Source organism: Phyllobates terribilis, unplaced genomic scaffold (genome assembly GCF_046119375.1).
Source record: "Phyllobates terribilis strain yellow unplaced genomic scaffold, ASM4611937v1 Scaffold_205__1_contigs__length_3507201, whole genome shotgun sequence".
In the NCBI taxonomy this organism is placed as follows: Eukaryota; Metazoa; Chordata; class Amphibia; order Anura; family Dendrobatidae; genus Phyllobates; species Phyllobates terribilis.
In genome coordinates, this window is record NW_027362965.1 from 508,309 (window position 1) to 580,397 (window position 72,089).

Consider the following 72,089-nt stretch of genomic DNA (forward strand, 5'->3'; position numbering starts at 1 on the left):
TTTTCAGTGTTTTATGGCTTTTTCTCCGTATCTGGATGGCTAGGCTGTGAGCTGTGATGTCTTCTCACTATGCATACGTCTTGTACGTACAGAGGTGTTGCACAACCAAGAAAACTTGTTGATTGCTGTGGATCCAACCTAACCATAAACCTAGATGGGAGGAAGAATGGCGAGTGAGGAAAGAGTGTCCTACAATCTGATGGCTAGTTACAATATGCAGATTGTTCTTGCCATATAATTAGGGCCAGTAAGTTTTGTGGTGTTGCCCTTCAATAAGGAAGTGAACAGCGCACTGCACTGGCATTAGTATCCTCGTACGGATACTGCCGAAAATCAACACTAAAGTAGGTGTCTACACTTAGCTCTAACTTCAGCAATGCCACATAGTGATGTGTAATGGCATAAAAAGGCCAATCCACTTCAGGGCTTACCTTCCGGAGAAGCCCCTATCTGATCAGAGATGGCAGACAAAGGTAAGCAGCAGCATATTTCACAACACATTGCAGTATCAGAATTTTTAGGCTAACTAAATTGTTTCAACGGCCTAAAAATTATCCCTTTTTTGGGAAGTTGGGGGGAAGAAAAGATGCAGGTCTTGCTGTCGTTTATAGTCAGGTGGTGAAACTGGAAGTATCCGTGGCATTTTCACATCGTTAAGTGTAATAATTATCCCTGTTTGAGTGGCTTTGCCCTTTTCTAAATGAATAAGTGATGTCCAAATAATTTCTATTTAATAGGGAGACAAAACAGGTGTACTGTGATGTTTTAATTGTGAAAAAATAATGGCCTCCCAACCAGAAGTGAAAAAAATATCCCTTTTCTTGTGGCCTGCAATTGGTTTACTAGTTACAAAATCATTTGGGAAATACAAAGGCTTTTTATCAAGCCATCCAAAAATGATCCCTAAAGTGGCACTGTTTTGAGGATGAAAAAGTCCTGGCTTGTTGTCAATAAGTAATTTTAAAAATAAGCCCTATTCTCACAACTCTTTTTGAGGGTACAAACGCATGAGAGTAGGTTTCCAAGCATCAGAAGTACAGTCAAGCACTATGAAACACAGTAGGCAGCCAGGAGGTGTGTGGCTAGCATGGCGGTGCAGTGGCTGCGGCATCAGCAGCACGGTAGAGAGTTAGGACGGCTCAGGCAAGGACATGCTTAGCAGTTTATGCCCAGAAATGGCAGCTGTACAGTCAAACACTATGAAACACAGTAGACAGCCAGGAGGTGTGTGGCTAGCATGGCGGTGCAGTGGCTGCGGCATCAGCAGCACGGTAGAGAGTTAGGACGGCTCAGGCAAGGACATGCTTAGCAGTTTAGGCCCAGAAATGGCAGCTGTACAGTCAAGCACTATGAAACACAGTGGGCAGCCAGGAGGTGTGTGGCTAGCATGGCGGTGCAGTGGCTGCGGCATCAGAAGCACGGTAGAGAGTTAGGACGAGTCAAGCAAGGACATGCTTAGCAGTTTAGGCCCAGAAATGGCAGCTGTACAGTCAAGTACTATGAAACACAGTGGGCAGCCAGGAGGTGTGTGGCTAGCATGGCGGTGCAGTGGCTGCGGCATCAGAAGCACAGTAGAGAGTTAGGACGAGTCAGGCAAGGACATGCTTAGCAGTTTAGGCCCAGAAATGGCAGCTGTACAGTCAAGCACTATGAAACACAGTGGGCAGCCAGGAGGTGTGTGGCTAGCATGGCGGTGCAGTGGCTGCGGCATCAGCATAGGACGGCTCAGGCAAGGACATGTGACTCTCCCCCTGGGCCGTGGGGCACTCGGATCCGGGCGGTAGGGAAACGATGGGAGTAGTAGTGGCAACCCGGTTCCGTGGCTCAGGGTGGTCAGACCAATGGTAGCTTGCTATGCTCTATTGATAATGTCCGACTACGCCACCCGTGTATTGCGGTTATTAGGAACCGCCGCTGCATGCAGACCGCTGGGGCTGATGAGGTGTGCAGCTAGGGTAGTGTGACTCCCCACGGGAAGAGTGCGGCCCCATGGCAGTAATATGGATGTTGGGAGTGATGGTAGTGAGAGCCCCGGTGCTGATAGTGCTGGAGGAGCAAGGAGCACACAGACAACAGGTTGCAGTCCAGGGTCTTTACTGAAACAGGTAAACTGACCCATAAACAGTCCCAGCTAGGAGGGGACCTGGATGTCTGAGAGCAATGGGGAAATTGGCCCTGGTCAGGGTGAGGGTGTAGGCCTACCGTGCTTTCTGCGCTCCTTCTGACTATCTCCTCCTTATAGGATAACAGCCCACGCTTCTGAGCTTTCCGTGTATTCTCGCCTGTATGGCCTGCGACATGGGTTCCTTTCTGCTCCCAGCCTGGTACGGCTTTGCTGGTCCCTTCTGTTGTGGCAGGGCCTCCAGGCTTCTTAGGCCAAGGAACATACAGTCCCCTGCGAACTGGTTATGTGCTGGAGAATGTGGAATCCTTCCAGCCTCAGACACCAAAGTCTAGTAAATTAAGTCCTTTCTCTGCCAAGACAGGCTCACTTCGCCTCTTGTCTCTGGCTTGTGGCTCTCCTCCTGCCACACTTCCTCTTAGGTGCAATACAACTTTCTGTCCCTGCTCTGCTCTGGGACACATCTCAGTCCTGAGACAGGCCATTAATTCTCCCTAACCCTGCCCCCAGCACCAGCTTTTATAGGGGCAGCCTGCTCCCCCTACTGGCCTGAGACAGGAGGCATTGCATGCTAATGTTCCCCTGACTAGAGAACCTCCCCCCTGCTCTCAGACACAGCTTTAATTACTCTTGTGGCATCCAGGCCAGGGTGACACATTCCCCCCTAGTGAAATTTAGTACTCCGAGACTAAACAGTAACAAGAACAATATGCATGACCATAAAACATTAGTATACAAGCGACGCACAGATTGAGTTCTTAAGGTCACAGTGTGGCCTGTGACTGGGTGTCCATATCACCAGCACAACGGGGAGCCTTAACCAGGTGGGGGTCTGTCCTACCCCAAGTCCTTTACAGTCTTAGTTCATTCCTGGGTTAGGCTCCGAACGCAGTCCATACAAGGTCCCGGTTATAAAAAGTCCATAACCTTTGAGTCCTTACGGTAGCTGCAAGAAACTGAAACAAGGAATTACCAAACAAGCATGTAACTTGGCAAACATTTCAACATTTGGTAACAGGGTTATTTACAATTTTAGTGCACCCTATATTTTCCAGCGAGCGGGTATCTGTCCCTTTGTGCTCCTGGTTGACCTACGTAGCCCACTATCTGGTGGTGGACCAACCTGGCTTTCCCCACTAGCGTTAGGGGTACAGCTACCAGCTGGGTGTACAGGTAGGGCAGGCAGCTGTCTACGGGTCCTTTGGCTTACCGCAGGCATGGCAGGCTCACTGTCAACAGAGGGTTGACTCTCCTGGGCTGCTGGTACAGGCTCTTCTGCCTCTGGAACTGCTTGCTCCTCTTCACCTTCCGGCTCTGGTGTTGGTTGTTGCTGGGCCGGTTGCAGGAAATGCAGGACGGGTACCACTATGGCATCATTTATGCGAGTCCAGGACTGAGGAAACTCTCCGAGAACGGTGCTGATCATTTCTTCCTTGTCCTCTGCGGGTTCAAGGTCACTCTGATCCTCTTCTGCACTACGGAGTTGCTCGGGGCACCTTTTGAGGTGGTCTCTGGAGACGACACTAGTGGTTTCTCCTCCGTCCTTGGTGATTACGCACACCTTTGGGTTGTCGTGGTCAGACTGCAGTACGGTGTAGGGTTTCCTTTCCCACTGGTCGTCCAACTTATGTAGCCTTCTCTTCCGCTTCAGGACCTGCTCACCAGGTTCTAGGGGACCAGCAGGGGCGTGTTGGTTGAAGAGTCTTTCTTGCCTTTCTCTCACCTGGGCCAGGCTCTTCTCCACACTCTCCTGTACCTTCTTGTACTGCAGTTGCCTTTCCGTATCCCAATCCGCATCCGGAGAGGTGTCCTCAGGCGTTAGGACTCCCATCTCCAGGTCTATGGGCAGCTTACCTGGTCTGGCTCGCATCAGGCAAGCCGGGGTGCAGTTTGTAGCATTCACCGGGATATTGTTGTATAGGTCTATCAGGTCCGGCAGTTTTTCTGGCCACAGGCTGCGTTCCTCCAGGGGCAACGTCTTCAGGAGATCAATGACTATATTGTTCATCTTCTCACACATCCCGTTGGTTTGTGGGTGGTAAGGCGTTGTACGAATTTTCTTACAGCCATAGAGGTTGCAGAACTCCTGGAAGATTTCAGCCTCGAATGCTGGACCCTGGTCTGTCAGAACCTGTTCCGGATACCGGTGTGGACGGCAGAAGTATTGTTGGAAGGCTCTGGCCGCTGCTTGGGCTGTCAAGTCCTTTACCGGGACCACCACTAGAAAACGGGAATAGTGGTCCACGATTGTCAGGGCATAGATGTATCCTGACCGGCTGGGAGCCAATTTGACATGGTCCAGAGCTACCAGCTCAAGAGGCTGCGTGGTGACGATGGGCCTCAAGGGTGTCTTCTGGCTGGCACGGTCCTTCCTCCTTAGGTGACAAGGGCCACAGTCTCTGCACCATTTTTCTACTGCTCCTCTCATGCCGACCCAAAAGAATCTTCCTCTTAGCAGGAACTCCAGTTTCTTCCAACCGAAGTGCCCCGCTCTGTCATGGTAAGCCCCCAGGACCATAGCTGCATCCCGCCTTGGGACCACGACTTGCCAGGTCAGCTCGTGCGTCCGGTGGTTGACAATCCTTCTGCACAACTTGCCTTCGTAGAGGAACAGCTTGCTCTTCTCCTTCCATAGCTGCTTGGCTTCCTCTGGGGCATCTGGATCTAAGCGGGCGTCTTCCCGGGTCAGCAGGTCTTTCACCAGGCGGACTGCAGGGTCACTATCTTGGGTCTCGGCCCAGCTGTGGTGAGGTAGGGGATTGATCATCACGGTTGTTAGATCCTCCTCCTTCACGCGGTGGGAGTATTGAGCGGCTCCATACCGGTGAAACGCGGGGAGTTCTACCTCCTCCAGCTCTTCTGGGTCTTCGTCACCTTCAGGTAAATGAGGCATCCTCGATAGGGCATTAGCGTTGGCATTGGTTTTGCCGGCCCGGTACTTGATCACAAAGTCATAGTTGGAGAGACGGGCCATCCACCGCTGTTCCAGGGCACCCAGTCTTGCATTGTCCAGGTGTGTCAACGGGTTGTTGTCCGTGTACACGGTGAACTTTGCGGAGGCCAGGTAATGCTTGAAGCATTCCGTCACGGCCCACACCACCGCCAAGAATTCTAGCTTGAAGGAGCTGTAATTCTCCGGGTTCCTCTCGGTGCGCCTCAGCTTCCGACTGGCGTATGCGATCACCCGTTCTCTGCCCTGTTGGTTTTGGGACAGTACGGCTCCCAGTCCCACATTACTGGCGTCTGTGTGGAGAATGAAAGGCTGGCCGTAATCAGGGTAGGCCAGGATCTCATCCCCCGTGAGGGCCATCTTTAGCTAGCGGAAGGACTCCTCTTCCGGTTTATCCCACTTGAAGGGTGGCTTTTGGCTCCTGGACTTAGACTGTCCGATTAGGAGGTCCTGCATAGGAGCTGCCATCTTAGTGAACCCGGGGATGAACCTTCGGTAGTAGCCTACCAACCCGAGAAACTGTCTCACCTCTTTGATGTTCGAGGGGCTTGGCCAGCTCTTGATTGCCGTGACCTTGTCAGGGTCGGGTGCCACTCCTTCCGCGCTTACCACGTGCCCTAGGTACTGGACCCTTGGTTTCAGCAGGTGACACTTCGATGGTTTCACCTTCAGGCCATAGCCTGCCAGGGCTTCGAACACCTCGGCCAGGTGCTTTAGGTGGTCCTCGTAGGTATTCGAATAGACGATCACGTCGTCCAGGTAAAGGAGGACCGTCTCGAAGTTTCGGTGCCCTAGACAGCATTCCATCAGCCGCTGGAAGGTCCCTGGTGCGTTGCAGAGCCCGAAAGGCATACAGTTGAATTCGCTCAGTCCCATCGGGATGGTGAAGGCGGTCTTCTCCTTGTCAGCCTCTGCGACAGGAACCTGCCAGTACCCGCTAGTAAGGTCCAAAGTAGAAAAGAAGTTAGCAGATTTTAGTGCGGCTAAAGACTCCTGTTATGCACACGCCCGGACTGACTGGCGTGTGCGGGTGTTGTGGTTCCACTGGACCATGGACCGGAGAGTGCCTGGAGGGGCGTGACTAAGTATCTGGCCGATCCGACCAAGGTGGCACGACGGCATACGACGCCAGTGCACCAGGGAGAAACCGGGCAGAGGGACCAGGTGCTACTCCAGGTCAAACTCCGGACACGGGGGTTGACCCACACTGGGATTACTGGAACAGGCAGGTTAGGCTGGCACAGACTGGTGGATGTAAGCAAACACGGCAGGTATGCAGATGGGTGGATACAGGCGAGTATGCAGGCAGGGAGGTACTGGCCGAAAGGACGGGCTGGAGCACAGAAAGGTTAAGACCCAGTACAGACTGGGTCACAGAACCGCAGATGCGGTAGACAACCACAGCAGAGAGGGAACGCCCAAAGCGGTGGGCAAGAACAGAGCAGGACGGGGCTGCAGGAGCAGCGAGCACAAGCAGGGCAGGACAGGACTGCCGGAGCAGCGGGCAGAAGCAGGGCAGGACAGGACTGCCGGAGCAGCGGGCAGAAGCAGGGCAGGACAGGACTGCCGGAGCAGCGGGCAGAAGCAGGGCAGGACAGGACTGCCGGAGCAGCGGGCAGAAGCAGGGCAGGACAGGACTGCCGGAGCAGCGGGCAGAAGCAGGGCAGGACAGGACTGCCGGAGCAGCGGGCAGAAGCAGGGCAGGACAGGACTGCCGGAGCAGTGAACAAAAGGGTCAGAGCGGAGCAAGGCTGCCGGAGCAGTGAGCAAAAGGGTCAGAGCGGAGCAAGGCTGCCGGAGCAGTGAGCAAGGAGTCAGAGCAGGACGGACAGGGCTCTGTTCACACGGAACAGACAGGAAGGGAAAGGCAGAGCCAGATACCCACAGGGTATTTGCAGTGAAGTAGCAAGTGGACCACAAACTCACAAACGGGAGTACAGAGACAACAAGCAGGAGTTAGGTACGAGTTCAGACTCTGCAGAAAAAGGAAAGGAACGGACATAGAGGCAAAACAGGTAAAGGATAGGAGAGAGTTCAGACTGGAACTGAGTGTACGGAAGAGACCGACACTGCAGCGGGATACAGGAGCGGGTCTGGGAATACGGCCCCCAGAGAGGCGGGACAAACAGGCAAGGAGCGTGTTCAGACAGGACAGACAAGATACAGGAACGGATCTAGGTAATCGGCCCCTAGAAGGCGGGAGGAACAGGCTAGGAGCGTGTTCAGACAGGCCTGGAAATACAGCCTCCAGGAAAGGCAGCAGGCAAGAGTACACAGACAGGACTCAGTTCAGACACAGGAACTGATACCGCAAGGCAGGAGACATAGACAGGACTCAGTTCAGACAGGAACAGATACCGCAAGGCAGGGACACAAACAGGACTCTGTTCAGACGGGAACAGATACCACAAGGCAGAGACACAAACAGGACTCTGTTCAGACGGGAACAGATACCGCAAGGCACAGACAGGCAGATCTAGGAATACGGCCCTTAGAAGGCGAAAGAACAGGCAAGAAGCGTGTTCACAAGAACAGACCACAGTTCAGACACAGAACTGGAAAACAGGCAGGAAAACAGGATAGGACCTGGCATGTCAGAGACAAAAAGCCGACTGACAGGACACAATGCTCAGGCGCCATCTTGAGGAAGAAGGTGGTATAAATACCCAAAGATGGACAGCAATAGGCTGAAGGTGCAACAGGGGTGTGTCCGCAGCAGGTACAAGAAACAGGAAGTTCAGCGGACGTAGCCCTATGCAGCCAAAACAGACAAACAGACAGCAAGGAGGGAAGCCAGAGAGACATTCTGGACTGGAGATCAAGTGCGCGCTCTTGCACAGTGGGAGATGGACCACCATGCAAGGACGCCGCCAGGTATGTTACAACTCCTCTATTCTAGGCAGCGGATATGCGTCTTTGTGGGTGATACGGTTGATTTGTCTATAGTCCATGCACATTCTCATGGTGCCGTCTTTCTTTTTCACCAGAACCAAGGGGGCTGCCCAGGGGCTACAGCTATCTCTAATGACCCCAGCTTCCTTCATTTCTCTTATCATGCCCTTTGCGTTCTGATAATGTGCAGGGGGTACAGGTCGGTGTCTTTCTTTTATCGGTGGGTGGCTCCCTATGGGGATGTGGTGTTCTATCCCTTTTACTCTGCCGAAGTCTAGCAGGTGCTTACTAAAGACTCTCTCGTACTCCTGTACCACCCGGTAGACTCCTTGTTTTTGGTGCAGGCGAGTGGAGTCAGCACCCACGTGGAGTTTCTGGCAACAGTCCTCCTTTTGTTTCTGGGAGCCATTACCCTCCGCCTGAGGAGATGGAGGCAAGGGTTCCACGGCCCTGATAGCTTTGTGTTCGACAACAAACAGTTTGGCGAGTATAGCGTACCTGGGTAAGTGTACTTCCCTCTCCCCAATGTGGAGGATGCGGACGGGCACCCTCCCATGACGGACATCAACCACCCCCCGGGCTGTCAAAATGGTGGGCCTGCTGTCTGAGTACACGGGTTCTACCATGGCTTGGTAGTCTCTACCTCTCAACCCGATTGCAGTCCGACACCAGATCATCATTTCACTTTTGGGAGGCATGGAAATGGGGAATGGGTCACTCAGTCTTACGCTACCGATCTCACCACCAGACAGTTCTACCTGCTGCTGTCTCATCAGGGCTTTTATCTCCTTGTTGAGGACTCTCTGTTGGCTGGAACTAGCATTCACCGCCACCTGTTGTAGAATTACAATTACCTCTGAAAGACAATTTTCAATTACGTTAGTACCCACAGTTATTTTAGGGTGACTTTCACGACGGTCAATGTCCACAATAATCACTCCCTGTGCCGGTAGTTCAACTTTACCAATTTTAATGGTCATCTCCTTGAACCCCATCTGCGGCACGGGTAAGCCATTACTGGCGATGATGCTCAAATTACTGTCTGGATACCGTGTGATATCAGCATCAGTCCAATACTGGGTGAGTCAGCCTCTGGGGTGATCCTTATTGAGCACCGCTGCGGGTGACATGCACCCATGAGGATGACACCCCTGTGAGTGAGTCAGCCTCTGGGGTGAACCTTCCTGAGCGCCGCTGCAGGTGACATGCACCTATGGGGATGACACCTCTCTGAGTGTGTCAGACTCTGGGGTGATCCTTACTGAGCACTGCCGCTGCGGTTGACATGCACCCGTGAGGATGACACCCCTGTGAGTGAGTCAGCCTCTGGGGTGATCCTTACTGAGCACTGCTGCAGGTGACATGCACCCGTGGGGATGACACCTCTCTGAGTGACTCTGCCTCTGGGGTGATCCTTTCTGAGCACCGCTGCAGGTGACATGCACCTGTTGGGATGACAACCCTGTGGGTGAGTCAGCCTCTGGGGTGACCCTTACTGAGTCGCGCTGCAGGTGACATCCACCCGTGGGGATGACACCCCTGTGCGTGAGTCAGTCTCTAGGGTGATCCTTACTGAGCACCGCTGCAGGTGACATGCACCCATGGGGATGACACCTCTGTGAGTGAGTCAGCCTCTGGGGTGATTCTTACTGAGCACCGCTGCAGGTGACATGCACCCATGGGGATGGCACCCCTGTGAGTGAGTCAGCCTCTGGGGTGATTCTTACTGAGCACCGCTGCAGGTGACATGCACCCATGGGGATGACACCTCTGTGAGTGAGTCAGCGTCTGGAGTGATCCTTACTGAGCATCGCTGCTGGTGACTTGCACCCATGGGGAAGACACCCCTGTGAGTGAGTCAGCCTCTGGGGTGATCCTTACTAAGCACCGCTGCAGGTGACATGCACCCGTGGGGATGACCACTCTGTGAGTGAGTCAGCCTCTGGTGTAATCCTTACTGAGCATCGATGCTGGTGACTTGCACCCATGGGGAACACACCCCTGTGAGTGAGTCAGCCTCTGGGGTGATCCTTACTAAGCACCGCTGCAGGTGACATGCATCCGTGGGGATGACACCTCTGTGGATGAATTAGCCTTTGGGGTGATCCTTACTGAGCATCGCTGCCGGTGACATGCACCCATGGGGATGACATCTCTGTGAATGAGTCAGCCTCTGGGGTGATCCTTACTGAGCACCGCTGCAGACACCCATGGGGATGACACCCCTGTGAGTGAGACAGCCTCTGGGGTGATCCTTACTAAGCACCGCTGCAGGTAACATGCATCCATGGAGATGGCACCCCTGTGAGAAAGTTTGCCTCTGGGTTGATCCTTACTGAGCATCGCTGCAGGTGACATGCACCCATGGGGATGACATCTCTGTGAGTGAGTCAGCCTCTGGGGTGATCCTTACTGAGCACCGCTGCAGGTGACATACACCCATGGGGATGACACCCCTGTGAGTGAGACAGCCTCTGGGGTGATCCTTACTAAGCACCGCTGCAGGTGACATGCACCCATGCAAATTTCACCCCTGTGGGTGAGTCAACCTCTGGGGTGATCCTTACTGAGCACCGCTGCAGGTGATATGCACCCATGGGGATGACACCTGTGAGTGAGACAGCCTCTGGGGTGATTCTTACTATGCACCGCTGCAGGTGACATACACCCATGGAGATGACACCCCTGTGAGTGAGTCAGCCTCTGAGGTGATCCTTACTGAGCACCGCGGCAGGTGACATTCACCCATGGAGATGACACCCCTGTGGGTAAGTCAGCCTCTGGGGTGATCCTTACTGAGCACCGCTGCAGGAGACATGGGGATCACACCCCTGTGAGTGAGTCAGCCTCTGGGGTAATCCTTACTGAGCATCGCTGCTGGTGACTTGCACCCATGGGGATGACACCTCTGTGGGTGAGTCAAGCCTCTGGGGTGATCCTTACTGAGCATCGCTGCCGGTGACATGCACTCATGGTGATGACATCTCTGTGAGTGACTCAGCCTCTGGGGTGATCCTTACTAAGCACCTCTGCAGGTGACATGCATCCGTGGGTATAACACCTCTGTGAGTGAGTTAACCTCTGGGGTGATCCTTACTGAGCATCGCTACCGGTGACATGCACCCATGAGGATGACACCCCTGTGAGTGAGTCAGCCTCTGAGGTGATGCTTACTGAGCACCGCTGCAGGTGACATACACCCATGGGGATGCCACCCCTGTGGGTGAGTCAGCCTCTGAGGTGATTCTTACTGAGCACCGCTGCAGGTGACATGCTCCCATGGGGATAACACCCTTGTCGTTGAGTCAGCCTCTGGGGTGATCTTTACTGAGCACCGCTGCAGGTGACATGCACTAGTGGGGATGACACTCCTGTGGGTGAGTCAGCCTCTGGGGTGATCCTTACTGAGCACCGCTGCAGGTGACTTGCACCCATGGGGATGACACCTCTGTGGGTGAGTCAGCCTCTGGGGTGATCCTTACTGACCACTGCTGCAGTTGACACGCACCTGTGTGGATGACACCCATGTGAGTGAGTCAGCCTCTATGGTGATCCTTACTGAGCACCGCTGCAGGTGACATGCACCCATGGGGATGACAACCCTGTGGGTAAGTCAGCCTCTGGGGTGATCCTTACTGAGCACCGCTGCAGGCGACATGGGGATCACACCCCTGTGAGTGAGTCAGCCTCTGGGGTAATCCTTACTGAGCATCGCTGCTGGTGACTTGCACCCATGGTGATGACACCTCTGTGGGTGAGTCAAGCCTCTGGGGTGATCCTTACTGAGCATCGCTGCCGGTGACATGCACTCATGGGGATGACATCTCTGTGAGTGAGTCAGCCTCTGGGGTGATCCTTACTGAGCACCGCTGCAGGTAACATGCACCCATGGGGATGACACCCCTGTGAGTGAGTCAGCCTCTGAGGTGATCCTCACTGAGCACCGCTGCAGGTGACATACACCCATGAAGATGGCACCCCTGTGAGAAAGTTTGCCTCTGGGGTGATCCTTACTGAGCATCGCTGCAGGTGAAATGCACCCATGGGTATGACACCCCTGTGAGTGAGTCAGCCTCTGGGGTGATCCTTACTGAGCACCGCTGCAGGTAACATGCACCCATGAGGATGACACCCCTGTGAGTGAGTCAGCCTCTGGGGTGACCCTTTCTGAGCACCGCTGCAGGTGACATGCACCCTTGGGGATGACACCCCTGTGGGTGAGACAGCCTCTGGATTGATCCTTGCTGAGCACCGCTGCAGGTGACATGCACCCATGGGGATGACACCTCTGTGAGTGAGACAGCCTCTGGGGTGATCCTTACTGAGCACCGCTGCAGCTGACATGCACCCGTGGGGATGACCCCTCTGTGAGTGAGTCAGCCTCTGGGGTGATCCTTACTGAGCACCGCTGCAGTTTACGTGCTCCCATGAGGATGACACCCCTGTGAGTGAGTCAGCCTCTGGGGTGATCCTTACTGAGCACTGCTGCGGGTGACATGCACCCGTGGGGATGACACCCCTGTGAGTGAGTCAGCCTCTGGGGTGATCCTTACTGAGCACCGCTGCAGGTGACATGCACCTATGGGGATGACACCTCTCTGAGTGTGTCAGACTCTGGGGTGATCCTTACTGAGCACTGCCGCTGCGGGTGACATGCACCCGTGGGGATGACACCCCTGTGAGTGAGTCAGCCTCTGGTGTGATCCTTACTGAGCACTGCTGCAGGTGACATGCACCCGTGGGGATGACACCCCTGTGAGTGAGTCAGCCTCTGGAGTGATCCTTTCTGAGCACCGCTGCAGGTGACATGCACCTGTTGGGATGACACCCCTGTGGGTGAGTCAGCCTCTGGGGTGACCATTACTGAGCAGCGCTGCAGGTGACATGCACCCGTGGGGATGACACCCCTGTGCGTGAGTCAGTCTCTAGGGTGATCCTTACTGAGCACCGCTGCAGGTGACATGCACCCATGAGGATAACACCCCTGTGAGTGAGTCAGCCTCTGGGGTGATCCTTACTGAGCACTGCTGCAGGTGACATGCACCCATGGGGATGACAACTCTGTGAGTGAGTCAGCCTCTGGGATGATCCTTACTGAGCACCGCTGCGGGTGACATGCACCCATGAGGATGACACCCCTGTGAGTGAGTCAGCCTCTGTGGTGAACCTTCCTGAGCGCCGCTGCAGGTGACATGCACCTATGGGGATGACACCTCTCTGAGTGTGTCAGACTCTGGGGTGATCCCTACTGAGCACTGCCGCTGCGGGTGACATGCACCCTTGGGGATGACACCTCTCTGAGTGACTCTGCCTCTGGGGTGATCCTTTCTGAGCACCGCTGCAGGTGACATGCACCTGTTGGGATGACAACCCTGTGGGTGAGTTAGCCTCTGGGGTGACCCTTACTGAGCAGCGCTGCAGGTGACATCCACCCGTGGGGATGACACCCCTGTGCGTGAGTCAGTCTCTAGGGTGATCCTTACTGAGCACCGCTGCAGGTGACATGCACCCATGGGGATGACACCTCTGTGAGTGATTCTGTCTCTAGGGTGCTCCTTTCTGAGCACCGCTGCATGTGACATGCAACTATGAGGATGACACCCCTGTGAGTGAGTCAGCCTCTGGGGTGATTCTTACTGAGCACCGCTGCAGGTGACATGCACCCATGGGGATGACACCTCTGTGAGTGAGTCAGCGTCTGGGGTGATCCTTACTGAGCACCGCTGCAGCTGACATGCACACGTGGGGATGACACCTCTGTGAGTGAGTCAGCCTCTGGGGTAATCCTTACTGAGCATCGCTGCTGGTGACTTGCACCCATGGGGAAGAAACCCCTGTGAGTGAGTCAGCCTCTGGGGTGATCCTTACTGAGCACCGCTGCAGGTGACATGCATCCGTGGGGATGACACCTCTGTGAGTGAGTCAGCCTCTGGGGTAATCCTTACTGAGCATCGCTGCTGGTGACTTGCACCCATGGGGAAGACACCCCTGTGAGTGAGTCAGCCTCTGGGGTGATCCTTACTAAGCATCGCTGCAGGTGACATGCATTCGTGGGGATGACACCTCTGTGGGTGAGTTAGCCTCTGTTGTGATCCTTACTGAGCATCGCTGCCGGTGACATGCACCCATGGGGATGACATCTCTGTGAGTGAGTCAGCCTCTGGGGTGATCCTTACTAAGCACCGCCGCAGGTGACATGCATCCGTGGGGATGACACCTCTGTGGGTGAGTTAGCCTCTGGGGTGATCCTTTCTGAGCATCGCTGCCTGTGACATACACCCATGGGGATGACATCTCTGTGAGTGAGTCAGCCTCTGGGGTGATCCTTACTGAGCACAGCTGCAGGTGACATGCAACCGTGGGAATGACACCTCTGTGGGTGAGTCAGCCTCTGGGGTGATCCTTACTGAGCACCGCTGCAGGTGACATGCACCCATGGGGATGACACCACTGTGAGTGTGTCAGCCTCTGGGGTGATTCTTACTGAGAACCGCTGCAGGTGACATGCACCCATGGTGATGACACCCCTGTGGGTGAGTCTGCCTCTGGGGTGATCCTTACTGAGAACCGCTGCAGGTGACATGCACCCATGGGGATCACACCCCTGTGAGTGAGTCAGCCTCTCGGGTGATCCTTACTGAGCACCGCTGAAGGTGACATGCACCCATGGGGATGACACCTCTGTGAGTGAGTCAGCTTCTGGGGTGATCCTTAATGAGCATCACTGCAGGTGACATGCACCCATGGAGATGACAAATCTGTGAGTGAGTCACCCTCTGGGGTGATCCTTACTGAGCACCGCTGCAGGTCGCATGCACCCATGGGGATGACACCCCTGTGGGTGAGTCAGCCTCTTCGGTGATCCTTACTGAGCAATGCTGCAGGTGACATGCACCCATGGGGATGACACCTCTGTGAGTGAGTCAGTCTCTGGGGTGATCCTTACTGAGCACTGCTGCAGGTGACATGCACCCGTGGGGATGACACCCCTGTGGGTGAGTCAGCCTCTGTGGTGATTCTTACTGACCACCGCTGCAGGTGACATGCACCCGTGGGGATGACACCCCTGTGAGTGAGTCAGCCTCTGGGGTGATCCTTACTGAGCACTGCTGCAGGTGACATGCACCCATGAGGATAACACCCCTGTGGGTGAGTCTGCCTCTGGGGTGATCCTTACTGAGCATCGCTGCAGGTGACATGCACCCATGGGGATCACACCCCTGTGAGTGAGTCAGCCTCTGGGGTGATCCTTACTGAGCTCCGCTGCAGCTTACATGCACCCGTGGGGATGACCCCTCTCTGAGTGAGTCAGCATCTGGGGTGATCCTTACTGAGCACCGCTACAGGTGACATGCACCCATGAGGATGACACCCCTGTGAGTGAGTGAGCCTCTGGGGTGATCCTTCCTGAGCACTGCCGCTGCGGGTGACATGCACCCGTGGGGATGACACCCCTGTGAGTGAGTCAGCCTCTGGGGTGATCCTTACTGAGTACTGCTGCAGGTGACATGCACCCTTGGAGATGACACCCCTGTGCGTGAGTCAGTCTCTAGGGTGATCCTTACTGAGCACCGCTGCAGGTGACATGCACCCATGGGGATGACACCTCTGTGAGTGAGTCTGCCTCTAGGTTGATCCTTACTGAGCACCGCTGCAGGTGACATGCACCCATGGGGATGACACCCCTGTGAGTGAGTCAGCTTCTGGGGTGATCCTTACTGAGCACCGCTGCAGGTGACATGCACCCATGGGGATGACACCTCTGTGAGTGAGTCTGCCTCTGGGGTGATCCTTACTGAGCACTGCTGCAGGTGACATGCACCCGTGGGGATGACACCCATGTGGGTGAGTCAGCCTCTGGGGTGATCCTTACTGAGCACCGCCGCAGGTGACATACAACCGTGGGGATGACACCCATGTGGGTGAGTCAGCCTCTGGGGTGATACTTACTGAGCACGGCTGTAGGGGACATGCACCCATGGGGATGACACCTCTGTGGATGAGTCAGAATCTGGATTGATCCTTACTGAGCACCGCTGCAGGTGACAGGCGCCCATGGGGATGACACCCCTGTGAGTGAGTTAGCCTCTGGGGTGATCCTTACTGAGCACCGCTGCAGGTGACAGGCGCCCATGGGGATGAAACCCCTGAGGTTGAGTCAGTCTCTGGGGTGTTCTTTACTGAGCATCGCTGCAGGTGACATGCACCAATGAGGTTGACACCCCTGTGAGTGAGTCAGCCTCTGGGGTGATCCTTACTGAGCACCGCTGCAGGTGACATGCACCCATGAGGATTGCACCCCTGTGAGTGAGTCTGCCTCTGTGGTGATCCATACTGAGCACCGCTGCAGGTGACATGCACCCATGGGGATGACACCTCTGTGGGTGAGTCAGCCTCTGGGGTGATCCTTACTGAGCATGACTGCAGGTGACATGCACCCATGGGGATGACACCCTTGTGGGTGATTTAGTTTCTGGGGTGATCTTTACTGAGCATCCCTGCAGGTGACAAGCACCCATGGGCATGACACCTCTGTGGGTGAGTCAGCCTCTGGGGTCTGTGGGGTGAGCCTTACTGAGCACGACTGCAGGTGACATGCACCCATGGGGATGACACCCTTGTGGGTGATTTAGTTTCTGGGGTGATCCTTACTGAGCATCGCTGCAGGTGACATGCACCCATGGGGATGACACCCTTGTGGGTGATTTAGTTTCTGGGGTGATCTTTAGTGAGCATCCCTGCAGGTGACAAGCACCCATGGGGATGACACCTCTGTGGGTGAGTCAGCCTCTGGGGTGATCCTTACTGAGCACTGCTGCAGGCGACAAGCACCTGTGGGAATGACACCCCTGTGGGTGAGTCAGCCTCTTCTGTGATCCTTACTGACCATCGCTGCAGGTGACATGCAACCATGGGAATGACACCTCTGTGGGTGAGTCAGCCTCTGGGGTGATTCTTACTGAGCACCGCTGCAGATGACAAGCACCCATGGGGATGACACCCCTGTGAGTGAGTCAGCCTCTGGGGTGATCCTTACTGAGCACCATTGCAGGTGACATGCACCCATGGGGATGACACCCCTGTGCGTGAGTTAGTTTCTGGGGTGATCCTTACTGAGCACCGCTGCAAGTGACATGCAACCATGGGGATGACACCCCTGTGAGTGAGTCACCCTCTGGGGTGATTCTTACTGAGCACCGCTGCAGGTGACAAGCAACCATGGGGATGACACCCCTGTGAGTGAGTCAGCCTCTGGGGTGATCCTTACTGAGCACCGCTGCAGGTGACATGCATCCATGGGAATGACACCCCTGTGGGTGAGTCAGCCTCTGTGGTGATCCATACTGAGAACCGCTGCAGCTGACATGAACCCGTGGGGATGACACCTCTGTGGGTGAGTCAGCCTCTGGGGTGATCCTTACTCAGCACCGCTGCAGGTGACATGCACCCATGGGGATGACACCTCTGTGGGTGAGTCAGCCTCTGGGATGATCCTTACTCATCACCGCTGCAGGCGACAAGCACCTGTGGGAATGACACCCCTTTGGGTGAGTCAGCCTCTTCTGTGATTCTTACTGAGCACCATTGCAGGTGACAAGCACCCATGGGGATGACAACTCTGTGAGTGAGTTAGTTTCTGGGGTGATCCTTACTGAGCACCGCTGCAGGTGACATGCACCCATGGGGATGACACCTCTGTGGGTGAGTCAGCCTCTGGGGTGATCCTTACTGAGCACCGCTGCAGTTGATATGCAACCGTGGAATGAAACCTCTGTGGGTGAGTCAGCCTCTGGGGTGATCCTTACTGAGCGCCGCTGCAGGTGACATGCACCCGTGGGGATGACCCCTCTGTGAGTGAGTCAGCATCTGGGGTGATCCTTACTGAGCACCGCTACAGGTGACATGCACCCGTGGGGATGACACCCCTGTGCGTGAGTCAGTCTCTAGGGTGATCCTTACTGAGCACCGCTGCAGGTGACATGCACCCATGGGGATGACACCTCTGTGAGTGAGTCTGCCTCTAGGGTGATCCTTACTGAGCACCGCTGCAGGTGACATGCACCCATGGGGATGACACCCCTGTGAGTGAGTCAGCTTCTGGGGTGATCCTTACTGAGCACCGCTGCAGGTGACATGCACCCATGGGGATGACACCTCTGTGAGTGAGTCAGTATCTGGGGTGATCCTTACTGAGCACCGCTGCAGGTGACATGCACCCATGGGGATGACACCTCTGTGAGTGAGTCTGCCTCTGGGGTGATCCTTACTGAGCACTGCTGCAGGTGACATGCACCCATGGGTATGACACCCCTGTGAGTGAGTCAGCCTCTGGGGTGATACTTACTGAGCACGGCTGCAGGAGACATGCACCCATGGGGATGACACCTCTGTGGATGAGTCAGCCTCTGGATTGATCCTTACTGAGCACCGCTGCAGGTGACAGGCGCCCATGGGGATGACACCCCTGTGAGTGAGTTAGCCTCTGGGGTGATCCTTACTGAGCACCGCTGCAGATGATATGCACCCATGGGGATGAAAGCCCTGAGGGTGAGTCAGTCTCTGGGGTGATCTTTACTGAGCACCGATGCAGGTGACATGCACCAATGAGGATGACACCCCTGTGAGTGATTCAGCCTCTGGGGTGATCCTTACTGAGCACTGCTGCAGGTGACATGCACCCATGAGGATTGCACCCCTGTGACTGAGTCTGCCTCTGTGGTGATCCATACTGAGCACCGCTGCAGGTGATATGCACCCATGGGGATGACACCCTTGTGGGTGATTTAGTTTCTGGGGTGATCTTTACTGAGCATGCCTGCAGGTGACAAGCACCCATGGGAATGACACCCCTGTGGGTGAGTCAGCCTCTGTGGTGATCCATACTGAGCACCGCTGCAGCTGACATGAGCCCGTGGGGATGACACCTCTGTGGGTGAGTCAGCCCTGGGGTGATCCTTACTCAGCACCGCTGCAGGTGACATGCACCCATGGGGATGACACCTCTGTGGGTGAGTCAGCCTCTGGGGTGATCCTTACTCAGCACCGCTGCAGGCGACAAGCACCTGTGGGAATGACACCCCTGTGGGTGAGTCAGCCTCTTCTGTGATCCTTACTGAGCACCATTGCAGGTGACAAGCACCCATGGGGATGACAACTCTGTGAGTGAGTTAGTTTCTGGGGTGATCCTTACTGAGCACCGCTGCAGGTGACATGCACCCATGGGGATGACACCTATTTGGGTGAGTCAGCCTCTGGGGTGATCCTTACTGAGCACCGCTGCAGGTGACATGCAACCGTGGGAATGAAACCTCTGTGGGTGAGTCAGCCTCTGGGGTGATCCTTACTGAGCGCCGCTGCAGGTGACATGCACCCATGGGGATGACACCTCTGTGGGTGAGTCAGCCTCTGGGGTGATCCTTACTGAGCACCACTGCAGGTGACATGCAAGCGTGGGAATGACACCTCTGTGGGTGAGTCAGCCTCTGGGGTGATCCTTACTGAGCACCACTGCAGGTGACATGCATGCGTGGGGATGACACCTCTGTGAGTGAGTCAGCCTCTGAGGTGATCCTTACTGAGCACCGCTGCAGGTGACATGCATCCATGGGAATGACACCCCTGTGGGTGAGTCAGCCTCTTCTGTGATCCTTACTGAGCACCATTGCAGGTGACAAGCACCCATGGGGATGACACCCTTGTGAGTGAGTCAGCCTCTGAGGTGATCCTTACTGAGCACTGCTGCAGGTGACATGCACCCATGGGGATGACACCCTTGTGAGTGAGTCAGCCTCTGGGGTGATCCTTACTGAGCACCGCTGCAGGTGACATGCACCCATGGGGATGACACCTCTGTGAGTGAGTCAGCCTCTGGGTGATCCTTACTGAGCACCACTGCAGGTGACATGCACCCGTGGGGATGACTCCCCTGTGAGTGAGTCAGCCTCTGGGGTGTTCCTTACTGAGCACCGCTGCAGGTGACATGCACCCATGGGGATCACAGCCCTGTCAGTGAGTCAGCCTCTGGGGTGATCCTTGCTGAGCACCGCTGCAGGTGACATGCACCCATGTGGATGACACCCCTGTGAGTGAGTCAGCCTCTGGGGTGATCCTTGCTGAGCACCGCTGCAGGTGACATGCACCCATGTGGATGACACCCCTGTGAGTGAGTCCGCCTCTGGGGTGATCCTTACTGAGCACCGCTGCAGGTGACATGCACCCATGGGGATGACACCCCTGTGGGTGAGACAGCTTCTGGGTTGATCCTTATAGAGCACCGCTGCAGATGACATGCACCCATGGGGATGACACCCTTGTGGGTGAGTTAGTTTCTGGGGTGATCCTTACTGAGCATCGCTGCAGGCGACAAGCACCAGTGGGAATGACACCCCTGTGGGTGAGTCAGCCTCTTCTGTGATCCTTACTGAGAACCATTGCAGATGACAAGCACCCATGGGGATGACAACTCTGTGAGTGAGTTAGTTTCTGGGGTGATCCTTACTGAGCACCGCTGCAGGTGACATGCACCCATGGGGATGACACCTCTGTGGGTGAGTCAGCCTCAGGGGTGATCCTTACTGAGCACCGCTGCAGTTGATATGCAACCGTGGGAATGAAACCTCAGTGGGTGAGTTTGCCTCTGGGGTGATCCTTACTGAGTGCCGCTGCAGGTGACATGCACCCATGGGGATGACACCTCTGTGGGTGAGTCAGCCTCTGGGGTGATCCTTACTGAGCACCGCTGCAGTTGATATGCAACCGTGGGAATGAAACCTCAGTGGGTGAGTTTGCCTCTGGGGTGATCCTTACTGAGCACCACTGCAGGTGACATGCAAGCGTGGGAATGACACCTCTGTGGGTGAGTCAGCCTCTGGGGTGATCCTTACTGAGCACCACTGCAGGTGACATGCATGCGTGGGGATGACACCTCTGTAAGTGAGTCAGCCTCTGAGGTGATCCTTACTGAGCACTGCTGCATGTGACATGCACCCATGGGGATGACACCCCTGTGAGTGAGTTAGCCTCTGGGGTGATCCTTACTGAGCAAAGCTGCATATGACAAGCACCCATGCGGATGACACCTCTGTGAGCGAGTCAGCCTCTGGGGTGATCCTTACTGAGCAAAGCTGCAGATGACAAGCACCCATGGGGATGACACCTCTGTGAGTGAGTCGGCCTCTGGGGTGATCCTTACTGAGCACTGCTGCAGGTGACATGCACCCATGGGGATGACACCCTTGTGAGTGAGTCAGCCTCTGGGGTGATCCTTACTGAGCACCGCTGCATGTGACATGCAACCGTGGGAATGACACCCCTGTGAGTGAGTCAGCCTCTGGGGTGATCCTTACTGAGCAAAGCTGCAGGTGACATGCACCCATGTGGATGACACCCCTGTGAGTGAGTCAGCCTCTGGGGTGATCCTTACTGAGCACCGCTGCAGTTGATATGCAACCGTGGGAATGACACCTCAGTGGGTGAGTTTGCCTCTGGGGTGATCCTTACTGAGTGCCGCTGCAGGTGACATGCACCCATGGGGATGACACCTCTGTGGGTGAGTCAGCCTCTGGGGTGATCCTTACTGAGCACCGCTGCAGTTGATATGCAACCGTGGGAATGAAACCTCAGTGGGTGAGTTTGCCTCTGGGGTGATCCTTACTGAGCACCACTGCAGGTGACATGCAAGCGTGGGAATGACACCTCTGTGGGTGAGTCAGCCTCTGGGGTGATCCTTACTGAGCACCACTGCAGGTGACATGCATGCGTGGGGATGACACCTCTGTGAGTGAGTCAGCCTCTGAGGTGATCCTTACTGAGCACTGCTGCATGTGACATGCACCCATGGGGATGACACCCCTGTGAGTGAGTTAGCCTCTGGGGTGATCCTTACTGAGCAAAGCTGCATATGACAAGCACCCATGCGGATGACACCTCTGTGAGCGAGTCAGCCTCTGGGGTGATCCTTACTGAGCAAAGCTGCAGATGACAAGCACCCATGGGGATGACACCTCTGTGAGTGAGTCGGCCTCTGGGGTGATCCTTACTGAGCACTGCTGCAGGTGACATGCACCCATGTTGATGACACCCTTGTGAGTGAGTCAGCCTCTGGGGTGATCCTTACTGAGCACCGCTGCAGGTGACATGCAACCGTGGGAATGACACCCCTGTGAGTGAGTCAGCCTCTGGGGTGATCCTTACTGAGCAAAGCTGCAGGTGACATGCACCCATGTGGATGACACCCCTGTGAGTGAGTCAGCCTCTGGGGTGATCCTTACTGAGCACCGCTGCAGGTGACTTGCACCTATGTGGATGACACCCCTGTGAGTCAGCCTCTGGGGTGATCCTTAGTGAGCACCGCTGCAGGTGACATGCACCCATGGGGATGACACCCATGTTGGTGAGACAGCTTCTGGGTTAATACTTATAGAGCACCGCTGCATGTGACATGCACCCGTGGGGATGACACCCATGTGGGTGAGTCAGCCTCTGGGGTGAGCCTTACTGAGCACCGCTGCAGGTGACATGCACCCATGGGGATGACACCTCTGTGAGTGAGTCAGCCTCTGGGTGATCCTTACTGAGCACCGCTGCAGGTGACATGCACCCGTGGGGATGACTCCCCTGTGAGTGAGTCAGCCTCTGGGGTGATCCTTACTGAGCACCGCTGCAGGTGAAATGCACCCATGGGGATGACAGCCCTGTCAGTGAGTTAGCCTCTGGGGTGATCCTTGCTAAGCACCGCTGCAGGTGACATGCACCCATGTGGATGACACCCCTGTGAGTGAGTCAGCCTCTGGGGTGATCCTTACAGAGCACCGCTGCAGGTGACATGCACCCATGAGGATGACACCCCTGTGACTGAGTCAGCCTCTGGTGTAATCCTTACTGAGCATCGCTGAAGGTGACATGCACCCATGGGGATGACACCTCTGTGAGTGAGTCAGCCTCTGGGGTGATCCTTACTGAGCACCGCTGCAGGTGACATGCACCCGTGGGGATGACACCCCTGTGGTGAGACAGTTTGTGGGGTGATCCTTACTGAGCATCGCTGAAGGTGACATGCACCCATGGGGATGACACCTCTGTGGGTGAGTCAGCCTCTGGGGTGATCCTTACAGAGCACCGCTGCAGGTGACATGCACCCATGAGGATGACACCCCTGTGACTGAGTCAGCCTCTGGTGTAATCCTTACTGAGCATCGCTGAAGGTGACATGCACCCATGGGGATGACACCTCTGTGAGTGAGTCAGCCTCTGGGGTGATCCTTACTGAGCACTGCTGCAGGTGACATGCGCCCATGGAGATGACACCTCTGTGAGTGAGTCAGCCTCCGGGGTGATCCTTACTGAGCACCGCTGCAGGTGACATGCACCCATGGGGATGACACCCCTGTGAGTGAGTCAGCCTCTGGGGTGATCCTTACTGAGCACCGCTGCAGATGATATGCACCCATGGGGATGAAACCCCTGAGGGTGAGTCAGTCTCTGGGGTGATCTTTACTGAGCACCGCTGCAGGTGACATGCACCAATGAGGATGACACCCCTGTGAGTGAGTCAGCCTCTGGGGTGATCCTTACTGAGCACGACTGCAGGTGACATGCACCCATGGGGATGACACCCTTGTGGGTGAGTTAGTTTCTGGGGTGATCCTTACTGAGCATCGCTGCAGGTGACATGCACCCAGTCGATGAAACCCATGTGAGTGAGTCAGCCTCTGGAGTGATCCTTACTAAGCACAGCTGCAGGTGACATGCACCCATGGGGATGACACCTCTGTGGGTGAGTCAGCCTCTGGGGTGATCCTTACTGAGCACCGCTGCAGGCGACAAGCACCTGTGGGAATGACACCCCTGTGGGTGAGTCAGCCTCTTCTGTGATCCTTACTGAGCACCGCTGCAGGTGACATGCACCCATGTGGATGACAATTCTGTGAGTGAGTCAGCCTCTGGGGTGATCCTTACTGAGCACCGCTGCAGATGACAAGCACCCATGGGGATGACACCCCTGTGGGTGAGTTAGTTTCTGGGGTGATCCTTACTAAGCACCGCTGCAGGTGACAAGCACCCATGGGGATATGACACCCCTGTGAGTGAGTCATCCTCTAGGGTGATCCTTACTGAGCACCGTTGCAGATGACATGCACCCATGGGGATGACACCCCTGTGGGTGAGTTAGTTTCTGGGGTGATCCTTACTGAGCACAGCTGCAGGTGACATGCACCCGTGGGAATGACACCTCTGTGGGTGAGTCAGCCTCTGGGGTGATCCTTACTGAGTACCACTGCAGGTGACATGCACCCATGGGGATGACACCACTGTGAGTGAGTCAGCCTCTGAGGTGATCCTTACTGAGCACCGCTGCAGGTGACATGCACCCGTGGGGATGACACCCCTGTGAGTGAGTCAGCCTCTGAGGTGATCCTTACTGAGCACCGCTGCAGGTGACATGCACCCATGGGGATGACACCCCTGTGAGTGAGTCAGCTTCTGGGGTGATCCTTAATGAGCATCACTGCAGGTGACATGCACCCATGGAGATGACAAATCTGTGAGTGAGTCAGCTTCTGGGGTGATCCTTAATGAGCATCACTGCAGGTGACATGCACCCATGGAGATGACAAATCTGTGAGTGAGTCACCCTCTGGGGTGATCCTTACTGAGCACCGCTGCAGGTCGCATGCACCCATGGGGATGACACCCCTGTGGGTGAGTCAGCCTCTGTGGTGATCCTTGCTGAGCACCGCTGCAGGTGACATGCACCCTTGGGGATGACACCACTGTGAGTGAGTCAGCTTCTGGGGTGATCCTTACTGAGAACCGCTGCAGGTGACATGCACCCATGGGGATGACACCCCTGTGGGTGAGTCAGCCTCTGGGGTGATCCTTACTGAGCACTGCTGCAGGTGACATGCACCCATGGGGATGACACCCCTGTGGGTGAGTCAGCCTCTGGAGTGATCCTTACTGAGCACCGCTGCAGGTGACATGCACCCATGGGGATGACACCCCTGTGGGTGAGTCAGCCTCTGGGGTGATCCTTACTGAGCACTGCTGCAGGTGACATGCACCCATGGGGATGACACCTCTGTGAGTGAGTCAGTCTCTGGGGTGATCCTTACTGAGCACTGCTGAAGGTGACATGCACCTGTGGGGATGACACCCCTGTGGGTGAGTCAGCCTCTGGGGTGATCCTTACTGAGCACCGCTGCAGGTGACATGCACCCGTGGGGATGACACCTCTGTGGGTGAGTCAGCCTCTGGGGTGATCCTTACTGAGCACCACTGTAGGTGACATGCAAGCGTGGGAATGACACCTCTGTGGGTGAGTCAGCCTCTGGGGTGATCCTTACTGAGCACCGCTGCAGGTGACATGTACCCAGTCGATGAAACCCATGTGAGTGAGTCAGCCTCTGGAGTGATCCTTACTAAGCACCGCTGCAGGTGACATGCACCCATGGGGATGACACCTCTGTGGGTGAGTCAGCCTCTGGGGTGATCCTTACTGAGCACCGCTGCAGGCAACAAGCACCTGTGGGAATGACACCCCTGTGGGTGAGTCAGCCTCTTCTGTGATCCTTAATGAGCATCGCTGCAGGTGACATGCACCCATGTGGATGACAACTCTGTGAGTGAGTCAGCCTCTGGGGTGATCCTTTCTGAGCACCGCTGCAGATGACAAGCACCCATGGGGATAACACCCCTGTGGGTGTGTCAGCCTCTGGGGTGATCCTTACTGAGAACCGCTGCAGGTGACATGCACCCATGGGGATGACACCTCTGTGGGTGAGTCACCCTCTGGGGTGATCCTTACTGAGAACCGCTGTAGGTGACATGCAGCCATGGGGATGACACCCCTGTGGGTGAGTTAGTTTCTGGGGTGATTCTTACTGAGCACTGCTGCAGGTGACATGCACCCATGGGGATGACACCCCTGTGGGTGTGTCAGCCTCTGGGGTGATCCTTACTGAGCACCATTGCAGGTGACATGCACCTATGGGGATGACACCCCTGTGGGTGAGTTAGTTTCTGGGGTGATCCTTACTGAGCACCGCTGCAGGTGACATGCAACCGTGGGAATGACACCTCTGTGGGTGAGTCCGCCTCTGGGGTGATCCTTACTGAGCACTGCTGCAGCTGACATGCACCCATGGGGATGACACCCCTGTGGGTGAGATAGCTTCTTGGGTGATCCTTACTGAGCACAGCTGCAGGTGACATGCAACCGTGGGAATGACACCCCTGTGGGTGAGTCAGCCTCTGGGGTGATCCTTACTGAGCACCGCTGCATGTGACATGCACCCGTGGGGATGACACCCCTGTGGGTGAGTCAGCCTCTGGGGTGATTCTTACTGAGCACCGCTTCAGGTGACAAGCACCCATGGGGATGACACCCCTGTGAGTGAGTCAACTCTGGTGTGATCCTTACTGAGCACCGCTGCAGGTGACAAGCACCCATGGGGATGACATCTCTGTGAGTGAGTCAGCCTCTGGGATGATCCTTACTAAGCACCGCAGCAGGTGACATGCACCCATGGGGATGACACCTCTGTGGGTGAGTCAGCCTCTGGGGTGATCCTTACAGAGCACCGCTGCAGGTGACATACACCCATGGGGATATGACACCCCTGTGAGTGAGTCAGCCTCTGGGGTGATCCTTACTGAGCACCACTGCATGTGACATGCAAGCGTGGTAATGACACCCCTGTGAGTGAGTCAGCCTCTGGGGTGATCCTTGCTGAACATCGCTGCAGGTGACATGCACCCATGGGGATGACACCTCTGTGGGTGAGTCAGCCTCTGGGGTGATCCTTACTGAGCACTGCTGCAGGTGACATGCACCCATGGGGATGACACCCTTGTGAGTGAGTCAGCCTCTGGGGTGATCCTTACTGAGCACCACTGCATGTGACATGCAAGCGTGGGAATGACACCCCTGTGAGTGAGTCAGCCTCTGGGGTGATCCTTGCTGAGCATCGCTGCAGGTGACATGCACCCATGGGGATGACACCTCTGTGGGTGAGTCAGCCTCTGGGGTGATCCTTACTGAGCACTGCTGCAGGTGACATGCACCCATGGGGATGACACCCTTGTGAGTGAGTCAGCCTCTGGGGTGATCCTTACTGAGCACCGCTGCAGGTGACATGCAACCGTGGGAATGACACCCCTGTGAGTGAGTCAGCCTCTAGGGTGATCCTTACTGAGCACCGTTGCAGGTGGCATGCACCCATGGGGATGACACCCCTGTGAGTGAGTCAGCCTCTGGGGTGATCCTAACTGAGCACCGCTGCAGTTGATATGTAGCCATGGGGATGACACCCCTGTGAGTGAGTCAGCCTCTGGGGTGATCCTTACTGAGCACCGCTGCAGGTGACATGCACCCATGGGGATGACACCTCTGTGAGTGAGTCAGCCTCTGGGGTGATCCTTACTGAGCACCGCTGCAGGTGACATGCACCCACGGGGATGACACCACTGTGGGTGAGTCAGCCTCTGGGGTGATCCTTACTGAGCACTGCTTCAGGTGACATGCACCCATGGGGATGACACCTCTGTGAGTGAGTCAGCCTCTGGGTTGATCCTTACTGAGCACTCCTGTAGGTGACATGCACCCATGGCGGTGACACCCCTGTGGGTGAGCCAGCCTCTGGGATGATCCTTACTGAGCACCACTGAAGGTGACAGGCACCCTTTGGTATGACACCTCTCTGGGTGAGTCAGCCTCTTGGGTGATCCTTACTGAACACTGCTGCAGGTGACATGCACCCATGGTCATGACACCTCTGTGAGTGAGTCAGGCTCTGGGGTGATCCTTACTGAGCACAGATGCAGGTGACATGCACCCATGGGGATGACACCTCTGTGAGTGAGTCAATCTCTGGGGTGATCCTTACTGACCATTGCTGCAGGTGACATGCACCCATGGGGATGACACCCCTGTGAGTGAGTCATCCTCTGGGGAGATCCTTACTGAGCACAGCTGCAGGTGAAATGCACCCATGGGGATGACACCCCTGTGAGTGAGTCAGCATCTGGGGTGATCCTAACTGAGCACTGCCGCAGGTGACATGCACCAATGGGGATGACACCCCTGTGAGTGAGTCAGCATCTGGGGTGATCCTTACTGAGCACCGCTGCAGGTGACATGCACCCATGGGAATGACACCTCCGTGGGTGAGTCAGCCTCTGGGGTGATCCTTACTGAGCACCACTGCCTTTGACATGCACCCGTGGGGATGACACCTCTGTGGGTGAGTAAGCCTCTGGGGTGATCCTTACTGACCATCGCTGCAGGTGACATGCACCCATGGGGATGACACCTCTGTGGGTGAGACAGCCTCTGGAATGATCCTTACTGAGCACTGCCGCAGGTGACATGCACCCGTGAGGATGACACCACTGTGAGTGAGTCAGCCTCTGGGGTGATCCTTACTGAGCAGTGCTGCAGGTGACATTCACCCATGGGGATGACACCCCTGTGAGTGAGTCAGCCTCTGGAGTGATTCTTACTGAGCACTGCCGCAGGAGACATGCACCAATGGGGATGACACTCCTGTGAGTGAGTCATCCTCTGGGGTGATCCTTACTGAGCAGGGCTGCAGGTGACATGCACCCATGGGGATGACACCGCTCTGAGTGAGTCTGCCTCTGGGGTGATCCTAACTGAGCACCGCTGCAGTTGACATGTACCCATGGGGATGACACCCCTGTGAGTGAGTCAGCCTCTGGGGTGATCCTTACTGAGCACCGCTGCAGGTGACATGCACCCATGGGGATGACACCTCTATGAGTGAGTCAGCCTCTGGGGTGATCCTTACTGAGCACCGCTGCAGGTGACATGCACCCATGGGGATGCCACCTCTCTGAGTGAGTCAGCCTCTGGGGTGATCCTAACTGAGCACCGCTGCAGTTGATATGTACCCATGGGGATGACACCCCTGTGAGTAAGTCAGCCTCTGGGGTGATCCTTACTGAGCACCGCTGCAGGTGACATGCACCCATGGGGATGACACCTCTGTGAGTGAGTCAGCCTCTGGGGTGATCCTTACTGAGCACCGCTGCAGGTGACATGCACCCATGGGGATGACACCACTGTGGGTGAGTCAGCCTCTGGGGTGATCCTTACTGAGCACTGCTTCAGGTGACATGCACCCATGGGGATGACACCCCTGTGATTGAGTCAGCCTTTAGGGTGATCCTTACTGAGCACCGCTGCAGGTGACATGCACCAATGGGGATGACACCTCTGTGAGTGAGTCAGCCTCTGGGTTGATCCTTACTGAGCACTGCCGCAGGTGACATGCACCCGTGAGGATGACACCCCTGTGAGTGAGTCAGCCTCTGGGGTGATCCTTTCTGAGCACCGCTGCAGGTGAAATGCATCCATGGGGATGACACCTCTGTGAGTGAGTCAGCCTCTGGGGTGATCCTTACTGAGCACCGCTGCAGGTGACATGCACCCATGGGGATGACACCACTGTGGGTGAGTCAGCCTCTGGGGTGATACTTACTGAGCACTGCTGCAGGGGACATGCACCCGTGGGGATAACACCCCTGTGGGTGAGTCAGCCTCTGGGGTGATCCTTACTGATCATCGCTGTAGTTGACATATACTATATGGAGGACTATGGTCTGTGCATCATGCTACATGGATGACTGAGCTGTGCTGTACATTATATGGAGCACTATGTGATGCATTATACTATATGGAGGACTAGACGGACTACACCTCAACAAACCCGGGAAACACACATTCGCCAGGAGACTCGCAACACTCATCAGGAGGGCGTTAAACTAGAAGAAGAGGGGATGGGAAGAAAAACGCCGGACACGAACATGCAACCAGAGAACATACTAATGAAAGATATGAAGTGCGACAAAGAAGGTCCAAGACAAGATACTTGGAAGGGAGGTAAGAAAATGTCTAATACAATCCACAGGGAGAAGATTGGAACAAAACAAAATCATGTAAACTGCATGCTAGCAAATGCCAGGAGCCTGACAAACAAGATGGATGAACTGGAAGCAGAAATATCTACAGGTAACTATGACATAGTGGGAATAACCGAGACATGGTTAGATGAAAGCTATGACTGGGCAGTTAACTTACAGGGTTACAGTCTGTTTAGAAGGGATCGAATAAGTCGGAAAGGGGGTGGAGTCTGTCTATATGTAAAGACGTGTCTAAAGCCTACAATACGGGAGGATGTATGGGAGGGACATGAGGAGGTCGAGTCCTTATGGGTGGAGATACATGGGGCAAAAAACAAGAATAAAATTATCATAGGAGTCTGTTATAAACCACCAAATATAGCAGAAGCCACGGAAAGTCTATTAATGAGACAAATAGACGAAGTAGCAAAAAATAACCAGGTGATTATTATGGGGGACTTCAACTACCCCGATATAGACTGGGAAACCGAAAGCTGTAGATCTCAGAAAGGAAACAGGCTTCTGTCAATTATCAAAGACAATTATTTGTCACAACTTGTGCTGGAACCAACTAGAGGGACGGCCCTTTTAGACTTAATATCAACTAACAGGCCAGACAGAATAACTGAGGTGCAGGTCGGGGGGCACCTGGGAAATAGTGACCCCAACATTATACAATTCCACATGTGCTTCAGTAGGGTGCCCAGCAAGGGAGTCACAAAAACACTGAACTTCAGCTAAGAGATGCCCTTCACCTTATAGACTGGGATAGTATCTTCAGTAATAGGAGCACGGATAGAAAATGGGAAATGTTCAAAACAGTCCTACATAGTCACTGTAGAAGGTCCATACCTTATGGGAATAAAAGGGCTAGGAATAGGAGGAAGCCAATGTGGCTAAATAAGGACGTCAAGAGGGCAATGAAAAACAAAAAAAGGGCTTTCGGTAAACTTAAACAAGAAGGCAGCGAGGAAGCGCTAATATCTTATAGGGAAAAAAACAAAATCTGTAAGAAACAAATAAGAATAGCAAAAGAGGAGACAGAGAGACTAATTGCTAAGAAAAGTAAAACCAATCCCAAACTGTTCTTTAACTATATAAACAGTAAAAGGATTAAAACTGATGGAGTTGGCCCATTGAAAAATAACCTGGGTAAAATCATAGAGGGCGATGAGGGTAAAGCAAACCTACTCAATAGCTTCTTCTCCACTGTTTTCACAAAAGAAAACAGTTTATCGGAGGAAATGCAGAGTGATAAAGTAAACCCTCCGCTAAATATCACCCACCTAACCCAGGAGGAAGCTCAGAAACGCCTAAATAATATCAAAATAGACAAGTCACCAGGCCCAGATGGCATACACCCCCGGGTACTAAAAGAATTAAGTAATGTGATAGACAGGCCGCTGTATCTTATATTCAAGCACTCTTTATGGACAGGGACTGTCCCACTAGACTGGCGACAAGCAAATGTGGTACCAATATTCAAAAAGGGGTCTAAAAGTGACCCTGGGAACTATAGAGCAGTCAGCTTAACGTCTGTTGTGGGTAAATTGTTTGAAGGATTTCTTAGAGATGCTATTGTAGAATATCTTAATGATAATAACTGTCTAACTCCATATCAACATGGATTCATGAGGGATCGCTCCTGATGGCCTTCTACGAGGAGGTGAGCTCACAGCTGGACCGGGGAGAGTCAGTGGATGTTGTATACCTTGACTTCTCCAAAGCGTTTGATACCGTGCCACACAAAAGGTTGGTCTATAAAATGAGAATGCTTGGTCTGGGGGATAATGTGTGCAAGTGGGTAAATAGCTGGCTGAGTGATAGAAAGCAGAGGGTGGTTATCAATGGAGTAAGCTCAGGGGGTGTCAGGGTTACTAGCGGGGTGCCTCAAGGGTCTGTCTTGGGCCCTATATTATTTAATATATTTATTAATGATCTAGTGGAAGGGTTGCATAGTAAAATAGCAATATTTGCAGATGATACTAAACTTTGTAAAGTAGTTAATACAGATGAGGATAGGGCACAGCTACAGGAGGATTTAGATAAATTGGGGAGTTGGGCTAAAAAATGGCAAATGGGGTTCAATGCCGATAAATGTAAGGTCATGCACATGGGAAAGAAAAACAGCAGTCACCCATACATATTAAATGGGAAACCGTTGGGGAAATCTGACATGGAGAAGAACCTGGGCGTCTTGGTTAATAGCAAATTAAATTGGAGTGCCCAGTGTCAGGCAGCAGCTGCGAAGGCAAATAGAGTCATGACATGCATCAGAAGAGGAATAGGGGCATATGATGAGAACATTGTTCTTCCTCTGTATAAAGCGCTGGTAAGGCCGCACTTAGAATATTGTGCACAGTTCTGGGCTCCGGTGCTCTGGAAAGACATATTGGAGCTAGAGAGGGTACAAAGGAGGGCGACTAAGGTAATAAAGGGAATGGAGGGACTAGAATACCCAGAGAGGTTGTCAAAATTAGGCCTATTTACGTTGGAAAAGAGAAGGCTTAGGGGAGACCTCATAAACATGTATAAATACATCAGGGGGCAGTACAGAGATCTCTCCCATGACCTGTTTATACCAAGGATGGTGACAAAGACGAGGGGGCACACTATGCGTCTGGAGGAAAGGAGGTTCCTGCACCAGCATAGAAGGGGATTCTTTACGGTCAGAGCCGTGAGACTCTCGAACTCTCTGGGAGAGGAAGTGGTGATGTCCCACTCAGTTAATGAGTTCAAGAGAGGCCTGGACGCCTTTCTTGAGAACAATAAAATTACATCTTATGCTTAGTTAATTAATCCAGGGATTTAATCTGACTGCCAGATTGGTGTCGGGAAGTGAATCTTTCTTCAATGATGTAAATTGGCCTATACCGCATGTTTGTTTTTTTTTTGCCTTCCCCTGGATCAACGCTGCGGAATAGCTGCAGTGCACAAGAAATAGGCTGAACTGGATGGACGCTTGTCTTTTTTTCGACCTTATAAACTATGTAACTATGTAACTGCTGGACCGCATCAGCATTCTTAATGGGGTGTCCTGCTGCCGTCAGGAAACCTCTTGACTTCCATATTGGACCAAAATCATGCGATATACCGAATGCGTACCTAGAATCTGTGTAAATGTTAACAATACTACCTTCCGCTAGTTTACAGGCCTCGGTTAGGGCCCTAAGTTCAGCTTCTTGAGCCGACTGGTGTGGGAGCATTGGTTCTGCCTTGATTACTGCATTGAGGGAGACAACTGCATATCCAGTATGGAAGGCACCTGAATCGTCCTGATGACGGGATCCATCTACAAAAAATTCAAAATCTGCATTTTGTAATTCATGTTCAAATACAGTAGGTAAAGCTGCCGTTTCTTGTGCCATCATTTGTACACAGTCATGAGGAACATCCTCTCTTGGATCTTCCTTAAAAAGCACAGTACCTGACTCCTCCTTTAGATCCGAGAGAGGTAACAAAGTTGGTGGATTCAGGGTAGTACACCTCTGTAAAGAAACATTGGGAGGCATTAACAGTGCACATTGTAACCTAAGATGACGTGCTGCTGAGAGGTGAGCGGGTTGCACTTGATTCAATATAGTGTAGACATCATGAGGTGTTAGAACGGTGAGCAGGTGGTCAAGAACAATGTCTGCAGATTTATGGAGCTAATATACACCCTAAAGGCAGGAAACGGATTTGCCATATATGGTTCGATTATACAGTTTAGCTGAACAAGCGAAAAAACTAGTTTCTGTATGCTTTAAAATATTTAATTAGACTTATCTAGTCCAACAGCATGCAGAGCACGTACGCAGGATGGTGCACCTCTGGCTACCGCATCCAATCTGCCACTAAAATAGGCAACAGGTCTCTGATTATCACCGTGTGTTTGAGTTAAAACTCCTGCTGCATGTCCAGCTTGTTCATGAAGGTACAGAGTAAATGGGAGCTCATAATTAGGGGTACCCAAAGCTGGAGCGGCCAAAATACGGTTCTTGAGAGAATAAAAACAGTCTATTGCCTCTGATGTTAGTACAAAAGGTGTTGGAGTAAGACAGTCATAGAGGGGCTGCATTAAAACAGAGACGGCATGAATCCACTGTCTGCAATAGGAAACAAGTCCAAGAAAAGTTCTGAGGGCTGCAACATTAATGGGGACGGTGAATGCCTGTACTGCTTGTTTGCGTGCATTTGTTAAATGACGGGCTCCTGGTGTAATGCAATGTCCCAAAAAGGTGACTGAAGATTTACAAAACTGAAGCTTATCTTTCGATGCCTTGCAGCCAGCGTGATAGAGAAACAACATAAGCGATAAAGTTGCACTATAACATTGTTTCCTGGAGGGGGCACAAATGAGCAGGTCATCGACATATTGCAAAACAACGATATGTGGTTCAGACCATCCCTCCAGTATTTCCTGCAGACTTGCAGTGTACATTGTGGGTGAATTCTGGGCACCCTGTGGCAACACTGTCCATGTATATTGACTACCCTGGAATGTGAAAGCAAACAGGTACTGGCAGTCAGGATGTAATGGTACACTGAAAAATGCATTTGCAAAATCAACCACTGAAAAGCAAAGAGAGTTAGAAGGTATCTGTCACAGAAGAGTATGCGGGTTGGGCACAACAGGTGTTAGAAGTTCTGTGGCTTTGTTAACCAACCGGAGGTCATGGACCATTCTATATGCGGCTGGTTGTACTGGCACGCTCTTTTTCTTTACTGGGAACAGGGGAGTGTTGCAAGGGGACTGGGTTTTGACTAGGACTCCTCTCTGTAGTAATTTTTGGACCTGCTGGGCTATGGCATTCTCCTGAGCCGAGCTAAGGGGATACTGCCTCTGTTGAGGCAAGATGGCTCCTGGTTTTAATTTCACAATTACTGGTTGAACTCTTAACCTACCAACATCTGTTTTGTCTGAGGCCCAAAAATCATGTGGTACAGCCTGCTCCAATATCGGGGGAAACTCATTTGTCTCTTCTATGCTGGCAATATCTAGTGACATAATTTTGCAAAGGGTACTTGGTTTTAAACCTGGGGTCATGGTGACAGTGCCATCGGGATGATACTCAATATGTTCTTGTAATTGGGACAACACATCATTTCCCAAAAGGTTACATTGGCCTCGGGGCGATACCATGAGCTGGCTATGTACAGTAGCTCCTTGAATTTGCAGGGGAATTCTTTTAGTGACAGGGAGCAGGACAGACGGGGAATTGAAGGGGGTGGCAATGACATGATGTGAAAAATCAGTGTCAGTATATGGCCAATCACCTTGCGTAATTACTGAATTGTCGGCCCCCATATCTACTTGGAAATCGATTTCATGTCCCCCTGGTAGGTTCACCTGCACTATACAACTGGGAGTTGGGGGTAAGGAGATGAGGGGGTTCATGTGCAAGCTACCCTCATCCTATGGGGGCGTTGTTTGGTCGGCTGGAGGACCCGTACTCTGAGCATTTGGATACGGGTTGGTCCTACAGTTCTTTCTAAAATGTCCTGGCTTTTTACATCCGTAACACAGTTTCTGTCCTCCTCCTTCAGTCCGTCCTCTGCCTCTGTTGTTTCTGGGGGTCGTCTCTACTATATGAATTCTGGCAGCTCTTTTTGCCTGTGCTATGTCATGCTGTGCCCCCTGAGCTATTCTAGCTAAATCTTCTGCCTTCACTGATCTCCAGTCCGGTCTACTTGCTTTTACCTTCTCTGCAATCTCTTTCTTTAGTCCATTCATGAAAGCACTTGCTAATACCCTCTCACTAGTCTTATTCCCGGGGTTGAACCCCATTTCTGACCAGGTTTTCTTTAGTGCATAGAAATAATCCTTAGGATCTTCCTCCTTTCCCTGCACTCTATCTTCTAGTGTAACTTGCTTTTCTGCTTGCCTGTCTTGACATGTTTTTACCAACGCTGCTGCGAATAGGACTCCAGCTGCTGCATCATTAGATTCTGCATCTACGAGTCCGGTCCTATTGGCATACTGTTTTTTTGTCTCATCTATCAACCTATCATAGCGGGCTTCATCTGCCAATTTTCCCTTAATTACCCCCTGCAGATCTATTCTAGTGGCATGGTACGTACACTGTATAGTGGTGATCATTCTAGCAAAACCCATAGGGGACTGGGATGGATCTGGCAGCTGGGAGATCAGTGCCAACTGCTCTGAAGGACTCCATGGTCTATGCATTAACATTGTACGAGCTTCCTGACCTGGAACCACTGCATCCCCCCTGCTGCTGCTGCTGCTGCTGCTCCCGGTGCTCCTGGCACAACTACCGTCCTCATTGGGAATTGTCTAGCTGGGTGGGGTCTCGGTCCTCCACATGCCACACAGATGTCTACTGTCAAGGGATTCTGATGTCCACATCTGGGGCAAACCCAACATTTAGGTTCCTGGGAATTCTGGTACTGGGGTGGGAGTGACGTCGGGAGCGGACAGGGAGGAAAATCTGTCATTCCAGTTTTTGTCAGTGTGTAACGTCCGTCTCCTAATTCTTCAATCTTTCCTTCAAAATAAGCGCATGCATTCATCCATACATCTACTGTCCCTAACAGACCCTTATCTTTCAGCCATCCATGATAGGAGTTAAAGAAGGATTTCCATTTATACGCCAACCAGAAAAACAGACCAAAAACATCAATCCCGGGACACATCCACAACACAATCATCGGATCCATACTTTCATTCTTAAATTCTCCAAAGGATAGAAGGCAGGACTGTCAATTTATCTGAGGGATTCTACTGGTTCAAAGGGACCTGAGCCAGACAACAATCTGTTGAATTACCTGGGGAGCCGACCGCTCAGGGGTGAGGGAGTCTCTTCTATGCAGTGATATAATTAGGTAGAATATAACAGTTATTCTTACCTCAGCGCTGTATATATCACCAACAGAGAGCTTCACTCGTCCCACGTCTCGGACCGGTCGAGCACCCTTGGGTAGATTAACTCAAGGTCCCTGTTCGAGGCGCCAGCTGTCGTCACTGAATTTTGGGTCTTCTATCCTTTGGATTACGAGCTCGGAGAGAATGAAGACACAGGACAGGATGTTTGTGTCTAAACATACTCTAAAAACTTTATTACAAAACACAGGGCTAATATACACCCTAAAGGCAGGAAACGGATTTGCCATATATGGTTCGATTATACAGTTTAGCTGAACAAGCGAAAAAAGCTAGTTTCTGTATGCTTTAAAATATTTAATTAGACTTATCTAGTTAGCAAGGTCATTTCATCTTTCTGCAAGAACACATTATTGCTACAAGAAGGCCAGGGAGAATCACGTTATCTTTTTAGCAAGGACACGCTATTGATACAAGAAGGAACATTCATAGCTGTTGTTTTCACCTAAAATAACTGTCAGACTTATATAGCATAGATGGGGCCTTTAAACTTGAGGGACTCCATCTTCTGCTATAACATTCCATCCTTTTGTTCCTTCATTTATCAATACGAATTTCTATGTTTTCTTTTAGTACAGCGCTGAATACACATTAAAAAAAGCTTAAAAACCAAATAAACCGCAAGACACATTAGCAAAACCTGTAAAATAGCTTGTACTATACCAGCCAACCACCCACCAATACCTTTAAACCAATTTGCGGGATTTAGAAAGGAAAATCTCTGTGTGGAATTATTGGCCAAAGTATCTGAACAGTTCACTCAAAAGTTTATCTCTTCCCATGAGACTGGGACAGCGAGAAAGGGTATGCTAGTGGACATCACAGGGGCATGTGTACATATCCAACAATTAGCAATGGTCTGGTTTTGCTCCTTTAGTCCATCGATTAGAGCAAGATGGTGTCTAATGAATCTATTGTCGTCTCCATCCATGGTGCCTAACCTAGTCCTTGCACCTGTGGTCGCAAGTATGCAGGTAAGTATAAACAATGTCATCATTCTTTGTCCACTGGTTCTCCTAGTATCTTTTTGCAATGGGACGCGTGGATCCAGGTCTCTTTTCCCTCTAGCTTAACGGCTGTACTTGTGGTCAGCAGAACTTGAAAGGGTCCGTCAAACCGTGGATCTAGGCTTTTCCTCACGTGTCTTTTTATAACCACCCAGTCTCCAGGTTGCAGCGTATGGCTGCTAGAGTCTTGATCTGGATCTGGAAGAGAACTGAAGACATTATCATGTACTTGCTTAATCTTTTTGTGTAAAGCCCTCACATAGGAACTTAGCACATGGTTGTTCATTTCTAATGCTTGCGGATAGAAACACCCTAGGCTGGGTACGTTGCCAAACAATATCTCATATGGAGAGAGTCCAGTCTTTCTATTAGGCGTGTATCTTACTGAAAACAGAGCAAGTGGTAAACAGTCCGGCCATGGTTTTCCTGTCTCAGCCATGGCTTTCTGAATTTTTAATTTCAATGTCCCATTCAGTCTTTCCACTTTACCACTACTTTGTGGGTGATACGGGGTATGGAATGCTTGTTGAATTCCTAGAGCTGACATGACTTCATTCATTATTTCACCTGTGAAGTGTGTACCTCTGTCACTCTCAATTACCTCTGGTACCCCATACCTGCAGACCACCTCCGCAAGCAGTTTCTTTGCGGTTGCCGCAGCCGTGGCTTTGGCAATCGGGAAAGCCTCTGGCCATCCTGAGAACAAATCAATACAGACCAACACATATTCCCATGATCCTGACTTTGGCAGCTGAATATAATCAATTTGCAGTCTCTGGAATGGATAGAGGGGCCGGGGGGTGTGTTTGGGTGGTGTTTTAACTACTCTGCCCTGATTATGTGTAGCACATATCATGCACCCTTGTACCAGGTTTTCAATACAGGTGGAGAATCCTGGTGCCACCCAATGTTTCTGCATCACACTCATCACACCCGTTTTAGATTGGTGTGTCGGCCCATGTAGTATCTGGGCAGCTGCTGGGTACAGTGCCCTTGGAAGGCATCGTCGTGTCCCTTTCCCCCATACCCCATTTGCTTCATTCAGGCATGCACCTTCCTTTAACCACTTATCAACCTCCTCCTTTTGAGCCTGAGCCTGCATTTGGGATAAGATGTCCTCCGACACAAAGGGGTTTTTAGGGGCACTTATCTGACATACTGTTGACCCTTGTTGCGGCTTACAGGCTGCTGTTTTTGCCGCTGCATCTGCCATCGCGTTTCCTCTGCTTTCCTGGTCGGTGCGTCTGGTATGTGCTCTTACCTTTATGACAGCTACTTGTTTAGGTAGTTGTAGCGCATCAATTAACCAGGGATTGAAGCTTGAAGAGGACAATTTGCATATTCCAGGTGCCTTCTGGGAAAAGCGAAGAGTCTCCTTCAGCTAGAAGATCGTTGGGTACAGCCGGGACCAGCTGCTTGGAAAGCATCGCCAAACCAGGGATTGAAGCTTGAAGAGGACAATTTGCATATTCCAGGTGCCTTCTGGGAAAAGCGAAGAGTCTCCTTCAGCTAGAAGATCGTTGGGTACAGCCGGGACCAGCTGCTTGGAAAGCATCGCCAAACCGCGCGCCTATGCGGTGCGCGTATTTGTTTAATTTGTTTATCCAAGGTTATCACAAGAAAGAAGACAGACATCAAGTCAGCAGGGACAAGGCGCAGCATGGCAGATGTGACAACCTACATGGTGAGCTGCAACATGTGCTACATGTTCACAGATCGACCAGAAGCTGAAACCAACTTCACCTGCCAGAAGTGTAGACTACTGGCTCTTTTAGAAGAAAAGGTGCGGGGGCTGGAAGAAAGAATTGCGACATTAAAACTCATCAAGGAAAATGAAGACTTCCTGGACAGAACAGAAGCGTCACTACTGGTCACGGAAAGTGAAGGAAGCGTCAGAGAACCTCCAGAGGCAGACAAGTGGAGGCAAGTGACCAAAAGAAGCAAGAAGACCATGGAGACACCACCAACCACACAACTGAGAAACAGATTCCAAGGACTTGTGGAGGATGAAGATGGCACACCTAAGGATGAGGAACTACCAGCAAGCAAAAAAGAAAAGAGCACCCAGAAACACCCAGAAGCGACAAGAAAAAGGACAGCCAAGAAGGGAAGAAGAGTGGTGGTGGTGGGAGACTCACTACTGAGAGGAACAGAAGCAGCTAACTGCAGACCAGACATAACTGCAAGAGAAGTATGCTGCCTCCCAGGGGCTACGATCAAGGATGTTACCGATAGGATATCGAAGCTCATCAGTTCCAAGGATGTCCACCCATTTCTTCTGATACATGTTGGCACCAATGACACGACAAAGAAGGACCTACCGACAATCTGCAAGGACTTTGAAGCATTGGGGAAGAAAGTAAAAGAACTGGATGCGCAGGTAGTTTTTTCTTCTATCCTTCCAGTAGACGGGCATGGCGTCAGGAGATGGAACAGGATCCTTGATGTGAACAACTGGCTGAGACGATGGTGCAGACAACAAGGATTTGGATTCCTGGATCACGGTGTGAATTACCTCTATGACGGACTCCTTGCCAGAGACGGACTACACCTCAACAAACCCGGGAAACACACATTCGCCAGGAGACTCGCAACACTCATCAGGAGGGCGTTAAACTAGAAGAAGAGGGGGTGGGAAGAAAAACGCCGGACATGAACATGCAGCCAGAGAACATACTAATGAAAGATATGAAGTGCAACAAAGAAGTTCCAAGACAAGATACTTGGAAAGGAGGTAAGAAAATTTCTAATACAATCCACAGGGAGAAGATTGGAACAAAACAAAATCATGTAAACTGCATGCTAGCAAATGCCAGGAGCCTGACAAACAAGATGGATGAACTGGAAGCAGAAATATCTACAGGTAACTATGACATAGTGGGAATAACCGAGACATGGTTAGATGAAAGCTATGACTGGGCAGTTAACTTACAGGGTTACAGTGTGTTGAGCAGGGATCGAATAAGTCGGAAAGGGGGTGGAGTCTGTCTATATGTAAAGACGTGTCTAAAGCCTACAATACGGGAGGATGTATGTGACGCGCCCCTGGGCCTGCTGTGTCGTGTGGCATCGCGTGCACGGGGGAGGGCTTACCCGGAGCCGGATCCGATGGGAGTAGTAGTCTCGTGGCGGTGACCCGGTCCGTGCCCAGGGTGTCAAACTGAGTGGCGGTGTAGTAGCTGTAGATGTTAAAAATGTTCGACTACGCCACCCGTTGATTGCGGCTATGAGGCCGCCGCTGCAGGGCAGACCGCTGAGGCCGGTGATATGGTTGTGCAGCGTAGATGGTATAACCCCCAACGGGAGGGGTATGGCCTCAGGGCAGCAGATGAAGATGATAGTGGTGGTGATGGTGCAGCAAGGAAGCTCAGAGACGTGTGGTGCAGTTTCAAGGCTTTTACTCACAGGTGTTGCTCCGGTCACTTCGGCCAAGAGTGACCACCCGAGCCGTGCTGCGTCCACCAGGTACGGGACTCGGCCAACTCCCAGGCAGTTCCAGAGCGTGGTCCTGAGCTCCCCTCTCTTCCTTCCTACAGGCCGTCCTCACCAGGGACCTACCTATGTCCGGCTCCCTCGGGTCTTTTGGTGGCGAAACCTTTCCCGGCTTCCCTGACCCTATGCGTGGTCTGCCTTCCTGGTGGATATGGTGAGGGGTCGCGCCAAAGCTTGTCCGCGACCTCCGGTTCCTGGCTAAGGATATTTTGCCTCTGCCAGTTTGGGCTCCGGTACCCTTTTCTGCCAACCCTTCACCCTTCTGGTTTACTTCTGGGATCTCAGGGTTCCCTCTTGTCTTGTGTCTCTGGGCCTCTCTTCCTCCTTCTCTCCACTACAGGCCTGGCCCTGGAGCTGGGCCCAGCCGGAGCCACAGCTCCCTGTCAGCCCTCCTGGCTGAACTCTCCCTCAGAACTCACCCTGCCTCTAGATGGTGCCCACCATATATACTCCCTCTATGTGTGAGCCCAGGTGACTAGCACCCAATGGGCTCCGACCTCTATGCCCAGAGTCCCTCCCCTATCTGCCCCTACACTACTGGGATGTTCCTCCCCCCCTCCCACTCCAGCCACGGACAGACGCTGTCGTACCTGCACATCTAACTGGTGGGAGTACCGTAGTTCTGTCCCCCGGAAATGGGATGAGTGTAGTGCATGCAGCAATCTGAGCTCAGTCCCACACTCCATCCTTACCCGGGAGTGGAATACCACACCTCTGGTTCGAGGTGCAATACCCCTGTAGCAGCCGAGTCCTCGGGGTGCTACATATGGGAGGGAAATGAGGAGGTCGAGTCCTTTTGGGTGGAGATAAATGGGGCAAAAAACAATAATAAAATTATCATAGGAGTCTGTTATAAACCACCAAATATAGCAGAAGCCACGGAAAGTCTGTTAATGAGACAAATAGACGAAGTAGCAAAAAATAACAAGGTGATTATTATGGGGGACTTCAACTACCCCGATATAGACTGGGAAACAGAAAGCTGTAGATCTCAGAAAGGAAACAGGCTTCTGTCAATTATCAAAGACAATTATTTGTCACAACTTGTGCAGGAACCAACTAGAGGGACGGCCCTTTTAGACGTAATATTAACTAACAGGCCAGACAGAATAACTGAGGTGCAGGTCGGGGGGCACCTGGGAAATAGTGACCACAACATTATACAATTCCTCATGTGCTTCAGTAGGGTGCCCAGCAAGGGAGTCACAAAAACACTGAACTTCAGCTAAGAGATGCCCTTCACCTTATAGACTGGGATAGTATCTTTAGTAATAGGAGCACGGATAGAAAATGGGAAATTTTCAAAACAGTCCTACATAGTCACTGTAGAAGGTACATACCTTATGGGAATAAAAGGGCTAGGAATAGGAGGAAGCCAATGTGGCTAAATAAGGACGTCAAGAGGGCAATGAAAAACAAAAAAAGGGCTTTCGGTAAACTTAAACAAGAAGGCAGCGAGGAAGCGCTAATATCTTATAGGGAAAAAAACAAAATCTGTAAGAAACAAATAAGAATAGCAAAAGAGGAGACAGAGAGACTAATTGCCAAGAAAAGTAAAACCAATCCCAAACTGTTCTTTAACTATATAAACAGTAAAAGGATTAAAACTGATGGAGTTGGCCCATTGAAAAATCACCTGGGTAAAATCATAGAGGGCGATGAGGGTAAAGCAAACCTACTCCATAGCTTCTTCTCCACTGTTTTCACAAAAGAAAACAATTTATCGGAGGAAATGCAGAGTGATAAAGTAAACCCTCTGCTAAATATCACCCACCTAACCCAGGAGGAAGTTCAGAAACGCCTAAATAATATCAAAAATAGACAAGTCACCAGGCCCAGATGGCATACACCCCCGGGTACTAAAAGAATTAAGTAATGCGATAGACAGACCGCTGTATCTTATATTCAAGCACTCTTTATGGACAGGGACTGTCCCACTAGACTGGCGCCAAGCAAATGTGGTACCAATATTCAAAAAGGGGTCTAAAAGTGACCCTGGGAACTATAGACCAGTCAGCTTAACGTCTATTGTGGGTAAATTGTTTGAAGGATTTCTTAGAGATGCTATTGTAGAATATCTTAATGATAATAACTGTCTAAAGGGTCTGTCTTGGTCCCTATATTATTTAATATATTTATTAATGATCTAGTGGAAGGGTTGCATTGTTCTTCCTCTGTATAAAGCGCTGGTAAGGCCGCACTTAGAATATTGTGCACAGTTCTGGGCTCCGGTGCTCAGGAAAGACATATTGGAGCTAGAGAGGGTACAAAGGAGGGCGACTAAGGTAATAAAGGGAATGGAGGGACTAGAATACCCAGAGAGGTTGTCAAAATTAGGCCTATTTACGTTGGAAAAGAGAAGGCTTAGGGGAGACCTCATAAACATGTATAAATACATCAGGGGGCAGTACAGAGATCTCTCCCATGACCTGTTTATACCAAGGATGGTGACAAAGACGAGGGGGCACACTATGCGTCTGGAGGAAAGGAGGTTCCTGCACCAGCATAGAAGGGGATTCTTTACGGTCAGAGCCGTGAGACTCAGGAACTCTCTGGGAGAGGAAGTGGTGATGTCCAACTCACTTAATGAGTTCAAGAGAGGCCTGGACGCCTTTCTTGAGAACAATAAAATTACATCTTATGCTTAGTTAATTAATCCAGGGATTTAATCTGACTGCCAGATTGGTGTCGGGAAGTGAATTTTTCCTCAATGATGTAAATTGGCCTATACCGCATGTTTTTTTTTCTTTTGCCTTCCCCTGGATCAACGCTGCGGAATAGCTGCAGTGCACAAGAAATAGGCTGAACTGGATGGACGCTTGTCTTTTTTTCGGCCTTATAAACTATGTAACTATGTAACTATGTAACTGCTGGACCGCATCAGCATTCTTAATGGGGTGTCCTGCTGCCGTCAGGAAACCTCTTGACTTCCATATTGGACCAAAATCATGCGATATACCGAATGCGTACCTAGAATCTGTGTAAATGTTAACAATACTACCTTCCGCTAGTTTACAGGCCTCGGTTAGGGCCCTAAGTTCAGCTTCTTGAGCCGACTGGTGTGGGAGCATTGGTTCTGCCTTGATTACTGCATTGAGGGAGACAACTGCATATCCAGTATGGAAGGTACCTGAATCGTCCTGATGACGGGATCCATCTACAAAAAATTCAAAATCTGCATTTTGTAATTCATGTTCAAATACAGTAGGTAAACCTGCCGTTTCTTGTGCCATCATTTGTACACAGTCATGAGGAACATCCTCTCTTGGATCTTCCTTAAAAAGCACAGTACCTGACTCCTCCTTTAGATCCGAGAGAGGTAACAAAGTTGCTGGATTCAGGGTAGTACACCTCTGTAAAGAAACATTGGGAGGCATTAACAGTGCACATTGTAACCTAAGATGACGTGCTGCTGAGAGGTGAGCGGGTTGCACTTGATTCAATATAGTGTAGACATCATGAGGTGTTAGAACGGTGAGCGGGTGGTCAAGAACAATGTCTGCAGATTTATGGAGTAATTGTCCAACAGCATGCAGAGCACGTACGCAGGATGGTGCACCTATGGCTACCGCATCCAATCTGCCACTAAAATAGGCAACAGGTCTCTGATTATCACCGTGTGTTTGAGTTAAAACTCCTGCTGCATGTCCAGCTTGTTCATGAAGGTACAGAGTAAATGGGAGCTCATAATTAGGGGTACCCAAAGCTGGAGCGGCCAAAATACGGTTCTTGAGAGAATAAAAACAGTCTATTGCCTCTGATGTTAGTGACTCGCCCCCTGGGCCGTGGGGTACTCGGATCCGGGCAATAGGGGGAACGATGGGAGTAGTAGTGGCAACCCGGTTCCGTGGCTCAGGGTGGTCAGACCATTGGTAGTCTGCTACGTGCTTCAGATAATGTCCGACTACGCCACCCGTGGATTGCGGTTATTAGGAACCGCCGCTGCATGCAGACCGCTGGGGCTGATGAAGTGTGCAGCTAGGGTAGTGTGACTCCCCACGGGAAGAGTGCGGCCCCAGGGCAGTGTAGTGGATGGTGGGAGTGATGGTAGTGAGAGTCCCGGTGCCGATAGTGCCGGAGGAGCAAGGAGCACACGGACAACAAGTTACAGTCCAGGGTCTTTACTCACAGTTCGTTTGTTCCGGGTCACTTCCGTCGGCAGTGACCGCCCGAGCCGTGCTGCGTCCACCAGGCGAGGGGCTCGGTCAACTCCCAGGCAGTTCAGGAGCATGGCACAGGACCCCCTTTAATCCTTTCTCTGGCCTGCCTCACCAGTGACCCACTTTTGTCCGGCTGCCGCGGACTTGTGCAGTTAAACGTGGGCCCCGTCCTCCGCTGTCCTATATGGTGCCTTCCTAGCAGGTTTGATGAGGTGTCGCACCAATAGATGATCACGACGACCGGTCTTTGGCTGAGGGTTGTTTCTCCTCCACCAACTTGGGATCCGGTACCCTTAATCTGCCTGACCCTGCACCCTGGATTCTCGTGGGTTCTTAGGGTCCCTTCCACCTTCTTGTTCCTGAGCCCTTCTGTTTCTCTGTCTCTTCTTCTCTTTCTTTCCTGTTCTGTTCCTTTCTGTTCCTTTCTCTTGGAGCTGAGATGAGCTAGAATCTCAGCTCCCCTTCACCTCCTCCTCGGCCTCTCACTAGGCCCTCCTGGAGTAGAGCTCCTACAGAGCCTCTACTCCCTGTCTTCTCCTCTGGCTGAACGAACCTAGATCTAAGATGGTGCCCACCTTTTATACCTCCCTCTGACCATGAGCCCAGGTGACCAGCAACCAATGGGCTCCTACCTACGCTCAGAAACCGCCCCCTATCTGCCCCTACAGCACTGGGTGTTCCACCCCTCCCTCCCCACTCCAGCAGGGACATGGTCGGTCGTGCCTGCACTTATGTCTAGTGGGAGCACCGTTGAGCTGTCCCTCGGAAATGGGGTGTGTGTGCTGCATGCAGCTAACTGAGCCCTGGTCCATACTCCATCCTTACCCGGGAGTGGAATATCACACCTCTGGACTGAGGTGCAATACCCCTGTAGCGGCCGAACCCTCGGGGCGCTACATTCCCCCCTGGTAAAGCACAGCACGTCCTCGGGCTGGAAAAGAGCAAAAACAGTTGATTACAGGACATGCAAAACTTTTTCAATAACTTTTTACATTTAGAAACAGACATTACGGTTCAACTCCCTTCATGGGACACACTTTTCTTTTCACTAGACATTATAGAAAACTTTTTCAATGCTTCCGGAACTCTTTTGTATAAAACATTATAGAAAACTTTCACATGACTATTTAGCAGCATATAAAACCTTTTCACATAAAACATTTTTAATTAAAGCACATTCTTGGGTTCTTGGCTGCGGTGCAACTTGCAACCAGGTGCTCTTCTTTTTTAAAGGTGCAACAGTCCATTTTAACTTTGAGGTAGACGTTGCGGTTCTTGTATAAAACCAGTAGGAGGCGCTTTAAGAAGCGCAACTATATACATGGAATTGGCCGTTTCCAGTCCGCGGCCGGTGGGGATAGGGGAATGGCTGCTCACAGTCCTCAGCCTGTTAGGGGAAGAGGGACGGCTGCTCTCAGTCCTCAGCCAGATTACTTAGGGGATAGGGGCACACAGGTAACAGTTCGATACTTGTCCCAACGGGGACCACACTTTCAAGATGGGAACAGTCCCAAAAACGATTCGGATGTCCTGACGGGTAACTATGTACACAGGTACTTTGCTACTTATTAGTAGCGGTGTCCTCCATAGGCTCCTTCTTCCTCCTCATATGGCTCTTCAGACCCGTCCGGGTCCTCTTGGCTCTCCTCATAGCCGTGGTATTGTAGCTCCTCCTCGGTGATCCGATGGACATGTAGGGCATATGGTCCTTTTGCACCTACGTGGCGGGTGAAGGTGACCACATCACCAGGGTACAGGTCACGGCCACGATGCCCCTCAGGTAGATGACTTTCGACGTCCCTGCGGGTCACAAAGACGTCGCCTGCTGTTTCTGGGCCCCTGATGAAGCCCCAGCCGTTCTCCATGTGGAACTTGACTATGGTCCCGGTGATTCGGGGACCACGGGCAGCTTCGGGGTCTTGGCGGGCCTTACGTTTTTGTTCAGCACTCTGGGCTTGGAGCCGTTCCTCCCTGACGCGTCTCTCTCGTCGCTCCTGCTCAAAGGTCGCCAGTTGCTGATGACAGGCCTCCAGACGACGGACCGCGTCTGCCCGAGTCTCTTGGGACAACCCCATCAAGTTCTCGCCGGTGGGGTCCCACGCAAATTGGACGTCTTCTAGTGGGGGTAGGGTGACCTCGACGGGTTCAGGAGCCGGTATCAGAGGCTCGCGCGGGGGCTGGGCCTTCCATGGCTGATTGCCGGTCACTTCAGCCGGCCACTCCAGGGGCAGTCCATCCGGACCGGTATGATGGGCAATCAAGTCCACACCCAGTTGTGGTATGGTAGAGGGACTTGATCTGGGGGCAGCGCCCGGGGGCACTCGGCCTTGCGACCAGGCCAGGGGTCTCTCGGTCGCGCTAGGTGGCAGTCCCGTCCGGGACGGGGCGCAGGCTTAGCGATGGCACCCGGGTCATCCAGGCCTTGCGACCAGGCCGATGACGCTTCTCGCTTTACGGCGCCCGGGGTCAGGGGGCGTGGCGACGGGCGGGGCGTGGCCGCGGCGCTCACCGCTTGAGGCCTAGCTGGAAGTAGTGGCGGCGCGGCAACAGGCGCGGTGAATGGGGCTTCGGGTGCCGCGACTGGGGGCTGGGGCAGGCTTGCGGTTGCTGGGCTTGGGGTGGTGACGTCCCCTTCACTTGCCTCAGTCCTCGCGGCTCCCTCCACGGCGTCGCCTCCGGTCCTCTCTCCTCTTGCGCCGTCCTCCGAGGCAGGCAAACCGCGGGGTGCGGCTGAAGTCTGTCGCTGATGGGTCTCGGCCTGCCGGGCCAGTTCCTTTCTCCACTCTGTGAGTGCATCTTGCTGCGCCCGGACCATCCTCCGCTCCAGGTCCTCCAGTGCAGCTTGCGCACACTCCGGATCTCTGGGGAGCTGCGCCAGGACTTCTGCTGGGCTGCAGAGCGGTTCGGCCTGCAGCAGGCTTCGGGCCAGGAGACTGGTGCTGCTCAGGGCGTCCATTCCCGGGTGCGGTCTGTCTGGACTGATCCAGACCACCCCCTGCCCCGCAGTTTTCTTCTCTTCCCACCCCCATTGGGGGCGGCCCCGGGGCAACTTGGTGACAATCACTTTCAGGGGCAGCCCCCCCATGTTGATAGACATCTCCACTGCTGCATTCATGGCTGGTGGGGGCGGGCCCCTTCTTTGGCGCCATTCTGGGATCTGGCCCACGATGGGAGGTGGCTTCCTGCTGTCTTTTGGTGCACACATAATGGCGTCCGCTCTGCCAGGGCGGGAAAAACGGATGAAGACGGCGGGAAACGGTCCAAGATGGCGTCTGATGGCGGGAATCGGCTCCAGACGGCGGGAAACTTCTTTTTAAGGTACATGTGTAATTCTCTTCAGGCACGCAATACCCGTTTGTGGCGGGTTGGTCACGATCCTGCCGACTACGCCAAAGCTGACCCGCCCCCTGGGCCGTGGGGAACTCGGATCCGGGCAATAGGGGGAACGATGGGAGTAGTAGTGGCAACCCGGTTCCGTGGCTCAGAGTGGTCAGACCATTGGTAGTCTGCTACGTGCATCAGATAATGTCCGACTACGCCACCTGTGGATTGCGGTTATTAGGAACCGCCGCTGCATGCAGACCGCTGGGGCTGATGAAGTGTGCAGCTAGGGTAGTGTGACTCCCCACGGGAAGAGTGCGGCCCCAGGGCAGTGTAGTGGATGGTGGGAGTGATGGTAGTGAGAGTCCCGGTGCCGATAGTGCCGGAGGAGCAAGGAGTACACGGACAACAAGTTACAGTCCAGGGTCTTTACTCACAGTTCGTTTGTTCCGGGTCACTTCCGTCGGCAGTGACCGCCCGAGCCGTGCTGCGTCCACCAGGCGAGGGGCTCGGTCAACTCCCAGGCAGTTCAGGAGCATGGCACAGGACCCCCTTTAATCCTTTCTCTGGCCTGCCTCACCAGTGACCCACTTTTGTCCGGCTGCCGCGGACTTGTGCAGTTAAACGTGGGCCCCGTCCTCCGCTGTCCTATATGGTGCCTTCCTAGCAGGTTTGATGAGGTGTCGCACCAATAGATGATCACGACGACCGGTCTTTGGCTGAGGGTTGTTTCTCCTCCACCAACTTGGGATCCGGTACCCTTAATCTGCCTGACCCTGCACCCTGGATTCTCGTGGGTTCTTAGGGTCCCTTCCACCTTCTTGTTCCTGAGCCCTTCTGTTTCTCTGTCTCTTCTTCTCTTTCTTTCCTGTTCTGTTCCTTTCTGTTCCTTTCTCTTGGAGCTGAGATGAGCTAGAATCTCAGCTCCCCTTCACCTCCTCCTCGGCCTCTAACTAGGCCCTCCTGGAGTAGAGCTCCTACAGAGCCTCTACTCCCTGTCTTCTCCTCTGGCTGAACGAACCTAGATCTAAGATGGTGCCCATCTTTTATACCTCCCTCGGACCATGAGCCCAGGTGACCAGCAACCAATGGGCTCCTACCTACGCTCAGAAACCGCCCCCTATCTGCCCCTACAGCACTGGGTGTTCCACCCCTCCCTCCCCACTCCAGCAGGGACATGGTCGGTCGTGCCTGCACTTATGTCTAGTGGGAGCACCGTTGAGCTGTCCCTCGGAAATGGGGTGTGTGTGCTGCATGCAGCTAACTGAGCCCTGGTCCATACTACATCCTTACCCGGGAGTGGAATATCACACCTCTGGACTGAGGTGCAATACAATACCCCTGTAGCGGCCGAACCCTCGGGGCGCTACATTAGTACAAAAGGTGTTGGGGTAAGACAGTCATAGAGGGGCTGCATTAAAACAGAGACGGCATGAATCCACTGTCTGCAATAGGAAACAAGTCCAAGAAAAGTTCTGAGGGCTGCAACATTAATGGGGACGGTGAATGCCTGTACTGCTTGTTTGCGTGCATTTGTTAAATGACGGGCTCCTGGTGTAATGCAATGTCCCAAAAAGGTGACTGAAGATTTACAAAACTGAAGCTTATCTTTTGATGCCTTGCAGCCAGCGTGATAGAGAAACAACATAAGCGATATAGTTGCACTATGACATTGTTTCCTGGAGGGGGCACAAATGAGCAGGTCATCGACATATTGCAAAACAACGATATGTGGTTCAGACCATCCCTCCAGTATTTCCTGCAGACTTGCAGTGTACATTGTGGGTGAATTCTGGGCATCCTGTGGCAGCACTGTCCATGTATATTGACTACCCTGGAATGTGAAAGCAAGCAAGTACTGGCAGTCAGGATGTAATGGTACACTGAAAAATGCATTTGCCAAATCGACCACTGAAAAGCAAAGAGAGTTAGAAGGTATCTGTGACAGAAGAGTATGCGGGTTGGGCACAACTGGTGTTAGAAGTTCTGTGGCTTTGTTAACCAACCGGAGGTCATGGACCATTCTATATGCGGCTGGTTGTCCTGGCACGCTCTTTTTCTTTACTGGGAACAGGGGAGTGTTGCAAGGGGACTGGGTTTTGACTAGGACTCCTCTCTGTAGTAATTTTTGGACCTGCTGGGCTATGGCATTCTCCTGAGCCGAGCTAAGGGGATACTGCCTCTGTTGAGGCAAGATGGCTCCTGGTTTTAATTTCACCATTACTGGTTGAACTCTTAACCTACCAACATCTGTTTTGTCTGAGGCCCAAAAATCATGTGGTACAGCCTGCTCCAATATCGGGGGAAACTCATTTGTCTCTTCTATGCTGGCAATATCTAGTGACATAATTTTGCAAAGGGTACTTGGTTTTAAACCTGGGGTCATGGTGACAGTGCCATCGGGATGATACTCAATATGTTCTTGTAATTGGGACAACACATCATTTCCCAAAAGGTTACATTGGCCTCGGGGCGATACCATGAGCTGGCTATGTACAGTAGCTCCTTGAATTTGCAGGGGAATTCTTTTAGTGACAGGGAGCAGGACAGACGGGGAATTGAAGGGGGTGGCAATGACATGATGTGAAAAATCAGTGTCAGTATATGGCCAATCACCTTGCGTAATTACTGAATTGTCGGCCCCCGTATCTACTTGGAAATCGATTTCATGTCCCCCTGGTAGGTTCACCTGCACTATACAACTGGGAGTTGGGGGTAAGGAGATGAGGGGGTTCATGTGCAAGCTACCCTCATCCTATGGGGGCGTTGTTTGGTCGGCTGGAGGACCCGTACTCTGAGCATTTGGATACGGGTTGGTCCTACAGTTCTTTCTAAAATGTCCTGGCTTTTTACATCCGTAACACAGTTTCTGTCCTCCTCCTTCAGTCCGTCCTCTGCCTCTGTTGTTTCTGGGGGTCGTCTCTACTATATGTATTCTGGCAGCTCTTTTTGCCTGCACTATGTCATGCTGTGCCCCCTGAGCTATTCTAGCTAAATCTTCTGCCTTCACTGATCTCCAGTCCGGTCTACTTGCTTTTACCTTCTCTGCAATCTCTTTCTTTAGTCCATTCATGAAAGCACTTGCTAATACCCTCTCACTAGTCTTATTCCCGGGGTTGAACCCCATTTCTGACCAGGTTTTCTTTAGTGCATAGAAATAATCCTTAGGATCTTCCTCCTTTCCCTGCACTCTATCTTCTAGTGTAACTTGCTTTTCTGCTTGCCTGTCTTGACATGTTTTTACCAACGCTGCTGCGAATAGGACTCCAGCTGCTGCATCATTAGATTCTGCATCTACGGGTCCGGTCCTATTGGCATACTGTTTTTTTGTCTCATCTATCAACCTATCATAGCGGGCTTCATCTGCCAATTTTCCCTTAATTACCCCCTGCAGATCTATTCTAGTGGCATGGTACGTACACTGTATGGTGGTGATCATTCTAGCAAAACCCATAGGGGACTGGGATGGAACTGGCAGCTGGGAGATCAGTGCCAACTGCTCTGAAGGACTCCATGGTCTATACATTAACATTGTACGAGCTTCCTGACCTGGAACCACTGCATCCCCCCCTGCTGCTGCTGCTGCTGCTGCTCCCGGTGCTCCTGGCACAACTACCGTCCTCATTGGGAATTGTCTAGCTGGGTGGGGTCTCTGTCCTCCACATGCCACACAGATGTCTACTGTCAAGGGATTCTGATGTCCACATCTGGGGCAAACCCAACATTTAGGTTCCTGGGAATTCTGGTACTGGGGTGGGAGTGACGTCGGGAGCGGACAGGGAGGAAAATCTGTCATTCCAGTTTTTGTCAGTCTGTAACGTCCGTCTCCTAATTCTTCAATCTTTCCTTCAAAATAAGCGCATGCATTCATCCATACATCTACTGTCCCTAACAGACCCTTATCTTTCAGCCATCCATGATAGGAGTTAAAGAAGGATTTCCATTTCTCTCCATTCATCTCTCCATTCTCATTCATTCCCGCTTTACACAATATTTTGTCAATTCCAATCAGTGCCTGTTTCCCTTTTCTGCGTACCACTAAGTCTTTGGCTATAATGCCTTCCTTGGCATTTTGGTTCCCCATTTTTTTCGGTTCTCCTCACCTAGAAGAGACTCCTCAGTCACTTAGACAATGGTCACTTAGACAATGGGCCACAAAGGTTTCTGAACCATTCCACTACTAGCCTCTCTAGGACTTATACGCCAACCAGAAAAACAGACCAAAAACATCAATCCCGGGACACATCCACAACACAATCATCGGATCCATACTTTCATTCTTAAATTCTCCAAAGGATAGAAGGCAGGACTGTCAATTTATCTGAGGGATTCTACTGGTTCAAAGGGACCTGAGCCAGACAACAATCTGTTGAATTACCTGGGGAGCCGACCGCTCGGGGGTGAGGGAGTCTCTTCTATGCAGTGATATAATTAGGTAGAATATAACAGTTATTCTTACCTCAGCGCTGTATATATCACCAACAGAGAGCTTCACTCGTCCCACGTCTCGGACCGGTCGAGCACCCTTGGGTAGATTAACTCAAGGTCCCTGTTCGAGGCGCCAGCTGTCGTCACTGAATTTTGGGTCTTCTATCCTTTGGATTACGAGCTCGGAGAGAATGAAGACACAGGACAGGATGTTTGTGTCTAAACATACTCTAAAAACTTTATTACAAAACACAGGGCTAATATACACCCTAAAGGCAGGAAACGGATTTGCCATATATGGTTCGATTATACAGTTTAGCTGAACAAGCGAAAAAAGCTAGTTTCTGTATGCTTTAAAATATTTAATTAGACTTATCTAGTTAGCAAGGTCATTTCATCTTTCTGCAAGAACACATTATTGCTACAAGAAGAAACATCTGGCCAGGGAGAATCACGTTATCTTTTTAGCAAGGACACGCTATTGATACAAGAAGGAACATTCATAGCTGTTGTTTTCACCTAAAATAACTGTCAGACTTATATAGCATAGATGGGGCCTTTAAACTTGAGGGACTCCATCTTCTGCTATAACAGGTGGGATATAACATTCAGCCCCCCCCACTGATCAGCAGTTCCCAGTGCCCGTGGTATGTGCTCACTTGCGGAGGGAACTACACAGCTGCATCAACTGCATAGTGGCCACGGCTGGGCACTTCATATCCACTCTTATTGAATAGGCCTAGATTTGCATTACCCAGTTGCAGCCATTATTAAGGTTAGGCCATCAATATAAAAGCAATGGACAATCCCTTTAAGTCCTGCAGAATCTCTTTATGTAGTTTCTCACCATAGCAATACCATACATGTCAACATTAAAGAGAACCTGTAATGTCAGAAAACGCTATTTACCTGGAGATATAGGGTCAATCTGCAGGTAAATATCTTTACAATGCTACATGGCCATCTGACTGTAAGTGCGGCTACCAGGAAAGAAGTAACTTATTTCCTCCCGGGAGCTCTGGGCTTTCAGTCATAGGAGAAGTTACATTCATGGCTCACAGCGCTGCTCACTATACTGTGTGGCTGTAAGCACGCCCCAGAGAAAATTTTCTCCGCACAGATGCGCTGCACATTGAGCTGGCCATCCAAGTGCTGGAGCGTGCTTACAGCAACTACTCATAGTGTAGTAAGCCGGCTTAAGCAACTCCTTGCATGACTGAAAGCCGATGGCTCTTGAAAGAAATATAGTTTAGTTTCTGCCAGTAGCTGAACTTTTAGTAAAGCTGCCAGGAAATGTTGTAACACTATTTACCTGCAGATTATTCCTGTATCTGACGTTTTCAGCTATACCATTTTTGGTATATGGCTTTTTGATAATTTTTTATTCTATTTTCTGTCAGTATTATGGAAGAGCTACATTTTTGGTGAGTTTATTATTTTTTATTCATCATAAGGCTATGATCACACATTACGTTTTTGCAGTGTTTTTTCTGCAACCAAAATCTGCTCTTGCTCAAAAGGGCTCTTTCACACATCAGTATCTCCAGTACGAGTGGTGACAGTTTCCACACATGCTGGAGACATTGATACAAGTAGACCCATTCAAATGAATTGGTCTGTGCACATCTCAGTGTGTTTCCACAGACCGTGTGTTCATGTGCTCCACATACTGACATGTCTGGTTTTTGCAGATGCACGGTCCGCATCCGTGTGACACGTACCGGTGCCTGGGAATCAGCACTACAGTTAGCGCTGTTCCCAAAGGCTGGGTCCTGAATGCTGCCCTCATCATGGTTCCCTTTCGGCGCTGTGATCAGCACCAGCAGGCACAATGATGAGGGTAGTAGTGTCTGATATCGCAGTGTCCACCTGTAAAAATAAGAATAAAAATAATCAAATTCATATACTCACCTCTCCTAGGGGTCCCCCGCTATAATCCTCTGACCGCTGATGCCGATAACCCGGGGAGAATGAGCGGCTCCGGAGCTGCGCTCAGTGAGTGACAGGACACGGCTCCTGAGCTCAGCTCCAGAGCCACTCATTCTCCCCGCCTCCTCGGTGTCAGAGGATTACACTGGGGGACACCTAGGAGAGGTGAGCATATGGATATTATTATTTTATTCTTAGTTTTACACATGGACACAGCGGGAGCAGACCCTACCACTACCCTCATCCTTGTCCCTGTTGGTGCTGATTGCAGCGCAGGAAAGGAATCATGATGAGGGCAGTGCTCAGTACCTGGCACTTGGGAACAGCGCTAACTGTACGCTGATTCCCAGGAGCCAGTATGTGTGATCTTGATGCGGCACATGGGCCGCACACGGATGCAACATGTAAAACGCATACGGACACGGATATCTTCAGTAACGGAAATATATGTGAAACCGGCCTAAAAAACAGGTATTGTGATGTTTTTTGGTGGAGATTATAGGAATCTACAGTACGTTTAATAAAGTCAGTCTTATTCATCAAAAAAGCAGCAAAATCAGTGTTTTCCCACTTTCTTATTGCTATGAGTGAAAAACGCTGCAAAAACGCTTTTGTTCAATGCCCCCGTTGGGGCATACATTTGAACCTACAAGAAAAAGGGATACGGATAAATGTGCCTACAGAGCCATAGACTGTAATGATGCCGGCAGAGCAAACGTGCACTCTGCATAATTTTCGTGAGTGCACATATGGCGCCCCTGATGGTTCAGTCGCCACAGGGGTACTGCACCTCAGATAGAGGTGTGGTATCTCCGCTTTCAGGTAAGGATGGAGTACTACACAGGACCCCAACCACACACTCAACACTACACCACTCCAGTTCTGTAGGGGGCCTAAATGCACCATAGTGCCGCCCCGGTCCAGAACGGAGGAGTTGGGGGGAACCAAAGTGAGGGGGAACCAAGTAGTGAGTGAGGGTGGAGGAAGCACTTACTTAGCATATTAGCATATTCTATATAACGGGAGGCCATCTTAAGTTCAAGGTCTTTGGTTGTGGGTCTTCAGTCGGGGTCCAGCTGAGCCAGTAGCTGGCTGAAGGTCCACGGTCCCTGGTCTCAGGCCTTGAGACAGGGAGCGGGGCAGAGTATTACCCAAACCAGGGATTTAAGCTTAAAGAGGACAATTTGCATATTCCAGGTGCCTTCTGGGAAAAGCGAAGAGTCTCCTTCAGCTAGAAGATCGCTGGGTACAGCCGGGAACCAGCTGCTTGGAAAGCATCGCCAAACCAGGGATTGAAGCTTGAAGAGGACAATTTGCATATTCCAGGTGCCTTCTGGGAAAAGAGAAGAGTCTTCTTCAGCTAGAAGATCGTTGGGTACAGCCGGGACCAGCTGCTTGGAAAGCATCGCCAAACCAGGGATTGAAGCTTGAAGAGGACAATTTGCATATTCCAGGTGCTTTCTGGGAAAAGTGAAGAGTCTCCTTCAGCTAGAAGATCGTTGGGTACAGCCGCGACCAGCTGCTTGGAAAGCATCGCCAAACCAGGGATTGAAGCTTGAAGAGGACAATTTGCATATTCCAGGTGCCTTCTGGGAAAAGCGAAGAGTCTCCTACAGCTAGAAGATCATTGGATACAGCCGGGACCAGCTGCTTGGAAAGCATCGCCAAACCAGGGATTGAAGCTTGAAGAGGACAATTTGCATATTCCAGGTGCCTTCTGGGAAAAGCGAAGAGTCTCCTTCAGCTAGAAGATCGTTGGATACAGCCGGGACTGGGATCAGCGGGACGGCGCGCAAATTTGTTTAATTTGTTTATCCTAGGGTATCACAAGAAAGAAGACAGACATCAAGTCAGCAGGGACAAGGCGCAGCATGGCAGATGTGACAACCTACATGGTGAGCTGCAACATGTGCTACATGTTCACAGATCGACCAGAAGCTGAAACCAACTTCACCTGCCAGAAGTGTAGACTACTGGCTCTTTTAGAAGAAAAGGTGCGGGGACTGGAAGAAAGAATTGCGACATTAAAACTCATCAAGGAAAATGAAGACTTCCTGGACAGAACAGAAGCGTCACTACTGGTCACGGAAAGTGAAGGAAGCGTCAGAAAGCCTCCAGAGGCAGACAAATGGAGGCAAGTGACCAAAAGAAGCAAGAAGACCATGGAGACACCACCAACCACACAACTGAGAAACAGATTCCAAGGACTTGTGGAGGACGAAGATGGCACACCTAAGGGTGAGGCACTACCAGCAAGCAAAAAAGAAAAGAGCACCCAGAAACACCCAGAAGCGACAAGAAAAAGGACAGCCAAGAAGGGAAGAAGAGTGGTGGTGGTGGGAGACTCACTACTGAGAGGAACAGAAGCAGCTATCTGCAGACCGGACATAACCGCAAGAGAAGTATGCTGCCTCCCAGGGGCGAAGATCAAGGATGTTACCGATAGGATACCGAAGCTCATCAGTTCCAAGGATGTCCACGCATTTCTTCTGATACATGTTGGCACCAATGACACGGCAAAGAAGGACCTACCGACAATCTGCAAGGACTTTGAAGCATTGGGGAAGAAAATAAAAGAACTGGATGCCAGGTAGTTTTTTCTTCTATCCTTCCAGTAGACTTGCATGGCGTCAGGAGATGGAACAGGATCCTTGATGTGAACAACTGGCTGAGACGATGGTGCAGACAACAAGGATTTGGATTCCTGGACCACGGTGTGAATTACCTCTATGACGGACTCCTTGCCAGAGACGGACTACACCTCAACAAACCCGGGAAACACACATTCGCCAGGAGACTTGCAACACTCATCAGGAGGGCGTTAAACTAGAAGAAGAGGGGATGGGAAGAAAAACGCTGGACACGAACATGCAACCAGAGAACATACTAATGAAAGATATGAAGTGCGACAAAGAAGGTCCAAGACAAGATACTTGGAAGGGAGGTAAGAAAATTTCTAATACAATCCACAGGGAGAAGATTGGAACAAAACAAAATCGTGTAAACTGCGTGCTAGCAAATGCCAGAAGCCTGACAAACAAGATGGATGAACTGGAAGCAGAAATATCTACAGGTAACTATGACATAGTGGGAATAACTGAGACATGGTTAGATGAAAGCTATGACTGGGCAGTTAACTTACAGGGTTACAGTCTGTTTAGCAGGGATCGAATAAGTCGGAAAGGGGGTGGAGTCTGTCTATATGTAAAGACGTGTCTAAAGCCTACAATACGGGAGGATGTATGGGAGGGAAATGAGGAGGTCGAGTCCTTATGGGTGGAGATACATGGGGCAAAAAACAATAATAAAATTATCATAGGAGTCTGTTATAAACCACCAAATATAGCAGAAGCCACGGAAAGTCTATTAATGAGACAAATAGACGAAGTAGCAAAAAATAACCAGGTGATTATTATGGGGGACTTCAACTACCCCGATATAGACTGGGAAACAGAAAGCTGTAGATCTCAGAAAGGAAACAGGTTTCTGTCAATTATCAAAGACAATTATTTGTCACAACTTGTGCAGGAACCAACTAGAGGGACGGCCCTTTTAGACTTAATATTAACTAACAGGCCAGACAGAATAACTGAGGTGCAGGTCGGGGGGCACCTGGGAAATAGTGACCACAACATTATACAATTCCACATGTGCTTCAGTAGGTGCCCAGCAAGGGAGTCGCAAAAACACTGAACTTCAGCTAAGAGATGCCCTTCACCTTATAGACTGGGATATGATCTTCAGTAATAGGAGCACGGATAGAACATGGGAAATAGTGACCACAACATTATACAGTTCCACATGTGCTTCAGTAGGGTGCCCAGCAAGGGAGTCACAAAAACACTGAACTTCAGGAGGGCAAAGTTTGATCAGCTAAGAGATGCCCTTCACCTTATAGACTGGGATAGTATCTTCAAATGGGACATTTTCAAAACAGTCCTACATAGTCACTGTAGAAGGTCCATACCTTATGGGAATAAAAGGGCTAGGAATAGGAGGAAGCCAATGTGGCTAAATAAGGACGTCAAGAGGGCAATGAAAAACAAAAAAAGGGCTTTCGGTAAACTTAAACAAGAAGGCAGCGAGGAAGCGCTAATATCTTATAGGGAAAAAAACAAAATCTGTAAGAAACAAATAAGAATAGCAAAAGAGGAGACAGAGAGACTAATTGCCAAGGAAAGTAAAACCAATCCCAAACTGTTCTTTAACTATATAAACAGTAAAAGGATTAAAACTGATGGCGTTGGCCCATTGAAAAATAACCTGGGTAAAATCATAGAGGACGATGAGGGTAAAGCAAACCTACTCAATAGCTTCTTCTCCACTGTTCTCACAAAAGAAAACAATTTATCGGAGGAAATGCAGAGTGATAAAGTAAACCCTCCGCTAAATATCACCCACCTAACCCAGGAGGAAGCTCAGAAACGCCTAAATAATATCAAAATAGACAAGTCACCAGGCCCAGATGGCATACACCCCCGGGTACTAAAAGAATTAAGTAATGTGATAGACAGGCCGCTGTATCTTATATTCAAGCACTCTTTATGGACAGGGACTGTCCCACTAGACTGGCGCCAAGCAAATGTGGTACCAATATTCAAAAAGGGGTCTAAAAGTGACCCTGGGAACTATAGAGCAGTCAGCTTAACGTCTGTTGTGGGTAAATTGTTTGAAGGATTTCTTAGAGATGCAATTGTAGAATATCTTAATGATAATAACTATCTAACTCCATATCAACATGGATTCATGAGGGATCGCTCCTGATGGCCTTCTACGAGGAGGTGAGCTCACAGCTGGACCGGGGAGAGTCAGTGGATGTTGTATACCTTGACTTCTCCAAAGCGTTTGATACCGTGCCACACAAAAGGTTGGTATATAAAATGAGAATGCTTGGTCTGGGGGATAATGTGTGCAAGTGGGTAAATAGCTGGCTGAGTGATAGAAAGCAGAGGGTGGTTATCAATGGAGTAAGCTCAGGGGGTGTCAGGGTTACTAGCGGGGTGCCTCAAGGGTCTGTCTTGGACCCTATATTATTTAATATATTTATTAATGATCTAGTGGAAGGGTTGCATAGTAAAATAGCAATATTTGCAGATGATGCTAAACTTTGTAAAGTAGTTAATACAGATGAGGATAGGGCACAGCTACAGGAGGATTTAGATAAATTGGGGAGTTGGGCCAAAAAATGGCAAATGGGGTTCAATGCCGATAAATGTAAGGTCATGCACATGGGAAAGAAAAACAGCAGTCACCCATACATATTAAATGGGAAACCGTTGGTGAAATCTGACATGGAGAAGGACCTGGGCGTCTTGGTTAATAGCAAATTAAATTGGAGTGCCCAGTGTCAGGCAGCAGCTGCGAAGGCAAATAGAGTCATGACATGCATCAGAAGAGGAGTAGGGGCATATGATGAGAACATTGTTCTTCCTCTGTATAAAGCGCTGGTAAGGCCGCACTTAGAATATTGTGCACAGTTCTGGGCTCCGGTGCTCAGGAAAGACATATTGGAGCTAGAGAGGGTACAAAGGAGGGTGACTAAGGTAATAAAGGGAATGGAGGTACAAGAATACCCAGAGAGGTTGTCAAAATTAGGCCTATTTACGTTGGAAAAGAGAAGGCTTAGGGGAGACCTCATAAACATGTATAAATACATCAGGGGGCAGTACAGAGATCTCTCCCATGACCTGTTTATACCAAGGATGGTGACAAAGACGAGGGGGCACACTATGCGTCTGGAGGAAAGGAGGTTCCTGCACCAGCATAGAAGGGGATTCTTTACGGTCAGAGCCGTGAGACTCTGGAACTCTCTGGGAGAGGAAGTGGTGATGTCCAACTCACTTAATGAGTTCAAGAGAGGCCTGGACGCCTTTCTTGAGAACAATAAAATTTAGTGTTGAGCGATACCTTCCGATATCGGGAAATATCGGATCGGATTGGATCGGACCGATACCGAAAGAGTATCGGATATCGCCGATTCCGATACCGGAAACCAATGCAAGTCAATGGGACAGAAATATCGGAATGAAAATAAACCCTTTCTTTCCTTGTAGGTTAATTCTACATGAAGGAAAACAACTAAGAATAATGTAGAATGTATTGGGGGAGGTGGGGGAGACAATAAAGGCATAGAGGTTTAGCCCAATCAAATGGAATAGCAGGAATTAATATTTTTTTTTAAGACGTTCTGAGTTACGGAAATATTGACTATGTTAAGTATTTTTATATATTTATGTTTCACTACTTCCATGCTCTTCACCTTCTTTTTTCTTCTCCCACACTTTCTCTTTCATCATCTTCAGCATCTTTTTCATCCACTTCTTCTTCACCTTCTTCATCTTCTTCTTCTTCACCTTCTTCGTATTATTCTTTTTTTTTACATTCTTCATATTCTACTTCTTCATATTCTTCATCTTCTTCTTCTTCATCATATTCTTATTTGTGGCAGGCATTCCTGTAGTTGTTATCTATAAAAGGTTGGACATTACACCTTTCGTTCTGCCCGTCACAAAAGATTTACAACAGGATTTGTCCGCGTTCAGTTTGGCCTGCAGCAGCAGGTCTTTTCCAGGGGCACCACGAGGAGGAACGGACTCACCCCCATACACTGCTTAGTCATCTTCTGCTTATAATTTAGATATTATCTTTTGCTCTCATTTTTAGTCTTATGCTTAATGTTCTTCCGCTTTTTGTTCTGCAGCTTCTTGTATTTCTGCTTCTTGGCTTTCTGTCTCTTGTTCTTCTGTATCTTGGTGCTTGTCTTCTCTTCTTTGTCCTCTTGGTCAACTTCTTCAGGGTCATCTTCTTGGTCTTCTTCAGGGTGGTCTTCAGGGTCATCGTCTTCGGGGGTCCTCGTCTTCGGGGTCCTCGTCTTCTTCGGGTTGGTCTTCTGGGTCCTCGTCTTCGGGGTCCTCATCTTCTTCGGGGTGGTCTTCAGGGTCCTCGTCTTCTTCGGGGTGGTCTTCAGGGTCCTCGTCTTCTTCGGGGTAGTCTTCAGGGTCCTCGTAATCAGGGTCGTCGTCTTCGGGGTCCTCGTCTTCTTAGGGTTGGTCTTCAGGGTCCTCGTATTCAGGGTCGTCATCTTCGGGGGTCCTCGTCTTCGGGGTCCTCGTCTTCTTCAGGTTGGTCTTCTGGGTCCTCATCTTCGGGTTCCTCGTCTTCTTCGGGGTGGTCTTCAGGGTCCTCGTCTTCTTCGGGGTGGTCTTCAGGGTCCTCGTCTTCTTCGGGGTGGTCTTCAGGGTCCTCGTCTTCTTCGGGGTGGTCTTCAGGGTCCTCGTATTCAGGGTCGTCGTCTTCGGGGTCCTCGTCTTCTTAGGGTTGGTCTTCGGGGTCCTCGTCTTCAGGGTCCTCGTCAGGGAGATCTAGAGTGATTACCAAGAACCATTTCAAAAAGCTTGAACTTGGAAATGTAGCAGAAGGTACAAGAAAGCTGAGGAACTACCGAGAACCAGCTGACGGTACTGGAACCCGGATGGGTAGCAGAAGGTACAAGAGCCAATGGAACTGCCGAAGACCAGCTGACGGTACTGGAACTCGGTTACGAAGCAGGAGGTACCTGTGCCAGAAAGCACTACCAAGGACCAGCAGACGTTGGTGGAACTTGGATACCGAGAAGGAGGCACCTAATCCAAAGGCACTGCCGAGAACCAGCTGACGGTACTGGAACCCGGATGGGTAGCAGAAGGTACCCATGTAAAAAAAAGTTCAAGGCCGCGAGCCGGCCGCAGTTACCAAAACCCACAGTCCTACAGGGGGTGCTTGTCCTATTGGCACTATGGAACCAGCCTTCATTGCCAGATCCCGCAGCCCACATAGGAGTCACCTAAACTGCAGGCACCATAGAGTCAGCTAACCCCACCGCAACACGACAGGACAACGCATTGGAGGCAAAGTGACGTTGACACTACCCGGAAACAGCTGGCGTGCTGGAACCAGGATGGGCAGGAGGGAGTACCCGTGCCAAAGTCACTGCCGAGAACCAGCTGACGGTACTGGAACCCGGATGGGTAGTAGAAGGTACAAGAGCAAATGGAACTACCGAGAACCAGCTGGCGGTGCTGGAACCCAGGGTAAATACTAAAAACAGAGTGGAGCCAGAGGTGTAATTGGAGCAAGTTTTAAATCCGTAGTACAGTGGATGTGGACAAAGCAGGAGAATTTGCCGGACACACAGCTGGGGATCAGCTGACGTTACTGAACCCCAATAACACTGGAGCAAGCGCTGACTGTGCAGACAGCACTTCTGAGCAGCAACTAGCGGTATTGGAGCCCAGGGTAAATACTAAAAACGGAGGAGCCAGAGGTGTATTTGGAGGAGGTTTTAAATCCGTAGTACAGTGGATGTGGACAAAGCAGGAGAATTTGCCGGACACACAGCTGGGGATCAGCTGATGTTACTGAACCCCAATAACACTGGAGCAAGCGTTGACTGTGCAGACAGCACTTCTGAGCAGCAACTAGCGGTATTGGAGCCCAGGGTAAATACTAAAAACGGAGGAGCCAGAGGTGTATTTGGAGGAGGTTTTAAATCCGTAGTACAGTGGATGTGGACAAAGCAGGAGAATTTGCCGGACACACAGCTGGGGATCAGCTGACGTTACTGAACCCCAATAACACTGGAGCAAGCGTTGACTGTGCAGACAGCACTTCTGAGCAGCAACTAGCGGTATTGGAGCCCAGGGTAAATACTAAAAACGGAGGAGCCAGAGGTGTATTTGGAGGAGGTTTTAAATCCGTAGTACAGTGGATGTGGACAAAGCAGGAGAATTTGCCGGACACACAGCTGGGGATCAGCTGACGTTACTGAACCCCAATAACACTGGAGCAAGCATTGACTGTGCAGACAGCACTTCTGAGCAGCAACTAGCGGTATTGGAGCCCAGGGTAAATACTAAAAACGGAGGAGCCAGAGGTGTATTTGGAGGAGGTTTTAAATCCGTAGTACAGTGGATGTGGACAAAGCAGGAGAATTTGCCGGACACACAGCTGGGGATCAGCTGACGTTACTGAACCCCAATAACACTGGAGCAAGCATTGACTGTGCAGACAGCACTTCTGAGCAGCAACTAGCGGTATTGAAGCCCAGGGTATATACTAAAAACGGAGGAGCCAGAGGTGTATTTGGAGGAGGTTTTAAATCCGTAGTACAGTGGATGTGGACAAAGCAGGAGAATTTGCCGGACACACAGCTGGGGATCAGCTGACGTTACTGAACCCCAATAACACTGGAGCAAGCGTTGACTGTGCAGACAGCACTTCTGAGCAGCAACTAGCGGTATTGGAGCCCAGGGTAAATACTAAAAACGGAGGAGCCAGAGGTGTATTTGGAGGAGGTTTTAAATCCGTAGTACAGTGGATGTGGACAAAGCAGGAGAATTTGCCGGACACACAGCTGGGGATCAGCTGACGTTACTGAACCCCAATAACACGGCAGCAAGCGTTGACTGTGCAGACGGCACTTCCGAGCGCCAACTGGCGGTGTTGGAGCTCAGGGATAATACTGAAAACAGAGGAGCCAGAGGTGTAATTGGAGAAACTTTCAAATCTGTAGTAGTGAGAATGTGGACAGAGCAGGAGAAATTGCCGTCCGCACAGCAGGGGAACAGCTGACGTTACTGAACCCCAATAACACGGCAGCAAGTGTTGACTGTGCAGACGGCACTTCCGAGTGCCAACTGGCGGTGTTGGAGCTCAGGGATAATACTGAAAACAGAGGAGCCAGAGGTGTAATTGGAGAAACTTTCAAATCTGTAGTAGTGAGAATGTGGACAGAGCAGGAGAAATTGCCGTCCGCACAGCAGGGGAACAGCTGACGTTACTGAACCCCAATAACACGGCAGCAAGTGTTGACTGTGCAGACGGCACTTCCGAGCGCCAACTGGCGGTGTTGGAGCTCAGGGATAATACTGAAAACAGAGGAGCCAGAGGTGTAATTGGAGAAACTTTCAAATCTGTAGTAGTGAGAATGTGGACAGAGCAGGAGAAATTGCCGTCCGCACAGCAGGGGAACAGCTGACGTTACTGAACCCCAATAACACGGCAGCAAGTAACACAGTTTCTGTCCTCCTCCTTCAGTCCGTCCTCTGCCTCTGTTGTTTCTGGGGGTCGTCTCTACTATATGTATTCTGGCAGCTCTTTTTGCCTGCACTATGTCATGCTGTGCCCCCTGAGCTATTCTAGCTAAATCTTCTGCCTTCACTGATCTCCAGTCCGGTCTACTTGCTTTTACCTTCTCTGCAATCTCTTTCTTTAGTCCATTCATGAAAGCACTTGCTAATACCCTCTCACTAGTCTTATTCCCGGGGTTGAACCCCATTTCTGACCAGGTTTTCTTTAGTGCATAGAAATAATCCTTAGGATCTTCCTCCTTTCCCTGCACTCTATCTTCTAGTGTAACTTGCTTTTCTGCTTGCCTGTCTTGACATGTTTTTACCAACGCTGCTGCGAATAGGACTCCAGCTGCTGCATCATTAGATTCTGCATCTACGGGTCCGGTCCTATTGGCATACTGTTTTTTTGTCTCATCTATCAACCTATCATAGCGGGCTTCATCTGCCAATTTTCCCTTAATTACCCCCTGCAGATCTATTCTAGTGGCATGGTACGTACACTGTATGGTGGTGATCATTCTAGCAAAACCCATAGGGGACTGGGATGGAACTGGCAGCTGGGAGATCAGTGCCAACTGCTCTGAAGGACTCCATGCTCTATACATTAACATTGTACGAGCTTCCTGACCTGGAACCACTGCATCCCCCCCTGCTGCTGCTGCTGCTGCTGCTCCCGGTGCTCCTGGCACAACTACCGTCCTCATTGGGAATTGTCTAGCTGGGTGGGGTCTCTGTCCTCCACATGCCACACAGATGTCTACTGTCAAGGGATTCTGATGTCCACATCTGGGGCAAACCCAACATTTAGGTTCCTGGGAATTCTGGTACTGGGGTGGGAGTGACGTCGGGAGCGGACAGGGAGGAAAATCTGTCATTCCAGTTTTTGTCAGTCTGTAACGTCCGTCTCCTAATTCTTCAATCTTTCCTTCAAAATAAGCACATGCATTCATCCATACATCTACTGTCCCTAACAGACCCTTATCTTTCAGCCATCCATGATAGGAGTTAAAGAAGGATTTCCATTTCTCTCCATTCATCTCTCCATTCTCATTCATTCCCGCTTTACACAATATTTTGTCAATTCCAATCAGTGCCTGTTTCCCTTTTCTGCATACCACTAAGTCTTTGGCTATAATGCCTTCCTTGGCATTTTGGTTCCCCATTTTTTTCGGTTCTCCTCACCTAGAAGAGACTCCTCAGTCACTTAGACAATGGTCACTTAGACAATGGGCCACAAAGGTTTCTGAACCATTCCACTACTAGCCTCTCTAGGACTTATACGCCAACCAGAAAAACAGACCAAAAACATCAATCCCGGGACACATCCACAACACAATCATCGGATCCATACTTTCATTCTTAAATTCTCCAAAGGATAGAAGGCAGGACTGTCAATTTATCTGAGGGATTCTACTGGTTCAAAGGGACCTGAGCCAGACAACAATCTGTTGAATTACCTGGGGAGCCGACCGCTCGGGGGTGAGGGAGTCTCTTCTATGCAGTGATATAATTAGGTAGAATATAACAGTTATTCTTACCTCAGCGCTGTATATATCACCAACAGAGAGCTTCACTCGTCCCACGTCTCGGACCGGTCGAGCACCCTTGGGTAGATTAACTCAAGGTCCCTGTTCGAGGCGCCAGCTGTCGTCACTGAATTTTGGGTCTTCTATCCTTTGGATTACGAGCTCGGAGAGAATGAAGACACAGGACAGGATGTTTGTGTCTAAACATACTCTAAAAACTTTATTACAAAACACAGGGCTAATATACACCCTAAAGGCAGGAAACGGATTTGCCATATATGGTTCGATTATACAGTTTAGCTGAACAAGCGAAAAAAGCTAGTTTCTGTATGCTTTAAAATATTTAATTAGACTTATCTAGTTAGCAAGGTCATTTCATCTTTCTGCAAGAACACATTATTGCTACAAGAAGAAACATCTGGCCAGGGAGAATCACGTTATCTTTTTAGCAAGGACACGCTATTGATACAAGAAGGAACATTCATAGCTGTTGTTTTCACCTAAAATAACTGTCAGACTTATATAGCATAGATGGGGCCTTTAAACTTGAGGGACTCCATCTTCTGCTATAACAGGTGGGATATAACATTCAGCCCCCCCCACTGATCAGCAGTTCCCAGTGCCCGTGGTATGTGCTCACTTGCGGAGGGAACTACACAGCTGCATCAACTGCATAGTGGCCACGGCTGGGCACTTCATATCCACTCTTATTGAATAGGCCTAGATTTGCATTACCCAGTTGCAGCCATTATTAAGGTTAGGCCATCAATATAAAAGCAATGGACAATCCCTTTAAGTCCTGCAGAATCTCTTTATGTAGTTTCTCACCATAGCAATACCATACATGTCAACATTAAAGAGAACCTGTAATGTCAGAAAACGCTATTTACCTGGAGATATAGGGTCAATCTGCAGGTAAATATCTTTACAATGCTACATGGCCATCTGACTGTAAGTGCGGCTACCAGGAAAGAAGTAACTTATTTCCTCCCGGGAGCTCTGGGCTTTCAGTCATAGGAGAAGTTACATTCATGGCTCACAGCGCTGCTCACTATACTGTGTGGCTGTAAGCACGCCCCAGAGAAAATTTTCTCCGCACAGATGCGCTGCACATTGAGCTGGCAATCCAAGTGCTGGAGTGTGCTTACAGCAACTACTCATAGTGTAGTAAGCCGGCTTAAGCAACTCCTTGCATGACTGAAAGCCGATGGCTCTTGAAAGAAATATAGTTTAGTTTCTGCCAGTAGCTGAACTTTTAGTAAAGCTGCCAGGAAACGTTGTAACACTATTTACCTGCAGATTATTCCTGTATCTGACGTTTTCAGCTATACCATTTTTGGTATATGGCTTTTTGATAATTTTTTATTCTATTTTCTGTCAGTATTATGGAAGAGCTACATTTTTGGTGAGTTTATTATTTTTTATTCATCATAAGGCTATGATCACACATTACGTTTTTGCAGTGTTTTTTCTGCAACCAAAATCTGCTCTTGCTCAAAAGGGCTCTTTCACACATCAGTATCTCCAGTACGAGTGGTGACAGTTTCCACACATGCTGGAGACATTGATACAAGTAGACCCATTCAAATGAATTGGTCTGTGCACATCTCAGTGTGTTTCCACAGACCGTGTGTTCATGTGCTCCACATACTGACATGTCTGGTTTTTGCAGATGCACGGTCCGCATCCGTGTGACACGTACCGGTGCCTGGGAATCAGCACTACAGTTAGCGCTGTTCCCAAAGGCTGGGTCCTGAATGCTGCCCTCATCATGGGTCCCTTTCGGCGCTGTGATCAGCACCAGCAGGCACAATGATGAGGGTAGTAGTGTCTGATATCGCAGTGTCCACCTGTAAAAATAAGAATAAAAATAATCAAATTCATATACTCACCTCTCCTAGGGGTCCCCCGCTATAATCCTCTGACCGCTGATGCCGATAACCCGGGGAGAATGAGCGGCTCCGGAGCTGCGCTCAGTGAGTGACAGGACACGGCTCCTGAGCTCAGCTCCAGAGCCACTCATTCTCCCCGCCTCCTCGGTGTCAGAGGATTACACTGGGGGACACCTAGGAGAGGTGAGCATATGGATATTATTATTTTATTCTTAGTTTTACACATGGACACAGCGGGAGCAGACCCTACCACTGCCCTCATCCTTGTCCCTGTTGGTGCTGATTGCAGCGCAGGAAAGGAATCATGATGAGGGCAGTTACTGAACCCCAATAACACTGGAGCAAGCGTTGACTGTGCAGACAGCACTTCTGAGCAGCAACTAGCGGTATTGGAGCCCAGGGTAAATACTAAAAATGGAGGAGCCAGAGGTGTATTTGGAGGAGGTTTTAAATCCGTAGTACAGTGGATGTGGACAAAGCAGGAGAATTTGCCGGACACACAGCTGGGGATCAGCTGATGTTACTGAACCCCAATAACACTGGAGCAAGCATTGACTGTGCAGACAGCACTTCTGAGCAGCAACTAGCGGTATTGGAGCCCAGGGTAAATACTAAAAACGGAGGAGCCAGAGGTGTATTTGGAGGAGGTTTTAAATCCGTAGTACAGTGGATGTGGACAAAGCAGGAGAATTTGCCGGACACACAGCTGGGGATCAGCTGACGTTACTGAACCCCAATAACACTGGAGCAAGCGTTGACTGTGCAGACAGCACTTCTGAGCAGCAACTAGCGGTATTGGAGCCCAGGGTAAATACTAAAAACGGAGGAGCCAGAGGTGTATTTGGAGGAGGTTTTAAATCCGTAGTACAGTGGATGTGGACAAAGCAGGAGAATTTGCCGGACACACAGCTGGGGATCAGCTGACGTTACTGAACCCCAATAACATGGCAGCAAGCGTTGACTGTGCAGACGGCACTTCCGAGCGCCAACTGGCGGTGTTGGAGCTCAGGGATAATACTGAAAACAGAGGAGCCAGAGGTGTAATTGGAGAAACTTTCAAATCTGTAGTAGTGAGAATGTGGACAGAGCAGGAGAAATTGCCGTCCGCACAGCAGAGGAACAGCTGCCGTTACTGAACCCCAATAACACGGCAGCAAGTGTTGACTGTGCAGACGGCACTTCCGAGTGCCAACTGGCGGTGTTGGAGCTCAGGGATAATACTGAAAACAGAGGAGCCAGAGGTGTAATTGGAGAAACTTTCAAATCTGTAGTAGTGAGAATGTGGACAGAGCAGGAGAAATTGCCGTCCGCACAGCAGGGGAACAGCTGACGTTACTGAACCCCAATAACACGGCAGCAAGTGTTGACTGTGCAGACGGCATTTCCGAGTGCCAACTGGCGGTGTTGGAGCTCAGGGATAATACTGAAAACAGAGGAGCCAGAGGTGTAATTGGAGAAACTTTCAAATCTGTAGTAGTGAGAATGTGGACAGAGCAGGAGAAATTGCCGTCCGCACAGCAGGGGAACAGCTGACGTTACTGAACCCCAATAACACGGCAGCAAGTGTTGACTGTGCAGACGGCACTTCCGAGCGCCAACTGGCGGTGTTGGAGCTCAGGGATAATACTGAAAACAGAGGAGCCAGAGGTGTAATTGGAGAAACTTTCAAATCTGTAGTAGTGAGAATGTGGACAGAGCAGGAGAAATTGCCGTCCGCACAGCAGGGGAACAGCTGACGTTACTGAACCCCAATAACACGGCAGCAAGTGTTGACTGTGCAGACGGCACTTCCGAGCGCCAACTGGCGGTGTTGGAGCTCAGGGATAATACTGAAAACAGAGGAGCCAGAGGTGTAATTGGAAAAACTTTCAAATCTGTAGTAGTGAGAATGTGGACAGAGCAGGAGAAATTGCCGTCCGCACAGCAGGGGAACAGCTGACGTTACTGAACCCCAATAACACAGCAGCAAGTGTTGACTGTGCAGACGGCACTTCCGAGCGCCAACTGGCGGTGTTGGAGCTCAGGGATAATACTGAAAACAGAGGAGCCAGAGGTGTAATTGGGGAAACTTTCAAATCTGTAGTAGTGAGAATGTGGACAGAGCAGGAGAAATTGCCGTCCGCACAGCAGGGGAACAGCTGACGTTACTGAACCCCAATAACACGGCAGCAAGTGTTGACTGTGCAGACGGCACTTCCGAGCGCCAACTGGCGGTGTTGGAGCTCAGGGATAATACTGAAAACAGAGGAGCCAGAGGTGTAATTGGAGAAACTTTCAAATCTGTGGTAGTGAGAATGTGGACAGAGCAGGAGAAATTGCCGTCCGCACAGCAGGGGAACAGCTGACGTTACTGAACCCCAATAACACGACAGCAAGTGTTGACTGTGCAGACGGCACTTCCGAGCGCCAACTGGCGGTGTTGGAGCTCAGGGATAATACTGAAAACAGAGGAGCCAGAGGTGTAATTGGAGAAACTTTCAAATCTGTAGTAGTGAGAATGTGGACAGAGCAGGAGAAATTGCCGTCCGCACAGCAGGGGAACAGCTGACGTTACTGAACCCCAATAACACGGCAGCAAGTGTTGACTGTGCAGACGGCACTTCCGAGCGCCAACTGGCGGTGTTGGAGCTCAGGGATAATACTGAAAACAGAGGAGCCAGAGGTGTAATTGGAGAAACTTTCAAATCTGTAGTAGTGAGAATGTGGACAGAGCAGGAGAAATTGCCGTCCGCACAGCAGGGGAACAGCTGACGTTACTGAACCCCAATAACACGGCAGCAAGTGTTGACTGTGCAGACGGCACTTCCGAGCGCCAACTGGCGGTGTTGGAGCTCAGGGATAATACTGAAAACAGAGGAGCCAGAGATGTAATTGGAGAAACTTTCAAATCTGTAGTAGTGAGAATGTGGACAGAGCAGGAGAAATTGCCGTCCGCACAGCAGGGGAACAGCTGACGTTACTGAACCCCAATAACACGGCAGCAAGTGTTGACTGTGCAGACGGCACTTCCGAGCGCCAGCTGGCGGTGTTGGAGCTCAGGGATAATACTGAAAACAGAGGAGCCAGAGGTGCAATTGGAGAAACTTTCAAATCTGTAGTAGTGAGAATGTGGACAGAGCAGGAGAAATTGCCGTCCGCACAGCAGGGGAACAGCTGACGTTACTGAACCCCAATAACACGGCAGCAAGTGTTGACTGTGCAGACGGCACTTCCGAGCGCCAACTGGCGGTGTTGGAGCTCAGGGATAATACTGAAAACAGAGGAGCCAGAGGTGTAATTGGAGAAACTTTCAAATCTGTAGTAGTGAGAATGTGGACAGAGCAGGAGAAATTGCCGTCCGCACAGCAGGGGAACAGCTGACGTTACTGAACCCCAATAACATGGCAGCAAGTGTTGACTGTGCAGACGGCACTTCCGAGCGCCAACTGGCGGTGTTGGAGCTCAGGGATAATAC